Below are 72,089 nucleotides of genomic sequence, written 5' to 3' on the forward strand. Positions count from 1 at the left end.
GCATCATTCTAGTTGGAGTTGAAAATTCAATGATTTTGTAGAGTACTATTAGAAAATTATATATGACAGAGAAATGCAAGACATATAATATGCGGAAAAACACAAACACATAAAACCAGGGAGACACAGATATATGTGGTTCACCCAGTTTGGGCTACGTCCACCCCAAATAGTCAATCCTTCCTTTCTATTATCTAGCAAAATGAAGAGCCACAACCTACAACAGATCCACTGTAATATCCTTTGTTTTCTCTCAAAGTCTGACCTCTCTGTTTCTCTCTTGGAGAATACACATCTATTCCACAACCTCAATACAATGCCCTCATACAAAGAGATGGGTTGCCTTCTAGGGAAAAAACCCTAAACTAAACATAAATTCTAGCGTTAGATCATCTGCTTAATGAACGGCCCAGATTGACTAGAAATTACTATACTTTTACAAGGAAATTTTACATATATTTTTAGCTTTGGGGGCGCTACCCCCGAAACCCCTGCCGAGGAACCGCTGGCCCCCAGACCCCCCCCATCTAGGGGGAATTAGCCCCCCTAGACCCCCGTGGGGCGGGGGGACAAGTCCCCCTCGCACCCCCCCGCATGGAGGGGTGTACAATCTTCTTGGGATATACATCTGGCTGAAACAAAGACCTCTAAATAATCATGCTCCACACCCAACAAGTACTAGGGAGTTTGGAATTCCCTTTTTAGCTAGAGATGAAGCATTAAATGTACTCATAAATAATTAAAATATTTGTTGTTTTTTTTCTGAGAAGAATTTCCATCTAAAAATATGGTGTCTACTATATTTTTTGTTGATTTATGTTTTGATTTTATGTTGAAGATTAATTAATGCCTTGTGAAAGACAAACTAACTAATTGTAAGTGGAATATTGGTTCACATCCCTCTCAGTGTTTTCAACATGGTATATTTGGTGTAGTTTATGTAATCATGGGGGGAGACATGAATTTCAATATCTCATCTATGGAAGTCTGGGGAGTTAGTGCTCGATCAGATCCTTTGGGTGACTTCTTCACAAATTTGTTTCATTCCATGAACTTATTTGATACTAAGCCTATCAAATTAACCTTGACTTGGAGAAATATGATGCTTGATTATAATGTGATCTATAAGTTCCTGGATAGGTTTTTGATTTCAATATATTTATCCTATGATTTTTTAAGGTTGAAATCCTGGGTAGAATCTATCGGGATATTGGACCATTGTCCTTTTTTTTGGGTTTAGAAAAAATGACCCATAACCTCCGACCCCCTTCAATTTAATCACGTATATATTTTGGAAGTGGATTATAGAAAGTTAGTCAAAGAAGAATGGAATACTCTTAGCTAGAATAGAGATGGATCATTCATGTTTCAATTTGTGGAAAAACTAAAGTTTGTAAAAAAATAAGACTAAAATTTGGGTTAAGACATACAATGAAAAAGTTAATGCCAAGGGAAATGGAAGAAAAAATGAATGAATTGTATGCATTTAACTCTTCAGGTATTTTTTCAGTGGAATCCATTGAAGCTCTAAACACTCTTGAATCTAAGATAAGAGAACTTCTTGTCAGAGAGGAGGAAACCTTGAGATTAAAGAGTCACACTATATGGATTTACGAGGGGGAGAATAACATTGGGTTCTTCTATAGATATGCCAATCATTATAGGAATGTAAAAACTATTTGGTCCATGGAGGATAATGATGAGGATTCTTTCTTCTCATTTTAAGACATTAAAAGTCTAGTAGGTTCAGTCTTGGGGAAGCAAAGGTTGGAAGTCAACTGATTTTTTAGGTCTCCCTAATCCTGTAGTTGTAGAATGGTCTTATTCCATTAATTCGCTTCTCATGTCCTTCATAATATTATCAAATGATAACGAGGATAGGATTATTTTGTCTAAGAACCCTAACTCGAGTGAATGTAAAACAAAGCTAGGTTACAAGGAAAACTTCATACAAAAATTTAATGGGCATGTTAGTTTGTGGTGGGGGTTCCTTTGGAAAAACAAAAGCCCCTTGAAATGTAAAATAACTCTCTCATAAATAAATTGTTGTCATGGGATAGTATCTGGAGTCATGGCTAGTCTGGGCCCAACATGTGTGTGATCTATTTTAATTATTGTGGAAATATTTTTCATCCTTTTTGTTCTTTTCCATATGTAGTTCACAGTAAAAAAATCCTTTTTTTCTATTTTGATGGAGTGGAAGAATGATAAGCTAGATGATTTCATTCAGCACTAGATTCAAGGTAAATATTTGTAGGAATTTTTAATGTTCCCCTCTTTACTGAATTATAATTTGTGGTGGGCAAGGAACATTAGAATTTTTCAAGATATGATTGTCTTACCTAGCTTTATAGCTGGTATCATTGAAAAATAGTGTAAATAATTTACAGTGGAGCCTAAAATAAAGAAACCTTGAATTATGCAGATGCCTCCTTTGGACAAAAAATTCCCATGGGGATTTTTTGATGGCACAAGTCAAGGTGACCCTCCAAGGTGTAGAGTAGGAACTATTATTTTTCTCAACTAGAATCACCACTATTTTTTATGCTATGCTTTAGGCAAGGGATTGAATTCTAAGGTTCAGTTAGTAGCCCTATGGACTATGTTTTATACTAATCGCCACTTGAGAGTCTAGAAGATCTAGGTTCTTGGAGATTCAAAGTTAGTAATCAATTGGGCTAATAAGAAGGAGGTAGATATCCCTTATATAAATCATATTTCATGTGAAATCAACATAGAGCTGGATTATTTTGAGAGGACCTCATTTTCTCATATCTATAAGGAATGAACCAAAAAGTGGATCAACTATACAAATACGGTTTGCAGCTTCCTGTAGGGTCCTTTGATCAAAATGAAATGTGGGATGATCACAAAATAAATGGCATGAAGTTTCACTTCTAGAGTTTCTTTAGATTGCACGAAGGCATTTTCAAAATGTTTTTTGTATTATGATATCGATCTGTACATTTTTGAAGTTTTTCTAGATAAAATTTTGAGCTAAGCTTGAATCTGTCCACATGTCAGAGAACATTATGTACCTTTTTATCTCGGAAAAATATAAAGTTTTTTTATTTTGGAAACATATTATTGATGATGATTAACGTCCATTAAAAACAAAACTAATTTATTAAATTAGAAAAAATTATATTTTAATTATTTTGTAATTTAATTTTTACATTGGAAGAAATAATAATAGGAGAACTTTCGAAAATTATCATAATTTAAATGATTTTAAAAATTAAAAAATAAAAATTTATAGAAAATATATAAGAATAAAAAGAGAATGTTAAAACAAGGTTTAGTTTAGTTTTTTTTTTTTTTTTTAAAAAGCCTGCTCACATCAGAGAATCACATAGTCCCCGTGTTGAAAATGTAACTACTTTCAGTGTTCATAAGGTTGTACTCATTTCAATATGTATCCTATGTAACAAACAAAAGAAGAAAATAAAAAGTTATTATTATTGAAGCATGGGTTTCATGCTTCTTATTAATGGTATTCTAGGAAAAAACATGTTCTTCATGCTACTAGGGTTTGTTAGGACTTAGGATTTATTGCCATGAGTCAAAGGAGTCAACATCATGTTAATACCCTTTTGGGAAAACTATAATTGGAAAAATAATTATTTTTGAGTCTAGAGAGTCTTGGAAACTCCAAAAGTACATGTTAGCCCTAGTAACTTCAAGTTGGCCTAAAGGAGGGAATTTGATGCCTTGGTAAGGCTATATAAAGGAACAATTCAACCTCATTGGTCACTCGCTCACACAAAAGTTCGATCTCAAGAAATAATTTTGATCTATAACTGGGAAGTAGAAGAAGAAGAGAGGGAAGGTATAGAAGAAGAAATGAAGAATGAAAATCTTGTTTTGGGGCTCATTCTCTCTCACATGTGTTAAGGATTAGGGTTTTTACAACTTCTAAGAAGTGCCGAAATTGTAGATCCAAGTTGGAGTAAGATGAAGTGTAGTATCTTGTTTCTAGAATGAAGAATACTCTATCTTGACCTCATTGAACTTAGGAGGAGTTGCCTTGCTCAAGGAAGGTTTCAAGAGGAAGCTAGATTAGAGTTTCTATAGCTGCTACATGGCTGAAGTTGCAAGTTGAAGGAGCAGTATTGAAGCTGGGAGGTCAAAGATGTAGTTAGAAATTGGTTAGTGCTAGATCAAGGAAGGACTTGTTGGAAGGGCTGAGTTCATACTTGGAGAAGGACTTGGTCTAGCATTTGGGTCTTTATTGTCTCATTGGAAGAAAATTCTATAAGAAGAGAATATTTTTTTTAGGTTTTTCCCTTGGAGGGGGTTTTCTCTAGGTGAGAGCCTAATTTATGTGTCCTTTGTTGTTGTTATTTATGTTCTTGATATTTTTTTGATGAAAAAATCTAAATAAATAACACAATAAGACTAAGTTCAGAAGAAAATATTAGGGTAAAGGAAAATTGATTTAATAAGTTGTCGGTTTGAATTTTCTAGCAACCTGTAGGGCGAAATTTCAGTTTTGGACACTATCATTGTTGTTGAATATGAGTACATTCATGAGTGAACAAATGGGCAGGGGCACAAGCCCCTCCTATAAAAGAAACTATGACTGGCAAAAACCATTCGCATGCCACTAGAGAGGGTGTAAGTAGAATCCTAAATGAAGGAGGAGAATTATTGGACACTACGATTCTAGGAGCACAATGGCAATCCTTATCCAAGAGTTTGTGCTTGCTTCAATAAAAAGCCAACCCAAACTATGAGGTAAGGCCCAATAAACTAGAAGGATATAGACAATATATAAAATACCACATACCTATGTGTAAGTTTATCAACATATGGCCTTTGGAGAAGGACCTGGTAAGATGGATCTATAATAACTGGTAGCCAAAAGGTCAAATTTATTTGGAAGTAGGGGCCAAAGGATTCTTTACGGACATCTTTACAATCTTGGAATATGGGGCAGAGTGTGTGAAAATGAGCCTTTTACAATAATGTAGGTATATTTATGCGGTTCTAGGAGGGATGATATAACCCCAAAAAGGATTAATTCCTACCAGTCCTAATATGGGTGAGATTATTTCCTCTACCCAAATAACTTTTGGATCCAAATATTCTTGAAGGAATCAGTGACTTGATAGGCTCTTTTTTCAAGATCTTAGATGTCACTAGATGAGGGAGGTACACAACATATGCTAGAATATGTGTTTACATGAATATCTCTCAACCACTACCAAAGTCCACTGAAATTTCATACGAAGATGAAATATAGAGTCAACCTCTATATTATGAACATGTTTCATTTGATAGGAGGATGTATGAAAGGAATCTCAAGCAATATCTCCACAGGGTTTTCAAATGGCAATAACCAGAAGGAGAAATAATATAAATCAATTTGATCCACTTGATGGAACCTCCATTCTGATAGGAAATAAGGATTTGGTTCTTACCAACTAGGATGATGACATAGGGTTTCTCAAGATCTCATGAATCTATACTAACATATAGAGGATACCCATGCCAAAAATTCACCTAAAAGGAAAGCTCCATAAAATCCACTAGAAATCCTGGCTCAAGATAAGGTACTCATGCCATATGCTGTAAGGGTATTTATATCCATTTTGTCATCATATATTATGTATTGGATAAATGTGTAAGATAAAGTAAATGAAGGTTGGTTTAGATCGAGTACAACCCCTCCAAATATATCATCTATGCATAAATAAAATCAATGTCTAATAGAACATAGGTTGGAATTTATTCCCAATAATCTGTTGTTTTTTTGCATATGTTCCGGCTGATGTCGAGATGTAGAATGTTCATGATTATCATATGCTTATAACATTTGGCCTCGTTACCTCACCACTTGGATAGGTGATAGCAATAGTGACTGTAGGTGGTTCAAATCTATAGAGGAAAACTGAAGATGATGAGATAAAATGAAAACAATGCATGTTCAAATTCTCGAGAGATCCAAGAAAATTTGTGTTAATGTTGGCTTGTTGGGGCCTGACCTAGGTTCAATGTTAATTATCCAAAAAAATCCCTACACTACTGGCCCATTTGGCATCAGCTCGCGGAGCACGGACCGAAGTCTCACCCGAAGAAGTATGGGGGGATACTGGAACCAAGTTTCCGTAGCTTGAGATGGTCTTAATGTCATTTTATTCCTTCTATTATTGCCTTCACGTAGGTCACTTAGTTCTTGGGCTTGCTAGGCTAGCCCTCTACTCTGGCCGTCAGTACCTCTGCGAAAAGGTATGATCAACCTTCACGCAACCCTAACTTACGACTCAGGTACTTTCACCTTGCTAAGGCAATGTACCGTATAGATTCCCAAACTAGTCCAAATGTCTCACCTATCTTATTAGTTACTCACAGTTAAAATTTCCTAAACAAATAGTGTTATTTGCATTCAGTTAACCAACATAATTACACACATTCATGCATTACATAAGCATTATAAAGGAAATTCATACATAATATGACAAGATGCATTAATCGGAACAAAGATACAGAATGTGCAAAATACTTCTCTTTATTGATATCTTCAAGCGATTAGAGATTCTATCTGCCCTGCGCACACATCTGCAGGGGTCTGTGCACTCAGCTGTGGACTTCCACCATAGGCCTCTGTGCACTCAACTGCAGAGCCTCTACCTACGCTATGACTTGAAACTTAGACTTCTTACTTCAAAGCTATGACTAGCTGAGACTTCAACCATGACTCCTAAAACTACTTAGAGCTTAGCTCTTTTTATAGAATCCATGGTCTACAGACCATGGGTAGGACCATGGGTAGGTCTTTTAAAATCGAGTTTACTTTACAAAACTAAGGGTAGACAACCCTTTATGACTTATTACACCTTCGTGCTCTATGACCAAAAGATGTAAAGATTTTACTATTTTATTACAAAATTCGACCCAAAACATGGGCTTTTAGCCCCAAAACTATCCTTTGGGGGATCCTGTTCCCAACAGGCCCCCAACACAAACATCATGACTTGCCCTCGAGTCACTCGGCAGGTGCGAAGATCTTTACGTGAAGCCCTTCTTGCTCGACCGTATGACTACAACCTTGACAGTGCACTGAGTTGCCGCCTGCTTCACGTCTTCCACCGTCTGTTCGGTCACTGCTCCTGCACTATTGGCCTGAAGCTTTTGTTGAGTGGCTTGGAGAGTCGCAAGCTTTCCTTCAATAGGTCTTGTCACCATGTAAGCTTCATCTCTCTAGGGCTTTAGTCTTGCCTTCAGCACTGCTTCCTTGTGCAGCGTTGCATCCACATGTTCCTTCAGCTGCTTGGCCTCCTATAGATTTGTTAGTCTTTGTGTCAGTGTGACAGTTTGCATTATGCCCTTAACCTCATCATAGCATTGTTGTAGCTCGAGTGCTTCTATTTCTAGTCGCTGTACATTGGGGCCCTCCTGCAAGCTTGTCAGGACCTCAAACAGTTGCTTAAAAAGTTATGTGCAGTTTGCCACTGCACTATCCACTGCCGCTACTACTTCTGTGATAGCGGTCACCCACTACTCCTTTACCTTTGGCGGGGTTGAAGGCTAGGCCTTCAATTGAAACTCTATGATATGCAGGTTCAACTCGAAATCAACCTTCACCATTTCAATGTGACTGTCGTGCACCCTTGTGGCTAGCTTGCGGATGCGCACCTCAACTAGCTCCTCCTTAGGAATGGCCAAGTCTAGGACCATTCGACAAGCCTCCTTGACGACCTACGTAATGCGCTTGCTTTGATTGGTTGCCTCGGCTTCAGGGGTGATGGCAGAATCTTGTTGTAGTGCCATTTTCTCATTGTTGATCCGTTGTTCACTGATCACCTAGAGGGCACAATGCTCATGGGCCCTCAACTCTGCAATCACTACATCCTACAAGGGGTGGAATGCTTCATGCGGGAGCACTTCTAGATTCAACCTTACTCCCTTTAGGGCATTGACAGTGGACCTGTCAGCTTCATTCTCTGTGGTTAGTGCTCCATCAGGGAACACTATCGCACTAGAGGCCTTTGCGTGCACCATCTCAGCAGCTTCTGAAGTGCCGATAGCCAAGCTGGTAGACACCGTGCTAGCCCAAAATGCGCAAGTCTGTAGCGCCTGTAAACCTGTCTAGATGGTCCCCAATATTATTTGTTACTTCTGCTCAAACTGTTGTAGGGCGCATAGAATCTTCTACACGGTTGCTCTCCCTGCATAATGTCCTCCCACGGTGGCCCCATGCACATCCATGAGGATGCTACTTCTTTCAAACTCCGATACATAATGTCGCAATATCTCATTAGATCCCATTTTATACAGATACTCAGCAATGACAGAAAAATCTGCCATGCGCACCACTAACTCCTTCTATTGGATGGTGTATCCCTCTGGGGCAGTTCCTATCATTAGGAAGTGTATGATAGCCTAAAAATGACCACCTGCAATGCGTACTGTAGAAAGCTATGCATCGGGAAAACCCTCCTCCAAATTAGTGGGCTCTTCCCCTATTTCGATACGCAACAAATTGTCTGGTCCCGAATTTAGTCGTCCAGGCTTCACAATAACTTCAAAATCATACTCCTGGAAAAATAAAAGCCATCTACAGATTCTCCCCCTCAACACAGGCTTATTGACCAGGTACTTCAGGGCGAAATGATTTGTGTACATCTTAAAATTGCATCCCAGCAAGTAGTGTCTAAACTTCTCGAGCACGTAAACCATGGCTAACCCTTTTCACTCAGTGGTGGAATAGTTCTTTTCTACCTTAGATAACCCTTTGCTTGCAAATGCTATAGGATGGTCCATGTCTTCTCCACTAGCCTGTGTGAGTGCTGCTCCCAACACTATACATGATGCATTGACATGTACATGAAACTCCTTCTTCCAATCTGGGAGGACTAAAATCAATGCAGTGACTATCTTTTCTTTCAATACATCCAAGCTCTTCTTATAGTCCTCGTTCTAGTAGAATGTGACATCCTTCTTCAGTAACTTCTCCATAGGCGTAGTGATCTGGGCATAGCCTTTGATAAACTTTCTATAATATCCTGTATGTCCTAGTGTAGCGCGCAACTATTTCACACTCCTTTGCACCTCCAATTTCAGTATCACCACAATATTTGCGGGGTCTACCATCATTCCCTATCTGCAAACCACATGACCCAACAGGGTCCCAAAAGGAACACAAAATAGACACTTTTTCAAATTCAACGCGATTTGGTATCTTCGACAGGTATCCAGCATCTACTGCGGCTTGCTACATGGCGTTTCACTAGCCCAAACACAGTCCAATCATAAAAGTATACTTCCAGGAACTTATGAATAAACTCCTTGAATGCAGCAACAACTACGCACGAGAAAATCGCAGGCACATTCCTCAACCTGAACGACATTACAATGTACTGGAAACAACCCCACTCAGTTGCAAAGGTTGTCTTATTCCTATATTCTAGCATTATTTTGATCTAGTGGTACCCTGAGAACCCATCAGTGAAGGAATATGCTTCTTGGCCACCTACATTGTCCAACACTTCATTAATGAATAGAGTCGGGAAAGGATCATGTACACAAGCGTCATTTAGCTTTCTAAGATCCACGCATATCCTTATTTCATCCTTCTGCTTCTTCTCCTGTACCACCATTGGGCTTACCCAATCAGATTCTTCCACAAGCTCAATGATGCCTACCTTGAGCATATTTTCTAGCTCTAAGTAGACCTTCTCCTTATACTTTGGATTAAGATGAAAAGGTCTTTTCTTAACCAGCTTCGCATCGCGCTTCAATATGATTTTCATAACACCTAGGTCTCTAATGATCCATTTTAGATCTATAAACTTGGTAGGGAATAAATCTTGGTATTCATGGAGCAATTTAGCAACCTTATCCATCGTCGTATCATCCCAATAATCTCCAATCTTCGTGAATTTGGGCTCTTCCTCTGTAGCAATGTTTACTTGCTTTGTTTTCAACGGCATGGTTATATCAGGATTCTCAATCTATGGTCCTTCAACCTCGCGATGACCTTCTGTCTCAGGGATGTTAATCTTTCACAGATCATCGTCCTATTCTTTAGTAGTTACATTATAACATTCTAGCACGTGACTCAGCTGAGTATCCCACTCAGGCTGAATCAAGTCTAAAGGATCTTGTAGTATCCTAAATATTGTTGTTTTCACCTCTTGTAGCGCCTCATCAATACAGTCAAACCAGTCTTCAAAACCGAATGTCATTATGAATCCTTCACGCAAAATATCCCATTCAACTGTACCATGGTGGAGCTTTATTTCTACATACCAGTTCATCAGGATGACATCTAGGATGTGATAGAACAAGTGGACCCATTCAAGTTGGGGCTTCTCTTCATAAGCCTGAGCCCATTTGTCCAAGTGTGCACGTGGGTCATCCTTCCCATCATACTTATCTGTCATTCACACCTTCGGCTTCCCAAAGTGTTTTCTCAACATCCTCCTGCATTCGCACCAATCATCAAAGCTTCCCTTGTGTGTACCCCACCATATTACGGGCATAGTGTGCAATGCCCAGCCCAATGCCTAGAAGTGCTCCTTTTCTGGTACCTCCCTCTCAAATGCATCCAGAAAGATATCTACATCATTTAGGCCATCATAAGAAGGAATATTCCTTATCTCTGACGACACACAATGTAGCAACCAGGTCATCATGTTATAGCTCAGCGTTGTTACTTCGTGTATCCAATTTTTCCAGTGCTCTAATTCTTCATCAGAGTCTGAGGTGGAAGAACTCTCGCGATCCCATGTAATTCGTCTATCCGTTGTTGGATTCGCCCAGTCTTGGTCTCACACTGTTACCTTATAGATATAGTGTAGATCATCATCGCTCTCATAATCACGGACTCGTTCAGTATAGCACAATCCCTCATCAGGATCAAGGGGTACTATTACGCGAAGCGATTTCTTTTCAAATATCATCTTTTACTTCTTTAGGTTGATTAATCCATTCATATTAGTAGCCCAATCAATTCCAAGGAGCACAGGATAGGGGTTGCTATCATCCACTATTTCTATCACCTCAAAATCAACCAGTGCACTCGCTCCTTGAATGTTTACAGTCACCCCCTGTAGCTGCCCCATGGGGATGATCTTCTGTTGATTTGCCATCTTTTGCTGCATTGGAGACCACTACAGCGTGGGTCTCCCTATCCATTCCCAATTCTATTTGGGTATGACATTCACATCTAACCCTAGGTCCAAGATAACCTAATCCATTTCATACTCTCTTATCTGCACAGTTAGTCTCATTTCTCATCCTGTCCTTGTTTTATGCTTACCAAACTTTTGTACTACGCACAGCTCCGCCAGAGTGTTTTTGGCACATCTATTTATGAGCTTGTGCAATCCCTTCACAGCCTTTCTATTGCATTATAGCTTCATATAGGTCTCCAAGAAGGTTGTAAGAATAGAAGGGTCCATCTACTAATCAGGCTTATCCTTGCTCCCTGAAGTGGAGGCCTTAGCGAAGCTCTTCTTTGCCTCCATGAATGTTTCATGTGCATGCTCTAGATTGAACTCAATCTCCTTTGTTGGAGCTTTGTGAACCTAGATGTTGTTCTCAGGTTGTTTCCCCTTATCATCTCCTATCGTGATTCCACTTTGAAGCACTATATTTACATTCCAGTCTTCTTCGCGCAACTCAAACCTCATCATTTGTAGGTTTTGAGTCGGTTGAGGTGGTAGCACCCCTTTGCCACGTATCCTTGCTATCAGCGTAGGACAGTCTTTCATTTCATGATCAAACAGAATGCAATACTTGGACAACGGACGTGTTGGGTTAATGCAATCATGGGCATAATGTCTTGGTCCTCCACAATTGTAGCAGATCAAATGTCCCTGACCTCTACCAGGTTAGCCTCCGCCTTGTCCTTGTACGTGCCCCTAGGTCCTGTCCATGCCATTGCCGCACTCTGGTCAGGGGGCCACATTTTTGTCTCTACCCTACAGGAGGGCATTTTATCCATAATCAATTCATAGCCTCTGTAGTTATGCTCATCATGTCCTACTAACCTACAGAATTTGCATAACAGTTGCTGCAATGTCTGTACAAACTTCTGCAACAAATGACAGTTATCTATGGCATGTTTTCCTGCTACTTGACATATAGAACACCATAATGTAGGCCCCACGCCATCGGTCCTCATCCTACAATATAGTTCGCAAAGACCGAACAATGGTCTTTGTCATGCCCTTGATTCTTTCATTTCAGGCACCATACCTCTTCATGCACCTACGGTCAAACCTTTTTTGTGCTACTTCAAACTTTGCATCTCTAGGCAAAGATTTTTCAGCTGCGCATGGATCCACTGAACCCCCAGATTTGGATCTTGCATCGGTGTTTCATGTAGTCTCATTGCAATCTCCAAGGCCTCTACCTGAGTCGTTATCTTCTGTTGTGACAGCGCAACCCTTAGGTGTGGCAAGAGTGAAGCCACAAACCACTCACGATGTTGTCCATCTGTTAAATTCATATTAGCTTCACGGATCTTACACTTCAACCTTTGATCTAATTCCCAAGGTGTCTCCCCTTGTTGCATCACAATTTCCTTGAACCCCACAATTGACTATGCCTCAAATTTAGGCCTACTAAATTATTTATTTAGTGCTGTGTAGATGTTTGCCACTCTAGCATTCGGGTTATCATTAGAGTATTTGATATACTAGGTTAGCGCGTGATCTTGCAGAGCACTAACCAGGGTTTCCTTCTTCATGTTATCATCTCTAACGCCCTAAGATTCCCATATAGCTTTCAAAACGAGCCAGAATTGGTCCAGGTCCTCATTTCCCAAGCCTTTGAACAAGGGCAGCTTCACTGAGTTTACTATACTGAACTGCGAGGTGTTATAGGTTAAGTCGCAGGTGATGGTGGTGAACTTGGAGGTGGAGTGGGTGGAGATGGTAGTTGAGGGAATCCTTGTCTTATTAACTGAAAAACACTTCGTAGATATGCCTGCGCTACTCCCTCTTCATCACTTCGTAGAGGTGAAATCAATGAAATATATTCAAGACCCTTTTTTCCTTCATTCCTATAAGTCTTTCCACTTCACGTAGCCCTAAACATCAAGGTAACTTCATAACCTGTTCTTTGCACAATAACGTTTTAATCCAGGTATTCAAAGATTTCACGTACTTACCTCGCAGTCCTTTGAAAAAGCGTCGCTTTGCCTCGTCGTAGCTAACTGTGATATTGACCATGAATTCAATTACAAATCCTCCTATGACGTGATCAAGCCAATGATCGACAGCACAGGCGATCTTATCCTCAGATGCTTCCAGCCTCCACACTAGCTCCGAGGTCCAAACAATAGGATCGTCAAGTTTCCACCTTCCTTAGCTATCTGCTAGCTTCATGATCGACTCGTATAGCTCAACCGAAAAGGAACATAAAAAGATATCGTGTATTTCTATATATAGGTACCTGTGTAGCCATTATTCCTTTGTGAGTCGTGGACTTCTGTTTTCCTGTGCCGTGAATTCGTGGATCTTTCTATCCAACCAATATCCGATCTCTTTCTTAGTTTGATTCCAGTGATACGACATCACACATCCCTTATGCAGATTCTGGTCTTGGAAACAGAACCATTTGTTGGCGTGTTGGGGTCTAACCTAGGTTTAGTGTTCATTAGCTAAACAAATGCCTACACTACTAGCCCTTTCGACATCAGCCTGTGGAGCGTGGACAAAAGCCTCACCCAAAGCAGTATGGGGGGATGTTGGAGCCACGTTTCCGCACACTGAGATGGTTGTGATGTTGTTTTATTCCTTCTATTCATGGTTTCATGCAGGTCACTTAGTTCTAGGGCTTGCTAGACTATCCCTCTACTCCGGCCGTCAGTACCTCCAAGAAAGGGTATGATCAACCTTTGCGCAGCCCTAACCTGTGGCTCAGGTATCTTCGTGCTTCTACGGTAGCTTACCATGCAGATTCCCAAACTAGTCCAAGTGTCTTACTTATCTTATTAGATACTCATAGTTAGCACCACGTAAACAGATATTCTAATTTGATTTCAGTTAAACCATGTAGATTCCCAAACTAGTCCAAGTGTCTTACTTATCTTATTAGATACTCACTGTTAGCACCACGTAAACAGATATTCTAATTTGATTTCAGTTAAACAACATAATTATTTACATTCATGCATTACATAAGCATTATAAAGGAAATTCATACATAATATGACAAGATGCATTAATCGGAACAAAGACACAGAATATGCAAAATACTTCTCTTTATTGATATCTTCAAGCGATTACAGACTCTATCCACCCTGCGCACACAGCAGCAGGGGTTTGCGCACTCAATTGCAGACTTCCACCCTAGGCCTCTGTGCACTCAGCTCCAGAGCCTCTACCTACACTACGACCTGAAACATAGACTTATTACTTCAGAGCTATGACTAGCTAATATTTCAACCATGACTCCTAAAACTACATAGAGCTTAGCTCTCTTTATACAATCCATGGTCCGAGGACCATGGGTAGGTATTTTATAGTCGACTTTACTTTACAAAACTAAGGGCGGACAACCCTTTGTGACTTATGACACCTTCGCGCTCCGCAACCAAAAAATGCGAAGACTTTACTATTTTATTACAAAATTCAACCCAAAACATGGGATCTTAGCCCCAAAACTATCCTTTGGGGGATCCCGTTCCCAACATAGTGAGTACAACCCATCCAAATATATCATCTATGCATAAATATACTCAAAGTCTAATAGAACATAGGTTGGAATTTATTTCAAATAATCTGTTGTTTTTTGCGTATGTTCTTGCTAATGTCAAGATGTAGAATGTTCATGCTTATCATATGGTTATAACATCTGGCCTCGTTGCCTCACCACTTGGATAGGTGATAAGAATAGTGAATGGAGGTGGTTCAAATTTGCAAAGGAAAACTGAAGGCAATGAGAAAAAATGAAAACATTGCATGTTCAAATTCTCGAAAGATCTAAGAAAATTTGTGTTAATTTTTTTGGATGTTGCTTCGATTGGAAATGATGACCTGTAGAAGAATATTTATACGAATACTTTGTAAATATTAAATATTTTTTATGTGGATGATGCGGATGATGAAAACAGAATGATTAAACTACGAATGAATTTGTTCTACAAGTTGTTGACTAAGAAAATTGTCTTTTGCATAAGGCTAAGAATTCTATAGTGATGGAGATATCAAAAGGTTGAAGAGTTGGCATTATGGTTATTTGCGATGGAGATTTTTTTCTATTTTACTCAAGGTTGAATATCTCTATTACTATACTAAAATATATAATGATACCTCTCTCATTGTTTCTTTAGGCTTAAAGGATAAAATGCATTATGTGACAGGATATAAAGAAGACATAGATTTTACCATTAACGAGAACAAAAAACACTTAAGAGGTCGTAAAAAAATACTGGAGATTGTTCTTCTTCCACATTTTATATTGTTGACTTCATATCAAGTTTGTCACTGCAGTATTAAAGGAGATATGTCGAATTACTTGTTGGATCTTTTCATTAGCCTAGTCAATTTTCCTGTTGGTTGATAGCCATCCTTTTCTATATCCATGCATTGATTATTGAACTAACTGACTTCATGCACCTGACATAAGGTTGTTTTTTTGGGAGACAATGTAATTTAATATGGCACATTAAACTACCAAGTCAAATGCTAAAATATATGTAAAATTTTGAGGAAAGAGCATTATTTCTAAATTGATTTTTTGGCTACATTATAGTTATAGTAGATGTGTTTTTCTTTCCCATGGGAAAATTCATAATTTCATTAAGAACATAAATTACATTTTGTAGGTGCATATGCATATTCCTATATTTTATCAATAGTAATCATCTTCCGAAGAAGCATCAAAGCTAGATACCTGTATCCACGCAGGGAGGTAATAGCCCAACAAAGACTGTGAAAAGTATCCATGAAAAATACAACAGTTCAAAATAGAAATATATTATCTTAATCCACGCAGGGAGATAATATTCAAAACTAAGTACTGTGCCATTCATATAAATGGCCGCAAGTGAGATCAATATTAGCAAAAATAAATATGTACAAAAATATGCAATCTGAATCCAGAATCTAGTCCATAATGTCCATAAATGGCCTGTGATAGTATTGGTAATGAACTCCTTCATTCTGTTCACGGATCAACCAGATGCTCAGCTCCCAGATCACACCTTCTTTGGAAAGATGGTCAACATTTGTGTTCTGCTCCCTGTAGATGTGATTACATGTAAAATAGTCAAAATTGGATATCAATCTTAATGCTTCATCTAGAATGTGTCTCAATGAGAATGACCAGCAATAAGAACTTTTATTCAACAAGTCGCAAAGAATTTTAGAGTCCCCAAACAATTGTAAAGCATGGCAATTCTTCTCCAAAGAAAAACGAATAATGTGTAAGGGTGCTGAAAGTTCCGCAAAGTTATTAGTTCCCCTCCTCAATCCCATGAACAGGCTGAAAGAGTGTCTATCTGTTAAGTGAAGAATAGCACCCCCTCCATAACCATCTTCTTGTGCAGCCCCATCAAAATATTCCGAGGGCATGTGGGGGTCAAACAGTTCCTATGTGATGTTCCTTGTGCGAGGGGGAGGCCGGTCATCAGGGATGAGATCATAATCTACTTTGATCTTAGCGGCTATTATAGACCACCTGGGGGGGTATTTTGAAAGATATAAAGATTGCGGGCTATCCAGACAGCCCAGCAGAATAACAAGGGGAGGTTCCTCAATTTGTGGGGTATGACTGAGGAGTACCATAGGTTCTAGGCTTCTATCAGAGAGTCTGCCTGCCAGTTACAAGATGTGGGGACAACTGCTATCACAAGGGTCCATAACTTACGGGCTTCATGGAAATTCAAGAATAGGTGAGAAGTAGATTCACCATTAATGTTGCAAAGATAACACAAGTGAGGACCATGGTAGGAATGCTTCATGAGGTTATCCCCTATGGGGATTTTATTTCTCAGAATGCACCACATTAATAATCTGGATCTGGGAGGTTCCTTTAGCTTGTAGAGGTGTTTCCACCAGGTATGAAGGATCTGGGGCTTCTGCGGCTCCGCGAGAACTAAGTATCCTTCCTTTGGAGTATATCTCCCTGATTTTTCCAAAGCCCAGATGATCTCATCATCTCCATCTATGATGCGAATATGAGCCTCTGAGAGAGCGTGTATATAGTCCTTCCATAGCTACTGCCAAAGTGGAGGAATGTTGAGCTATAGGCCTAATTTCCAAGCTTGACGGAGGAGAGAGGAGTTTGTCTTATCTGCTATATGAGCAAGGTATGTAACATTTTGCTCTCCTAGGTGCAATAGAAGATCTGGAGCTAATCTATGCATGTTCCCGCATCTAATCCATGGGTCAATTCCAATATGCACCTTTCTCCCCGAATGGATTCTCCAAGTAATGCCTGTTTGGATGGGATCCAACGCTTTCAGGACAACCTTCCAAATGATCGATATACCAGCATTGAGTCTAACCAGTCTCCTGATCCAATCCAAAATTTGTAAAGGGGCAATGTATTTCAAGTAAGCCACTCTCGTCCACAAACTCTCTGAAGTGACCAACTTCCATCCTAGCTTCGCTGCCAGGGCTGAGGAAAAATCATCAAGCTTTTTGAGTCCCCAGCCTCCCCATTTTTATGGAAGGGTGAGGGCATCCCATTTGGCCCATGCAAAGATTCTTCCCGATTGACTACTCCTCCATAAGAATCTGCAGCAGAGTGTTTGAATCCTTGTCAAAATGCCTCTAGGAATCCAGGCTAGGGACATCCAATAGAATGGGGTTGCTTCCAGGACACTCTTGATGAGTGTGAGTCGGCCAACCTGAGATAAAAATCTGAGGTACCATATGCTGAGTCTCCTTTCCAACTTGGCAATGAGCCAAGTCCAATCCACTATCTAGTATCCAATGGGCTTTAACTTATAACCTAGATATTTTAGTCCCTCCTCCAGACCAATTTGTGCAAAGTGGAATCAGTGGAGAGCATAATGAATTTCATGCTGTGAGCAGGCAGTGGCCGTCAAAGTAGATTTTCCATCATTAATTATCATCCCCGTGGCTATCTGAAATAAAGAAAATATATCTCTGATGATAGTCAGATCTCCAACGCTTCCATTGAGAAATATCAGCACGTCATCCACAAACAGTAGGTGGGTGAGCGTGCAATCTTCAGTTATCTTTATACCCTTTAATCTTCCTCTCCTGTGTTCTTCTTTTATTATCTGGCTGAGCCCTTCCATGATTAGAAGAAACAAGAGTGGTGAGAGGGGACACCCCTGCCGCAGTCCTCGAGCCGAAATAAAGAATGGAGATGCACTCCCATTGACCAGGACACTAAATGGGATGTTGGTGATGCATCCCATAATCCATTTTATAAAATTGAAAGGGAATCCAATATGAGTTAAAAGCATTCGTAAGTATAACCAATTCACTCTATCAAATGCTTTAGATAAATCTACCTTCATGATCATACCTTTGCTTTTTGCTATGGAGCAAGTGTAATACTTCCTGTGCTGTCCCAATCGCCTCATGGATTTGCCTGTCCTGAAGGAAAGCAAATTGTTCTGGCAAGATGTGCTTGGATAATATTGGCTTCAATTTGTTCGCTATAACTTTGGCGATAATCTTATACAAGCAGTTACAAAGTGAAATGGGATGGAATTCATCAAAAGTGGTCGGATTATCTGACTTTGGAATGAAAGCAATAAATGTGGAGGTTATGGCGGCTTCCAAATGACCCGAAGCTCTAGACTCCTCAACTACTCGAAGTAGATTCGATCCAATCAAATCAAAAAAATCCAAATAGAATTCGATGGACCAACCATCAGGTCCTGGGCTTTTGTCCTTGTTAAACCATTTCAAAGTGGCCTCCAGCTCCTCTAATGTTACTTCTTACATCAATTCGTCTTCATCTTCTTGCTCCACAAATCTGGGGAAAAGTTGAGCCACTCTGATAATTTTTGCCAAGTTAGCTTCCCTGGGGTCACTGTAGGCTTTTTTAAAGTGAAAGTTGGCCAGAGAAGCGAGCTGAGGGAAAGTGTTTGTTGTCCTTCCCTGTTCATCCTGCATATGCTAGATGGTGTTTATTTCTTTCCTCCCATTGGCAAACTTTTGATAAAACTTTGTATTATCATCCCCCTCCTGAATCCAGATAGCCCTACTTCTCAATCTCCATTTGTCTTCCCTTTCTTTGAGAATTTTACCACGGGTTGAGTAGAGGGATGTGATTTTACTCTTATGCTCCTCTGAGCTATATAGACCACCTAGCTCATTTTCAAAATCAGCCAACTTGAGTTCAATCTGTCTTAGGGTTTGATCATCTTGTAATTTTTTTTGGTGAGCCCAGATTTTGGACATCTTCTTCAGCTCTGTGAGGTTATGGATAAATCCTATTGTTACATTTCCCCTCTCCCCTAGAGGGTTTTCTTTCCAGAAATCAGTCACCATGCTGATAAACAAAGCTTCCTTGAGCCAGGTTGAGATGAACTTAAACGGACCCTTTGGCCTAGCTCTACCACTTTCCATTTCCATATATATAGGCAGATGGTCTGAGAGCCCACCCATGCCAACCCATTACTTGATGTTGAATCCCAGATCCATAACCTATTCTCTGACTAAAAATCTATCTAGTCTCCTGGCTAGGCCATTTTCACCAACTCGATTATTCCTCCATGTGGCTTGTATCTTTGTAGTGGGAATATCAATCAGGTGATGATAATCCAGAATGGATGAGAAGTATTCTGAGAGGGAGTCCCTCTAAGCACGCTATCCCTAGGATTCTGAATGACCTATGGAAAAATTAAGGTCCCCTCCAACAATCAAATTATTGACCAAAAATAAATCCAATCTCAGAAGATGGTCCCAGAACTCAGGCCGATTCTGGCAAGGCCCATATATATTGATTATCCTGAAAAGCATACCCAGCTTGGCTATGTGTACATTGGCCCCTAAATATCCAACCCCTCCCCAGTTGTTTATAGACTTGATAGATCGAGAATTGATGCCCAAAGCGAGCCCTCCAGATCGGCCTTGGGCATCCAATCCCAAAAATTTCCATCCCGGAAGAGAATGCTCAAGAGTGCGAGTAATATCATCAGCGGAGCCTAAAGTCTCTTGTAGGAAAATAATATCCAGCGAGTCGACAGAGATTAATCGACGAAGAGCTAGTTTTTTATCGGGCCTAACTAGCCCTCTGTAGTTGAAGGATAAAATCTTCATGGAGGGGGTTCAGATGGGGCTATTCTAGCTCTAAGAACCCCAGGAATAGTGGATTGTTTTCCCAAAGCAATATCATCATCCACTTGTGCTTTTGCACATTTAACACCAGAGGGACGGCTGCGAGAAGCCTTAAGAGGGGGAGGGGGATGGAATATGTCAAGTTTGACATGATCCTGTACCAAATTCTTCGTTCGAGAACACATATCGTATTGAGGTTTAGAGGGAGTAATCAGGGAGGTTGAGAGCGTCGGAGGAGGGGTACAAAAAAGGGAGGGGGGTGTGGGGGGGGGGGGGGGAAGAAGTGTGAGGGGGAGCAATGACACATGAAATCTGAATAGGGGCCGCCATCGAATTTACAGTTCCCGGTCCTAATGACATCCCAGATATTGTATTAATAATAATATCATAAATGCATTGAGAGGGGGTCAAGTGAATGGAGTTCATACCCGAAGTATTGGAGTCACCCGAGGCTGCCGTGGCTGGAGCTGGAACTGGTGGTGAAGGACAATGAGGTGGCCTACCACGCTTCCTCGGTTGCTCTGAGCCAGTTCTGAAGACCTCAATCTAGGACTCGATAAATCAGTTGTTCCTCCAGAACGTGGAGTGGCGTTCCTAAGCATGTCTTCAGAAGCCTGAGGCTGTTCCTCTCTTGTAGGATCTCCATGCGACTGAGCCTCCTACTCCTGTGATTCCTGAGTAGACTGTCTCGCATCCTTCCTGATGTTCCACCTATTCAGTGGACAGTCTTTGAATAAGTGCCCCACCTTGTGGCAGTGCCTACATCTGAAGGGTATCCCTTCATAGTCCAGCATCTACCTCCTAGTAGCATTCCTCCATTGAATGTTAATGTACTTAGGTAGCCCTTCCGAGAGGTCAAGGTGCACTAAAATCCTGGCATAAGCCATTCTTTCAGTCGATAGAAAAGTGTCATCATAGGTAAGGTAAGAACCCATAGCATCCCCAATCTGCCTGAAAATCTACTCTCTCCAGAAGTGACAGGGAAGGCTCGGAAGATGCACCTAGATAGGTCCAGCCTCCACTCTCTCCTGTTCAGGATCAAACATCGGCATCCACCTTCGAAGGAGGACTGGTGCCTGGTCAATGTGCCAAATAGTGGAGAGGACCCAGTTTGTGTGAGCGAGACATTTAAATCTCAGGGCAAACCAACCCTTGACAAAGGTTTGAACCCTAGGGGGTTCTGTCAAATGATGACCCCAGACTTCCATTGCCCATTTTTGCAGCCTCTCCACACTGTAGTGCCTTCCCCTCACACGTCCCACTAGTACTTTTTCTGCCGAATCCATTGCTTCATGAAACGGTGTGTCCTCGGTTAGTTTAAGGAAGATTTCACTGCTTCTCTGTAGGAGATGCCTTTTCCTCTTGGAAGCCCCTTTTTGTTTGCTGCTTGTGCCTTTAGTCGTTTTGCTAGTTTGTACCGTCACATGTGTGATTGAACCTCTTGTTTTCGTAGGGCCTTTTGCCCTAATATTGTCAAAATGTCCTAAAATGATACCAATGCCCATGAAATTGCTTGGAAGAGGAGTCCCCACGTGCAAGGGAGCTGATAATGTTGGTGCCTGGACTTCTTGCTCTAGAAGATATCCCTCCAAGGGTTTGTCCGGCCCCACTGCAGAGTGTATTGAACCCAAACCCTGCCCTAGGGTTTGTAAAAGGGAACCTGGTAAGAGAGGAGGGCCTGTGTAATCCTGAATAGCCGAGGCTTCTTTAGGCAGAGAGATGGAAGGTATGCGCGGCCTTGAGAAAGTAGGGAGGGCTTCTACTTCCGCTGTAAGTTCATGGTCAAACGAGAAAAAATATTCCTCAGTGGTCCTAGGCTGAGTCCAAATGGGCTAGTTCTCCATAGGATCCGCAGAATAATCAACTATGTCCTCCATAACTATCAAAATCCCTAGCTGACAGCTGCTTGTAGGAATGTCGATGGAGGACTCATAACCGTCTAGGGTAAAAAAATCTAATCGGAATGCTGAGCCGTAAATAGCTAATGGGCGAGTTAAGGTAGCCGCAGAGGTATCTGTAATGGTCCCTTCAAACCTGGTAGTTCCGTTGTCCCTGTAAACTATGTCGCGCACCTGCTTTGAAGCCCTAACCCCAGTCGCCCGTCATCCCGTTTGTTGGATCAGGTGCACAACAAACATAAATACACACAACAAAATATCAAGCACATAAACACAAGAATTAACGTGGTTCACCCAACCAATCTGGGCTACGTCCACCAAACATAGGCATCAGGAATATATTAATCAAATTAGGAGATTACATCATGAAATCCTCACACTCACATAGCAAATCATCCGAATGACTGCCTGTTATATAGCATAGAGAATCTAAGAGCCTCATAACTCCCTCACATCAAATATAGGAGGCATTAACTCCCTCCCAACAACCTGGAGCTAATCTAGGAACTGAATCCCTATTGTTGTCATCCTTCAGAGATTTTTGCCTGTTTGACTAAAACAGAAAATCTCAACAATCTCCACCTTGACAACAATTCGCCTGATGCCCTGTTATTATTATTTTATCTTTTCTGCAAGCCAAGAGAAGCCAAACACCAGCGTAGCTTCTCCAACAAAACTGGTTTCGTGAACATGTCTGCACAGTTCTCCTTTGTATGCACCTTTTCAAGAGAGAATCCCCTTTCAGTGATAACCTGTCTTACAAAATGATATTTGATTGGAATATGCTTTGACTTACTATGATAGGCCGGATTCTTAGGCAAATGTATTGCACTTTGACTGTCACAAAGTAACCTGATGTTATCCTGTAACCTACCAAATTCACCAAGCAAACCTTTCAACCAAACCGCCTCTTTGCAAGCATGAGAAGCAGCAATGTATTCTGCTTCAGTAGTAGACAAAGCAACAATGTTCTGTAGCTTTGACATCCAGCTTATAGCTCCACCTGCAAGAGTAAAGATGTACCCTGAAGTTGATCTTCTCTTATCCAAGTCACCTGCAAAATCGGAATCAACATATCCGCAAACAAATTCACTACTTTTATTGTAAGAAATACAATAACTACTTGTGCCTCTCAAGTACCGAAGCACCCATTCCACTGCTGACCAGTGTTCTTTACCCGGATTTGCCATGTACCTGCTGACAACCCCAACAGCATGAGAAATATCTGGTCGCGTACACACCATCGCATACATCAAACATCCTACTACATTGGCATAAGGAATTCGAGACATATAATCCTTTTCTTCATCTGTATTAGGACATAAACTTGAAGAAAGCTTAAAATGGGAAGCTAAAGGGACTGACACAGGCTTCACATTATTCATACCAAACCTCAAAAGTATTTTCTCAACATACTTCTGTTGTGATAGCCACAGCTTACCATTACCCCTGTCTCTGAAAATCTCCATGCCCAAAATCTGTCTTGCGGCTCCTAGATCTTTCATATCAAATGTCCTTGCCATCTGAGTCTTCAACCTGTTGATTTCTTCAATGCTTTTGCTTGCTAAAAGCATATCATCAACATACAACACTAAGATAATGAACATGCCATTATTTCACTGCTTAAAATAAACACAATGATCATATTCACTTCTTACATATTTCTGACTCAACATGAAATAATCAAACTTTTTATACCACTGTCGAGGCGACTGCTTCAGGCCATATAATGACTTCTTGAGCCTGCAGACAAATTTCGCATTGCGATGCTGAACAAACCCTTCCGGTTGTTCCATATATATTTCCTCATCTAAATCACCATGTAGAAATGCAGTCTTAACATCTAACTGCTGCAACTCCAAATCAAACAAAGCCACTAATGCTAACACAATTCTAATTGAAGCAATTTTAACCACTGGTGAAAATATCTCATGAAAGTCTATGCCAGCTTTCTGAGAAAACCCTTTTGCAACCAGCCGAGCTTTGTACCTGTCTTCCGTATCATTCACACCCCGTTTCAGCTTGAACACCCACTTGCATCCCACAGTTTTCCTACCTTTGGGAAGTTCAACTAGATCCCACGTGCCATTCTTACCTAAGGCCATCATTTCTTCCTTCATGGCTGCTTTCCATTTGTCACTATTTGAACCTTCTACAGCTTCCTGTTAACATAAAGGTTCATCATCATTAGCGATCAAAGCAACTGAAGTAACATGATCATCATACCTTCTCGGATGACGTTTGATCCTTGTAGATCTCCTTAAGAATGTTTCTGGTGCTTCCACAACTGGCTGTCTATCAACTATAGGAACTTCTTCATGATCGCCATCTGAGACCTGTTCATGTCCTCCATCTGAACCCTGTTCATAATCTGATTCTGAAACCTGTTCATGACTAGAATCTGAACTATGGTCGTTATGACTATCATTAGAAATGTTGTCAAACTGAATATGCTGGAAATCAGATACATCATCCTGTTTCAATCTTTTATCTACATCTAACTGTACAAGAGAGGATTCATCAAACTTTACATCTCTGTTGAAACAACGCATTTTTCAAAAAACCATACCCATGCTACTGTGCATTCTCATATGCGAAACATGAATAATGTCGCTCTGGTTGAAACAACGCATATATACCATATATACTGTTATATCAAACCCAAAAACAAATGGACCACGCTGAGTTTTTAAATCAGACCCACGTTTTTTTAAAAAAAATAAATCCACGCAGTGTTTTTTTTAAATATAACAGCGCATCTATAGAACCACGCCTTTTTGGAATGGAAAAAACGCACGCTGGTTTATATCACTGTTTATTCCCATCGGATGCAGACTTTGAAACGCACCGCACAGCAAAACATACCTCCAATCAAACGCACAGCAAGATACGCTGCTGCCAATTGCCGTGGCTCAGGTAATCTCTGCGCATTCCAGCGTGCAGGGTTGTCAACGCAGCCAATACGCACCCATAACAGCGCTCCACGCTCACGCAAGGCTCCAGTACAGCTTCACCCACGCAAACGATCCGCACAGAACTTTCTCAGCACCCTTAGCGCTCCACCTTCAGCAGAGCCGCTCCTCCAACGCGCTCTGATACCAATTGTTGGATCAGGTGCACAGCAAACATAAATACACACAACAAAATATCAAGCACATAAACACAAGAATTAACGTGGTTCACCCAACCAATCTGGGCTACGTCCACCAAACATAGGCATCAGGAATATATTAATCAAATTAGGAGATTACATCATGAAATCCTCACACTCACATAGCAAATCATCAGAATGACTGCCTGTTATATAGCATAGAGAATTTAACAGCCTCATAACTCCCTCACATCAAATATAGGAGGCATTAACTCCCTCCCAACAACCTGGAGCTAATCTAGGAACTGAATCCCTATTGTTGTCATCCTTCAGAGATTTTTGCCTATTTGACTAAAACAGAAAATCTCATCACCGTTCCCCCGCAGTTGCAATAGCAAAGGCTTACTCTACTTCGCATGAAACATTTTTTATTGTGGTTGCTTCTAAATATTTGGTCAATGACAAAAGTCGTCTTGTGTGGTAGAACTGACGTATGAAGAAGTCAATTTATATTAAAATAAAAAATAAAAAGGATCCAATCGAGTTGTTACTACCCTTTATGAACATTTGCAAATTCGGCTTTATCCATTTACTTATTAAGTCCATTTAGTAATCATTTTTCTCTATTTTGCTGTTGGAATTTGACATCTGATTCCATCATTTAGTATCCAATGTTTTTTTTTTCCAAGATATTGGGTGCAAATGTTCTAATGGTGATTGACCACTACATGAATTATATTTGACCGTATGAATTTTAACGTTACAATTCGAAAAGCGTTCGATGCATTACAGGTTGTTAGAGCTCAATGTTGATAGAAAATGGACTGCAGATCCATGTAAGTGAACAACTAATTTATTTTGCTTCGACTTTTACATACTCAATTTTGATTAATCAACCAGTATTTATCTAAGTATCAATAATGGATAATCCATTCATGATAGCCACTTAATGCGAGTCACACTGGCGTATCCTTACCAGGTTCACCATTTATATTCACAAAGTATTAACAGAGTATCTATTGTCAGTATTTTCCAAGAGAATTTTCTAGTGCGATGACATTTATGAAGAACGAAAGAATTTAATGAATATTTCTTGTGGTCGCACATATTTATTGGTTGTTAGAACGAACATGAATCCTATTTTCTACTTAGTGTAGGATGAGTCGATTGTTCAACTTAGGGTAGGGAATTGACTAAAATGTATTATTAGTCAGCCTTTGTTGCTTATCAATAGAAAATTATCAAATGGAATCAATATTTGATCAATGTCAAAGACTCTACCAATGTATCAGGCAAATTTGGAACTATTTTCCTCGATCAACTAAGAGTTGGATTTTTTTCGATAAAAAAATATTTATAATGATAATTGACATCGATTGGGATGATGAACTACCTATGTAATTATTTGTTTGAATGTTTAATTAAATTTGATCATAGGAAATTTCGACAACAAATTCATTTACAAAGTATGAGTAGTTGAAGTCCTCTCATAGTTATGAAGTATATAACTTATCAACAATATTCATCTGATGGAACTTAAATCGATATGTTGGAATGAATTATATTTTCTTTATTTTTCTATTTGATATGCTGGCTAGAATTTAATGTAATGAGTTTGTTTTTATGAAGGATTTTTGAATTGATTTGATTGAACCTTTTAGCCAGTCACTAGAGTCATAAGTCAAAGAAGATTAAATGTGAGTCTCTCTGAGGCAGATGATTTTCTCCACTTTGTAACTGAAATCAATGTTTCATTGATGAGATCATCTTCTATTGACACCAATTGTAAAAATCTTGGCTGACAACAAAAAGTTTAATGGGTATAGTTGTTAGATTTGTCCTTCATAAATGAAACTGCAAAATCATAAAGTAATATATACAAATAATCTTCTACACAACCATTTGCATCAACATATCAAGGAGATCAAAATAGAGTAGTAGAGCATTCATTACAAACATGATATATAATTTTGCATTAGAAATCGCATAGAAAACAAGAAAAAAAGTATTGCAGAAATAGGAAATATAATGAAGAATAGGAAATAAGACAAGCGAAACATACACATAATGAGCTAAAGCACTAAATATCATAACATTCATTATAATTTTGCAGTAGAACTGACGTAGAAAAAAAAAAATTGTTCTCGCAGCAACAGGAAATATATTCAAGAATAGGAAATCAGAGAAGCGAAACATACACATAAAGAGCTAAAGCACTAAATATGGTGACACCATTATGCCATATTGTCTAATCCCCCTAGTATAAATGTTGTAGAATTGTTCTTGGATTGTGGCAAAGGAAAAGTGGGATGGTTCTTATGCAGATGATTCACTTATTTTATGTTTGATGGAAGACTCTTAGGAATGATAGTCACGCACTGGACTCATCCATAGAGAGAGCGAAAAGGGTGCCCCCAGACTACAGAGGAGTTGCTTAAGGGTTCCTAGTTGGAGTAGTAATCTATATGGTTGAGAATATTGAAGAGAATGTGAATAGTGGAAATTTGCAACAAGCAAGCATCAGACATGAAGAAGTCACAGTAAACCTTATACATGTGCATCTTCCTATCCAACTAGCAGTTGTTGTGACTAAGCTAGCTATGAAGACCAGTACACATGGTTGATGTACAATAAGGATACTTCTACATCAAGTAGAGATCAAAGACTTTGTTACATCCTTACTCGAGATGAGCAAGGAATTTAGGGTGTGAGAGATGTTGTAAGGGTCTTTAGACCTATGTTGTCATCATATATTATGTATTGTGTAAATGTTAGTAATCCTCGATAATTATGTAATATAAAGTAAATAAAGGTTGGTTGAGAGTGGGTACAACTGCTCCAACTATATAATATATGTATAAATATACTCAAAGTCTAATAAAACATTGGTAGGAATTCCTTCCAAATAATTTGTTTCTCTTTGTGTATTTTTGTGTATGTTCTTACTCATATCAAAATGTAGAATATTCATGCTTATTGTATGCTTATAAGACTAGATGCGACAAGAATGGATGTAGAGGAAGACCATGAAATATTGAAAAGAGATGAGAAAATACTATTAAATCTACTTGAAGAATGGAAAAATAAATATCTGAGTTATCATCAAATATACTTAAGAGTGAAAGACCAACTATAGGAGTCCACCAGAGAGGTGGGATTGTCGGACAAGGTTTTGAGGGTATTTACATAAACCAGGAATGGACAAACAAAATATCATAAGGAATTCAAAAAAAGGGGAAGGAGGATGAATAAAGCCTCAATTAAGATAATTCAGGATCATGTAGTTAATCCGAGACATATGCCATTTCTACCAGAGGTGTTTGTCACACCAAAACATGCCACATAATGAATATTATCTCCTGGAACATATTTGGTCTCAACATAAGAGGTAAGTAGAGATATATTAGGGATTGTATTAAAAAGGAAAACCCAACCATATTTATGATATAGGTAATGAAATTTCCAAGTAATAGAGTCAAGGAAATCACCTCTCAATGTTGGAGGGGTTGTGAGGCCATAACATTGGATGCGAGAGGAAGCAAAAGGGGTTTAATATTCTTTGGAACCCTTACAAGGTTTCATTCCAAGATTGGATAACACTCCCCCATATTCTCTTGGGCCAATTTCATTATGTAGGATCCAAGGAACTAGGTTGCTTAACAGTGGTATATGGTCCACACCTTTGTGTGGAAAAATTGGCCTTCCTAGAAAACATGAAAATAATATGATCCCTCCATAATGATGAATTGTGGCTTGTATGCAGAGACTTAAATATTATAAATCTATGGAAGATAAGAAGACTAGGATCTGAAGATTATAACCATAGGCATATAAATTCATTGATCTCCTACATCAACTTCATGTGGAAGATATGACCACTATAAATGATATTTGTACTTAGGATAAATGCAAAGGAGAGAAACATCAAATGGTTGGTAGAATGGAATGGGTTATAGTGTTAGAAGACTTATTAGAAATGGATATCTTCATTGAAGCTAGCATTCTTCCAAGTAATAGATCGTACCATTGGCCAATTTTCTTGGAGCTATACCTTAAAGAAACTCCCTATAATCGACCCTTTAGATTTGAAAGCTTCTAACTTCAAGATCTATGTTTTCATCAAAAAATCAAAAGGTTGGTGGGAGGAAATAAAAGTTCAAGGAAGAAATAGCATGCACATGTTCCAACTTAAGCTCAAAGAATTTAAAGTTAAAGTCAAAGAATGGAACAAAAAATAATTCAATGATATTCTCCAAGAGAAACAAGTCTTGGAATCATGTATGCAATAGGTTCAACAACATATTATTCTTGGAGGATGCAAAGATGCCTTGATAATGGAAGAGGGTCAACTAGTCAATCAAATAGAGAAATGAAGGAAGTAGGAGGAGATCCTCCTGAAACATAAATATGTGTGTGGTGCCTAAAACAAGGAGAATGAATTAGAAAATATTCCATAAAGCAATGATGAAGAACCGACATAAAAAAAAATGATATTTTCCCTCTTCTCTAAGGATGGGAAACATTTGGTGCAACATGTAGAGTTGGAGAAATATCTTGTCTCCTACTATCACCTCCTACTAATGGATCCCATTCCAAATATATTGGTATCCATAAAAATACTTACTTGTCATATTCCAAACTTAATTCATTTAGCCTATAATGAAGCCTTAATGCAAGAAGTCCCATTTGTAGAGGTAAAAGATGTGGTGATGGTGATGCCAAAGAACAAGGCCCTAAGACTAGATGGTTTCACAATGGACTTTAATCAAGTTTGTTGCAATTTCCCATGCTTGGAGGTTCATGCTCTAGTCAAATAATCTTGTCACTCACACATGGTATGGCCTATCCTTAATGTCACTCTTATTACATTAATTCCAAATCTGATAGCATATATTATGCCAGTGGTTTTAGACTAATATCCATTTGCAATATTATTTAAAATATTATATCAACACTCATTTTCAATTTTCCAAAACCTCTAGCTAGTAATATCATTTCACCAAATCAGACTAATTTTATCAAAGAATGTAAAATTTTGAATGGGATAGTGGTAGCTCATGAGGTTATCCATTCCATAAAGAAATCCAAGCAGGAAAGAATGTTGATAAAATTAGACCTCTCAAAAGCCTATGATTGTTTAAATTTTGAATATCATATCCAAACGCTCCAAGCCTTTGGGTTTTTAGAGTAATGGATTTATGAGATAAAGTCATTAATATCTACCCCCTTCTTCCCCATTATCTTGAATGACTCCCTGAAAACCAATTTTAATCCTTCTAGAGGACTTTGATAAGGGGATCCCCTTTCCCATTTCATATTTATACTTTTGATGGAGGGATTAGGAATATAACTCAAAGAAGTAGAGCATCACAATAAAATCAAAGGGATTTTCCTATATGGAAGCCATCTTCCCATCAATCATAATAAAATCATTGATGATATTATTCTCTTTGGAATTCCATTGGCGTAGGATATTATGACTTTGGAAACCATTCTCAATGAATTCATGGAGGCTTCAAATATGGTGATAAATATCGACAAAATAAATTTATGTTATTTAAATACTATTATTGTTGTACAGAGACATTTGGCTTGTCTTTTGGATTTCCAAATAGGTAAATTCCCTGTTAAGTACCTGTGACAACCCCTGTACTAATCCCTCTTATAAATATAGTTATAAATTGTAATTCAGGTAAATAATGTGGAAATATAACACCTTGAATGGCTAGGGGGAGTGGAAATGGATTCCGAGGACTGAGGAGGAGGAATTGCTTATAAAATTAAGCCTTGCATTTATTTCATCACCTATATCCTTGTTGGTTTAATGAAACTACTTTGTAGACATTGAATGGAGGTAATGGGGAGAAAGTCAAGGACGAGTTTGTAGTATTATTCTCATAGCTCATGTTGATAGGGTCAACACGCAAAAGGAATTTGGGGAGATAAGTAATAATGAGAGGATTTTCATGGAAAGTCTTCACTTTAGAACAAAAAATATACACGGGGAAGGGAGACATAGCTAAAGAGAGCACAAAGTCGAATTTGGCAGGGAAGGGGGTTTTTCCTCGAAGACTTGACCTTCTCGAATCCTATGTTTTTCTTGTGTGGGAAGGATTCCCTATGTTCTTGTTGAGTCTTGTGCTTGTGAGCATGTGTTTTTTTTGCTAGAGAGAGAGTTCTACGGAGTTGTGACACTCAAGTTCTTATTGGGTTTATAAACCCATAAGGGATTACATGTTGATAAATCACCTGAGAAGTAGCTTTGCTTGGGGATGATAAACCACTATGAACTTGTTGGGTTGAAAAGCTAATGGTCAGGCTAATACACTCACATACTTGCGGGGACTGATAAACCACCAAGTGTAGCCTTCCAATTGATAAATCTATTGTTAACACCCATTGAAAAACTACTTGGAGAAGTGTACTCCTTCTTCATACAATAGATATTCCATTTGATAAAAATCCCATTATGCACATATGATTCTTCTCCTTGAACTATTCTAAAACTCTTTGTGCTTTGGATGAACCCATGTGGCCGTTGTTTTACTAATTAAGGGTCCCTGTGGTGTTACAATGGGGTGATTTTGAGAAATCACTTGAGAAATCGACTCTGCTTCTTACCTTTTGTTGACTAGTTTTAAGTGAATGAAATCCTTGGAAATTAACGCCTCAAAATCTAAATACGGCTTAGGGATGGTTAGCTACAATAAATATTGCAGTGAATTTTTCCTAGCGTTGGGCGGAGAGCTAAAGTCCATCCCTTAGTTACTAGCCATTCCAAGACAATAAGTTAAGTGTTTACTTGTATATTTGATGCACCTGAATGTTGAATTTTATTAGTGTACAACATTGGATGTGCATAAACAATGTTAATGAAGGAATGTGTATTTTTGTATGTGTTTCTAAGGAGATATATACATTGCTTTATTGTTCTCAGGGATGTGAGGGGGTTGAAGTTCCCTGCGAATGTTAATATACTTCCTAGTATGTAGGTTCATTTACAATATTTCTATTGTCTGCTAAAAATCTAGTTAAATTGTTGTGGTGCTTTGATTTCCATCGTTCAACTATTATTTTGGAGTAGAGCTTGGTTTAATTCTTTATGCATGAATTCGCTGTGAGGCATGAGGCAATTGTTTGTTGGATAAGTTTGGTGATGTTGTAGTTGAATGTACAAGGTATAATAGCCAAGGACTTGGCTTATTTGCAATGTTTGAGTAGTAGACATGTTTATATTTTCATGAATTTATTTATTTCATGGTTAGTGCTTGTAATTCATTATATTGATGATGGATAAAAAATCATGTAATTATGCAAGTTTGGGCATGCCTAGGTCTTTCTGAACACTTGGTCAGTTCCCTAAAACAAATTTAGAAACACAGGAAGTAATTCTAGTTGTGTAAGGAAACAATGGCCTGTAAATCACGAATGGACTTGGCTTAGTCTTCGAAGTTTTAGAGGTCCAAGATGTTTAGATGAATGGTGAAGGATTCATTTCCATTGGGTCAGACTCAGATGCGCTAGACTTGACTATTTGTAAGAGATAAGTAGACTAGATGTGTTCTAGAATGGGGGTGATCTATAGTAAGAGCTAATACAGAGGTTTGTAGCTCTGGAACTCTGATGAATCACAAGTAAGTAAGTTCATGCAAACATGGATGTGGGCCAAGCTAGATGTCCACATGAATGGTGCTAAGGAGGAGGTCTAGGGTTAAGACCTTGGTTGAGATATTAAATCATTTCAAGAGTTGGATTCCCAAAAATTAGTTATAATTAGAACATATTACATTCCAAGCTATAAGCCAAGGTTGTGGGTCTGTGTGGATTTGTGACATGGCATGTTCCACGTGGGTGTATCAAAATATGCACGAGCTCCTCAGGATGGCCTGAACCACTTGGATGTGGTGGTGTTTCCACGTGGGCCCCATGTGGTTGCCATATGGGTGCCAGGTTGCAGGTCTTGCTAATGTCGTTAGGTTTAAAGTGGTAAAACTTTAAATAGCCATATATATTTTGTCTCAAGTGTTGGATTTTGATAAAGTTCATATTTTCAGAAATCTCTTGATGAGCTTGATGTGATGGTTCTAACCAAAGTTAATTTCACTAAATATTGTAAAGGACGAATTTTGTAACCCCATTTCCATTATGAGTATATAGTTTGGTCAAAGTAACACCTCTCATTTAGCTTGGGGAAGCCTAGGGGGTGGGGGGGAGTATTACAAGGTGATATCAGAGCATCTAGGCTCAACATTTAGACTGGATGGGCTCAAGGAAGATGAAATGAAGAGAAGAAGGTTCAATACTACAGCTATGGGGATAAATATTTGGGACTCTAATGCGATGGGGTAATGTTTTAGAGCCTGTGATAGAGTAAGTCCAAAGCACGTTTCAACACTTAGGCTGAATAGGCCTATAAGGATGTTCCTAGAACGTTACCACAAGGTGTAGAAGTTGTGTTGATAAAAAAATGTGTGTTGTTTCTAGCATTTGATTATGGAATATAAGCTATATGTAAGTATAGGTTTTGATGTGATTATTATCTTCTAACAAGAATGCTAACTTTAGGTGTGGTGTTTCATATAGCTATACACCAACAAAATCATCGTGACTAAGCCAAGGTGATGGGTATGAATATGTATTTAAGTTTTGGATTGTGTAACAATTATGTGTGTATGAAAACACATAAGAACACACCAAGGAAGACAACAAGAAGAAAAGGAACATGTAGTATAATGGTATAGTATAGCACTAATAGATCTCAACATGGACATGAAGAGGATTTAGTGGAGAAAGGGAGAGAGGAAGGCTCCATTGACTAGATGGATACTATAATAAGTTTAAAGCCTAAGCTAAGTAGTTACAAGGATGACAATGATAATATTGTCATAGATCAAGATAAGCAAGTAAAAATAAATGTAGTGATACTACAAATCTAGTCAGATCTATAAAGACAAAAAAAATGAGCTAGGAACTAATTACAATTTTAAGCAGAGTTCATCAGGACTTGGAAGACATGAATTGGAGACTTATGGTGCAAAGGGCATCAAATACAAGAAAATATAGATGAAAAGAAGTGAAGACGCACTGATAGGTGGAACTCCTCGGAGTAATCAGAGAGGAGGATTGGAAGTCATGAGTAGTTTCCTAATGCTCCAAATAAGAGGCATCACCAACAAAAGAGAGAAAAAGGGAAGGATTTCATGTTGGAAGAATTCAGTAAGGAAAATCCACGTACATGTGATGGAGAAGTGAAGAAGGTTGAGGAAGCATATGCTTGACTACTTGGAATGATTTTTTTTTAGGGTCCATAATTACTATGAAAACATGAAGGCAAGAGTAGATACCTTCACCCATATGGTGGGAAAACCTGAATAATTTCAAAAACATTGAATAGGAAGAGTTCTCCTGGAGGATATTTGAAAGATATTCTTGGGAGAAATACGTGTATGAGAGGTAATATGATAGCAAGACCAAGGGATTTTATGAACAAAATCTAGAAAAACTAACAGATGATGAGTATACACAAGATTCATGGAATTGTTGAGATGTGTGCCCTATCTCAAGGATGAGAAACCAAAGATTCTGAGGTATCTGAGTGGGTTTTCCACAAGAATTCAGGGATATAATAGAGTTTGATGAGCCCCAAACTCTATAGGATTCTCTCATGAAGCTAAAGTACTACTATGAGCAATCCAAGTACAAGTATGAATACAAGGATGATTAGAAAACAAAGGGCAAGTCCAGCTTTAAGGGAAAAGGGTATAAATATGTCAGGTACTAACAAGGTGGAAATGGGAGGTTCATTACTTCTACAAGAAGTGAGTTTTATAATAAATCCAGTACTACTAGTTGAGACCACCTCTCTTAGTCTACAAGAGAAGAAACATATGGGTTAGGAAGAAAACACCTAGAATTATGGGGAATATCACTTGCAATGGGATTGTCCTCAACTGTAGAAGAATTTTCTAATACTGTAAAATGTACAGGAAGTCAAGATAGTAAGTGATGTGGATTGGCAAATGACACAAATATATGCAACAATTAACAATATAAACGCCCATCACTACGACTTAGTGATCAAAATAGTAGATATTGTCAATAACTAGTTTGCTTTAGTTTTAATTGACCCCGACTAAAATTTCGATTATGAGAGTCCATTATTGTAAAGAAGTGCGCATTGAAGAACGTAGAACGTGAGGGTTCTTGGTGGATCTAGGTGGCCACTAATAAGAAGGTAAATCATGTGCTAAAGTCATGTCCAATCATAGTGTACCATATGCTCAGGATTGACCTGAACATATTACCTTTGGGATCATATTTTGTATTAAACAACATGGACTAGCTAGAAATGCATAAGACAAAAGTTGATTACTTGAACAAGTCCACATAGATAATGCTTCCATCAAATACCCAATGAATAGGCTTGATATCGATGGCATACCTATCATATGGATGTTGTTATTGCAGTCATTTGATCTAAAAATAATTGAAGGGAAACAAAATGTTGTTGTTGATTATTTTCGAATAATAACAATTTATGCATATGAAGGGATGATAGATGAAAAATTTCAACATGAAGATCTCTTTGGAATATTTGTACATACCCCTTGTTTTTCATACATAGACAATTATTTAACAATAGGGATATTTCCCTAACATTTTCTCCATAAGCAAAGATGTAGAATTGTAGGATTTCTATTCAAACTAGGACTAAATTATATTATGAAAGGATGTGTGAGGTAGGATGAGGTACATGACATACTATAATATACCATTATGTCCATGTGGAGGACACTGTGAAAAAAATGAACAACATACAAAATCTTGCAGGTTGGTTACTTCTAGCATATCCTCCATAGGGATGCTTAGAGATATACCTTTCGTTGCAATGAATTTCAAAGGACCGGAAATCCTACCAAAAGGAATGGGATGCCACCACAAACACAAATATCATTGGAACCCTTTGATAAATGAGGTACGTATTTTGTAGGATACATTGATCCTCCTTTAAGATAGACTAAATATATAATCATGTATACTCATTAGTTAACTAAGTGGATTGAAGTAAATGTGGTTAAAGTAACTATATAACAAAAGGTCATTGAATTCTTGAGAGAAAATATTTTATACAAATTTAAATTTCTGAGAGAGATAGTTACATACCATGGTTCTCAATTTAGTTCCAACCTCATTTAGATAATCATGGAGTATCATTGCATTCACCATAGGAATTACACTCCTTACCACCCATAGGCAAATGGAAAAGTTGAAGTATAAAACATAGAAATTTAGAACATCCTCACAAAGACAATGAACAAGAGCAAGAAATATTAGTGTGGTAAGCTTACAACATGGGCATTTAATAAAAAATGGAATTAAACCACAATATTTACTCGTGAGTTGGTGTATGGACAGAAGGCCATGCTACCCATTGAATTTTAGTTTTCCACTTTGAGGATAGCCTCAAAATTAGACATGGATGTATCAGATACACAAGAATAAAGAAGAAAGCAACAATGCATTGAATGAACATCGAATGCAACCTAGCTTCCACACTAAAATATTCTAGTTGTAAAGGAAAATTTGGCATGAAAAGTGCATTAAAACTAAAAATTTCAAAGAAGGAGACTAGGTATGAATATATGCTTCAAAGTATAAGAATTTCAAGAGAAATATTATGAATAGATGTCTTGGCCATACCTAATTAAGGAAATTTATGGAAATGGATCTCTTAAAATTAGAACCATATATGAATAACAAATTTCACTTTTGGTGTATGGTTTTAGGCTTAAGATATACAAAAATACCTTGATAAAGGAAGATTTTACAAAGACTATTAAGAAAAATTATTTTGATAATATTGAAAGTAGAAATAGACTTTTAATCCACCAAAACTTTGAAATAAAGAAATAAATAAAATAAATAAATACCCAGGTGAAATCCTCATTGAGGTGCACCAGAAAATTTTCTAGTTGAAAACCTCCCTGGATTTAGCTTTAAGTTTGCACTAAATTTCTCTCCCAATATTTTATTTTATGTCTCGTAGAGTAGGGGAATGATGAAAACCAAAGATCGAACCATTACCCTAAAGAAAAAGGAAAAAAATGTGTTTTTGTTCACTCCATCATTTTTGCCACAAGATCACTCATCCATACATAATTATAAAAATAATTATAACATAATACCACTATATCATACCCCATAACTCGATAGCATACCATATTCACTCATCTTCATCATCATTTTCATCCATCCAACCTATTGTAGCTACTATAACACCCCCCAAAATGTTTTGGGCCTGAATGCCTGAATTTTTGGATCCCCTCTACTTTTCAAGGTTTAATAGGTGTGCTTACTTTTTCATTTGTTTAAATTCCTTAAATTACCTACATGCCATCAAACCCTATGGTTTCTCATGATTTCATGATGCATATTAGATTATGTCTTCCTTCATTCATCTTGGATCTTGTTCCTTTGAATGCATTAGGGTTTGGGGAAATTTCTACTATAATGATGCAATTTTAAGCCTTATATATCATGGTGTGTTTTTCTATCTTCGAGCATGGATTTAGTATCCCTTTTCCCTGGTTCTCATCACCTAATGTGCATCTTCAAGCATAAACCCTCATGATAATTTCACGCTAATTTTCAATTGTAGTAAAGACCTTTCCCTGGTATAAATTACATTGCATCATTAAATTAGTTTATATGATTGAATGCTATATTACATTAAGAAAAAATTTCCTTTATGTGCATGTTGCATTGAAATCAATTTTCATCCATTTACTACCCATTAGTAGACATATTTAGCTCTCACATCACAACTGACCAATGTCACCTGAAGCCTGCATGAGATACCATTTGTTGAAAGTGTTAATTCTACATTTGGAAATACAATTGTTCAAGTTGACCTTTGTTATAAGAAAGGTTGATATGCTTCTGGGCTTATAGTTTTCTTGGTTATCGTTTATAGGTTTGGCTGGATGAGCTTAATGTGGAGAGAGATCTCAAAGATGTTTGAAGTCATCTACCTTCTGGACTTTGTGTATTCTTTAAATATATTGATACGTGGCTCGAGTAGACTTGTAGATCTTCCCATAAAAGATGTTTGAAGTCATATACCTTCTGGACTTTGTGTATTCTTTAAAGATATTGATACCATTGAGGCTTTTTATAATGCAATTGGGGCACTACAAAAAAGGGCCAACTTTAAGTTTTAACTTTTATGATAAATGTTATCCAATCTCTATCCAATTTGAAAAGAAGTAGTAAAACTTGAAAGAAATCATAATGATTTCCATTTCGTTTAAAGGTTTTAACAAGATATATGAACTATGTTGAGAAATGGCAATAAGAAATTCCAGTTTAATTTGTTCTTGAATTAAACTGTGAATTAAAATTGAATTCTATTCTCATAGAAATGTGTAAATAGTTAATTATGTTTAATGAATTTAATTAGCTTAGGAATTTCGAGTTGGAAGTATTTTGGAAGTCATGTATATGTTCTCTCTAAATTTTAGGGGTCCAATATGAGTTTAGATTGATTTGTAATTAGATAACCTGGTTTACCGAGTTATAGTCAGTTAAACTAGTTCTAAATGTTTCTTGAACTAGTAGAGAATTAGCAATCAGTTAGCACACTGTGCATCCATAAGTGCTACTCCAGATAACTGAATATTCAGTCATCGAAAACTCATGCATGTCAGTTCTAAGAAAGATCCAATTGAGACTAGAGTGCAGGGAAAATGTACTATCACTTGTATGATTTATTGAGTTGTAAATATCATTCATGCAATCAAGAAGAGGACCTAATTAGGATTGCACAGTTTTGGAAGAATGAATTGCATTTAAATATAGGTTATTCATCCCAGGAATTGTGCAATGAAATAGGGGCTTGGCAGGGAGTGGAAATTGGCTAATTGTTGGCTAAGAGTGGGCTTGTGAGGCAAAGAGTTAAGCATACTTGTGTGGAATTGTTCTTGTGAGAAAATTTTTTGTATCTTCAGACATATTTCTAACCAATGCCATATAGATAGGCATGGTTTTGATTAGTGTCTTTCCATAGAAAAAATAATTGTGTTATGTGCCATTTATTTGTATTCTTCTTGTTCATATTGTTTTCATCGATCTATTGGCTTCCACTGGTTGAAAGTAGAAGTAGACTCTTGTCTCGTGCTTTATTAAATTTCACGAGCTCGTGAATATACAGGAAAATCCACATGGTATCATAGTTGAAGACGGTATATGAGAGGAGATTTCAAAATTTTGAGTTTTGGGTTATAGGTGAAATTAAAATTTGCAATACATACTTCAAGGTTAGCAAATGCTATTCTACGGTTTGTGGCTCAAGTATGCCTTGGAAGGCAACTCAAATTATATAGCCTAGAGGGACAAAATGGAGGTTGTGCTAGAGGATAATGGCTTGAAGGAATTCGTTGATCAAGATATTCCTAAGCCAACAACATCAGATGCACAAAATATGGCTGAATGGAAGAAGTGTGTGGCAAAGGCAAGGTGGATAATCCTTGAGGGAGTTTGAGACCACATTGTCTCGAGTCTCCATGGAAAGGAAACTCTGTATGCTATTTGGAAAGCATTGATGAACTTGTATCAGAACAACAGTGACCAAAGGAGATTGGCATTGAAGGAAAAACTTTGAAAAATCAAAATGGAGAAAGGAGAGCCTATTCCAAGATACTTGACCAAGTTCACTCAATATCATAATGAACTTGTAAGTGTTGGAATCATGGTTGTCGAGAATGATATGGCGAGTCTTTCTCTTCTCGGACTCCCAAAGAGTTAGCATAGTTATCAGGACTCTATCAATGGTAAGGAGAAGCTGCCAGATTGGGAATGACTAAGGTCATATTTGATATATGAGGAGGTAAGGAGGAACACTAGGGATGGATATTCATCAAATACTGATGATGAATAGCACTGTGCCTTAGAAATTAAGGTGAAGAAGGGGAAAGTGAAAGATTCCCATTCCAAATCAGATTCTTTCCATGGAGGTAAGAAGAAAAGTATGACGAAAGTTAAGTGCTTTCATTGTCACGAGCTGGGCCATTTTTCTACAAATTGTCTACTCAAGAAGTCCAAGAAGAAGACCTCAGGAGGAGCAGTGGGTGAGGCTTTGGCCTCTCAATTTGAATTGGACTTTTCCCTCATTGCTTGCATGGTGTCATCAATGATGGGAAATGTATGGCACTTAGACAATGGAGCTTCATTCCACATGGCTGACGACAAGGAGTTATTCAATGACATGGACAAGAAAGATCTCCAGATGCATATCGAGATGGGTGATGATAGGAGGTATAAGTGCTATTGGATTGGGCACAATTAATTTTTAGAGGGAGCATGGGGCTCCACTCACCTTGAAGAATGTTATGTATGTTCTTGGGCTGAATAAGAACTTGGTATCCTTTGCCATGCTTGAGGATAGAGGCTATGGTTTGATCTTCTCGAAAGGAAAGGCATTCCTTTGGCACATAGTCGCAAGTCAAGTAAAGAAGATAATGATTCACGTGAAGAATCTCTATAAGCTAGATATAGAGTATTGTGCTTCTTTGAGCATGAACGCAAAGATGGTGTAGATCAAAGACATTGACGAGTTGTGGCATAGGAAATTGGGTCACTTTCATCATGGGGCTTTGAAGATCATGCAACAAATCTCCACCGGTTTGCCCAAAGGTACACTAGAGCAAGTTGATACATGCAAGTGGTGTACTTTGGGTAAATACACCAAGTATTTGTTAAACAAAAGAGACAGTCAAGCAGAGGCTATTCTAGAGCGAGTCCATTTAGATGTGTGTGGACCATTCTTGACAACATCCACAACCAAACAGAGGTATTATGTTATATTTGTTCATGACTTTTTTCAAAAAATGTTGGATATTTTTCATGAAGAAAAAGGATCAAACCTTCACAATTTTTTGTGAATTTAAAGCATTGGTGGAGCAAGAGTTGGGCAAGAAGGTTAAAGCTCTATGGAGTGATAACAGTGGTGAGTATGTCTCAAACTAGTTTAAGAACTTCTATGCAACGGAAGGGATTAAACAAGACTTAACGACACCCCATAACCCTCAACAAAATGATGTGGTCGAGAGGAAGAAAAAATCATTGTAGGGGTAGCGAGGGAAGACCGGGGTATCCCACTACACTTGTGGGTTGAGGCATGCAACACATCGGTTTATGTTCAAAACCATAGCCCACATTAGATACTTGGGATGATGACACCAGAGGAGGATTATGCCGGTAAGAGGCTAGAAATTTGTCACTTCAAGATTTTTGGGTCATCGGTATATTTCCATGTGACAAAGATGCACGAAAGAAGCTTGAGACGATAACAAAGTTGGGGATATTTGTGGGGTACACTGATACACCTCACAACTATTGAGTGTACTTTCCAACTAGCAAGATGATAGTGGTTTGCAGGGATGTTAGATTTGATGAGGAGAAGGCCATGCAAGTTTCCCTTGAGAGCGAGCTTGAGCTACATGTGGTTGAGGAGCTTTTATCTCCTAAGGAAGAGGAGCCTCAGATTGATGTGGAGTAGCCACATGCAGAGGATCTGGGAGTGGAGACATTCATTGAGGAAGAGTCTTCTAGAGATGGGAGAAAACACACGAGAGAGGTGGATATATTGTTGTCGAATGCTATAGAGAATGTGGGTGCACCCACATCACAACACAAATAGAGGAGGTCACCTCACAAGTAGACTGGATACATGGCTCTTATGAGTGGATGTGTTGTGACAGAGCCATCTTCCTTTAAGGAAGCAATGTAACAACCAATTTGGTTTGATGCCATGGTTCAGGAGTATGAATCCATAGTTCATAACAATGTTTGGGATGTGGTCCTGAGACTAGAGGATGAGTCTGTGGTGAGCTCCCATTGGGTTTACAAGGTAAAGAAAGTTGCAGATGGTAGTGTGGAGAAGCATAAGGCTAGATTTGTGTCCAATGGCTTTTCACAAGTAGAGAGGATTGACTATGATGAGACATTTTCTCATGTTCCCAAGTACTCATCGATCAGATCTATATTGGCATTATCAGTGCAGATGGGTTGGAAGATATATGACATGGATGTGAAGACATCCTTCCTTAATGGTATAGTTGATGAAGAGGTGTACATAGAGTAGCCTGAAGGTTTTGAAACCTTCGACCATGAGTCGCATGTGTGTCAGCTCAAGCTGAGAGCATTGTATAGGCTGAAATAAGCACCTCATGCATGGTACACTAGGATATATAACTACTTCACTTCGTTGGGCTTCACGAAGAGTGAAGCGGATGTGAAACTGTACCACATAGTGATGGAAGGTAAATTGTTGATCATTGTACTTTATATTGATGATCTCATATTAACAGGTGATGACCAGTGGATCAAATCTTGCAAGGAGGACCTTGCAAGAGAGTTTGAGATGAAGGAATTAGGGCTCATGCATGCCATGGAAGTATGGTAGGGTTATGGGGAGTTTTTTGTGTCTCAAGGAAAGTATGCCAACAAGATACTCAACAGGATCTGCATGGAGAGATGCAAGCCGATGGAAACTCCTCTAGCTGGTAACTAGAGAAGGAGGATGCTACTTTGGGAGAGGTAGCGGAAGCTACTGTTTATAGGTAGCTTGTGGGTTAACTCATGTACGTGGTGAACACACGACCAGATTTATATTATGTAGTTAACTGGTTTAGTTAAGCGATGGTTAAGCCTACCAAGATGTATTGGAAGACGACAAACCATTTATTGAGATACCTCATGAGCACTACTCAGTACGAGTTATGGTACAAACAGACAGAGGGAGTGAAGCTTCAAGGCTTCATGGATGAATATTGGGTGGGAAGTCCATCTGATCAAAAATCACATCAGGAGGGATTTTTAGTATTGGGTCAGCAACAATTTCTTGGTAGAGAAGGAAACAAAGATCAGTTGCACTCAGTTTGGCAAAAGAAGAGTACATGACTACAAGTCACGAAATATGTGAGGCCATCTCGATGAGGAAGATCGTGGTTGGTCTTTGTGGTTAGCAGATGGATCCAAGAGTGATTTATTGTGATAATTATAGTTGTATCAAACTCTCTGAAAATCTAGTTTTTCATGAAAGGTCCAAGCACACTGGTATCCAATATCATCATCTACAAGATTGCATATTGAGGTGTTATGTTGTTAGAGTACATTCCCACGGAGGAGAAAAATGTTGAAATTTTGAAAAAGGCATTTTCAAGATGTAAATTTTAGTTTCAAAGAGACAGGATTGGGATAGCATATAATCCCTTTCTTTTTGAGAGGGATTTTTGCGAAATGGCAACAAGAAATTCCAGTTTAATTTGTCCTTCAACTAAACAGTGAATTAAAATCGAATTCTATTCTCATAGCAAACTGTAAATAGTTAATTTAGTTTAATTAACTTAATTATCTTAGGAATTTACAGTTGGAAGTCTTTTATAAGTCATGTATATGTTCTCCCTAAATTTTACGGGTCCAATATGATTTTAGATTGAGATTTAATTAGATAACTTAGTTTACTGCGTTATAGTGAGTTAATCTAGTTCTAACTCTTTGTTGAACTAGTAGAGAATTAGTAGTTAGTTAGTGCATTGGTGCATCCACAAGTGTTACTCCAGATAAATGAAGATTAACTCATCAGAAACTCATGCATGTCACTTCTGAGAAAGACCCAATTGAGACAAGAGTGCATCGACAATGTGCTATCAATATATGATTTACTAAGTTGTAAATATCATGCATGCAATTAGGAAGCAGACCTAATTAGGATTGTATAGTTTTGGAAGCATGCATTCCCTTTAAATACAGGTTATTCATCCAAGGAATTGCGCAAGGAAATAGGGGCTTGGCAGGCAGTGGAAATTGGCTAATAGTGGTCTTGTGAAGCAGAGAGTTGAGCATACTTGTGTGGAAATTTTCTTGTGAGAAAAATATTTGTATCTTCACTCATATTTTTTATTAATGCAATACAGATAGGAGGCATTTTGATTAGTGGATTTCCAAGGAAAACTTATTATGTTATGTGTCATTGATTTGTCTTTTTCTTGTTCATATTGTTTTCATCGATCTATTGGCTTCCATTGGTTGAAAGTGGAAGTAGATTCTTGTCACGTGCTTTAGTAAATTTCATGAGCTTGTGAATCTACAGGAAAATCTACAACTAATTTATAAAATCGTACAATATCCAACTTTCGTACACAAATAATCCCTTTCAATAAAATTTTATAATATGTGTGAATGCAATCTAACCTCACTTTTCACGTGGTGTCATCTGATTCATTATTTCTTATTCCTTTGTTACCTAACATCAAACATGTTCATGCCATTTATTTTCAAAAATAACTGAGTACATTACTTTAATTACTGAACATAGTGAACAATTTAGACCTTAATTCTGAGTTTTATTGATTAATTGAATTTTGATAGTTTAGCCCTCAAGAAAATTCTTCAAGGAATAACACATTCAAATCTTGTATAGGGATCTACCCTTTAGAGAATGAGAATGGATCAACCATTTTAGATGGAGATGAACAATTCCAAATGAGAATTGGAACAAATTGTGGCTATCGTACATTTTAGGTGATGCCTCCCTTACACGTCCTTAGATTTATATTTGAGTCTTTTGCATGTAAGTGTATTTAAAGGATGGTCCAAGTGACTTGGTTGACTAATGTAGGCTACATCTAAAATCGAGTTACTATGTATGTACAACTTTCACCATCCTATGAAAGATAGTTGGGGATTAACATACAATAGAAGGTCATAATCAAATAATGTGATAGATGGATTTGGGCAAACGCACTACAATAATGATTATAAAAAATTACATGCAAAGGACTACCATATACAAGCAACGCGTTGGAGGATAATATGTATTCAATGCGTTGCAAGGATATAACAAACAATGTATTGAACAAACAAAACATCACATTGCATTAAACACATTGGGTTGGAGTGATATCACATTACATTAAGGGATGATAACACAAACAATGCGTTGGAGAGTATGAAAAGTTGTGTGGGAAACTATGATAGTAGTGTGTGTTGAAGGGATGCAACAAATCATGTTGAAACACCATAATGCAACACTGACACAAGGGATAATATACTAATGCATGCAATATAACACTATATGTCAAATGCTGCAAAAACATTGTATTGCAAAGGATAATACATGTGTTGCACAGGGAGGATATAATACATAAGTTGTAGCAAGAGACAATACAAAATGATGAAGGAAATATAAGCAATACGATAAGAATGTAGGACACATGAACTAGAAACCAAATCAAACGTATATTAAATGATTTCGAAAAATGATGTACAATGTGTACATATTAATACATAAAGCAAAAGGTTGAATTCATTTGCGGGTGTTCTTGGACTCCAATAAATATCCAAACTAACCATATCATTAACCTTGAGGATTAGTTGTCTAGCATTCCCCCTTTAATCCAAATGTATGTACCAAAATCCAAGAATGAGAGCTCAAAATGAAAAAAATGTATCTCAGCCAAGAGCTGAATGTCTCTCAAGAAATGGTTTTTAAGGATGACCACAAACCAATATGGGAGAAATGAAGGTCTCAACCATAACCAACTATGGCACCTTCATAGTAGTTCTTAGAACAACCAAAAATGTGGTTTTAAGATGACCACAAACTTTGGAACTATCACAACAGTTCCTCGAACAATTCCAAATATGGAAGTGCTCAATCAACTCAATTAACTCAACTCTCACTTAGGCTCGCTTAATATCTCGAACTCGAACTTATAGCACACCATCAATAATTCCCCCTTTGTCAGATACATGGTGAGAAGTATGCTTCATCACTACAAGGCTAGTCATCACTCTCGAACATATTCTTCGGTATGACCCATAAATCTTCCTGGTTGTTTTTGTCCAATCCCAAGAAGCAATTCATCCAAAATTTAGCTTCTATGTTGTAGTAATATTTTTTCCAGAACATCTATTTGTATGATGATTTCATTTTCCAAAATGCTCACATGGGTGAAGATCAAAACACCAATCTTTCACATGTCCATCTCTCTTATACTGTTGGCATCTATCAACTTGTTCTTGAACAACGCCATCCATAAATCTAGCACTTCGAAATTGTATAGGTTTAGAAAAATCTAGAATGTGAAAATATACATTTAGAATATTCTTGTTGTAACCCAAACTAATTCTATGTTTATTGCGTGTAATCTCTTCCCATGGCCTTGTAATAGGTTTCACATCAGAACCTCTAACCTCATCCAAATATTCTCCTAAAATCACTTCATTATTTTTATCATCCTCTAATTGTTGATGAGGCTGAAAACTGTAGTTCTGAACAAAACCATGTTCAAAATTCTTCTTTTGTAATTCATGTAGTTCATCTCGCTGAAACTCAAACTCTAGCTCCAAGAATTCTATTTTGCTTTTAGCATTTTGGAAGCATCTTTGGATGTTAAAGAGCATGTCCTTGTTGACTTGGACACCGTTATGAACAATATATGACATTAAAATTGGTAATAACTATAACAAATCATCTAGTTTGGCCATTTTCTCCAACAATAAGCTTTGAAAAAAAGGGTGTCCGCTACCACTGAAAATGCACCCAATTACAATGGAAGAGGACTCTCAATCTTGTTTTAGGTTGACAAATAAAACTTTCATGTATGGCAATTTCTTCCAACCAATTTTCACAAAATTACAAAATTCAAGAAAAACTATGTGTGTTTCACCTTAATGGATAAATAGGAACCCTCAAAAACTTTCTTCTAAAAATAGAAAACTGATTGATTCTTCCGAGGTGACCCATCAAAAACAAATTACAAGTTTAACTTCAAAGTTATATATTCCACCATCACTTATGCAAACCAATGATTTATATGAAGACTACTTGTATGTCATTTATCAATGCATATATCAATGCCCAAAACAACCCATATATGAAACCATAGCTCCAAATCCACAATTAGAAATATTGCAATCACTACAAAACATATGTGTATATATGTAAACTCAAAATAGTTCGCTGAGCTTCCCTTTATGATTAAACAATTCATTGGTCACTGCACCACATCTTCGTCAATTATAAATATTTTTTCACAAAGGTAGAGACGGGCGTACAACTTACTGCTCAATTCAAAAAATTCACTCACAGTCACACAAAACGTTAGTCTGCCCTTTTCGACTTTTACGCCTACCGTTCATGCATGTATGCCTCTCATAATATGCTTGTGGCTTCTCTACTCACGTATCTTACACAAAAGTCATCCTTGGTGCCATCATTGTTGCATGTCTAGGTCCAACAGGTTTTACTTTTTCTGTTTTCTTGGCAGCCAAGAAAGATTGGAGACCAAGGCTTCCGTCCTCACACTATCAAAGTCGTAAGAAATAACACACCCGAACGTTGCTACAACAAATATGTATTCAACCAATCTTTGGCCTTATCACAAAATCACCATCACTTTTCTCGCTCAGCGCTACCAACACAATTTTGCAACCAACTCAAACCTTTGAATGGCTCAACACCTACCAATTTGCTATCACGACCAGCCTTTTGAGTATTTTGCAGGCACGGTTCCACAACTTCTTTTTGAAAAAAATATGTTTGGGTAACTATCTAGTCAAGGACAATCTTTTGACTATCACTGTTCTGGTCATGGAGTTTGACGTTTGAAGAGGTGGAGAATAAAATCCACCATGTAAACAAGGAAATTCTAGAGAAAACACAAGATGCAAGGTTCAATTCTGTAAATGTGTTAGAAAACCTGCACAGATGAATCTAGCTAGTAAAGGTTGAACACACAGCTTTGCAGAGAAAAAACATTAAAAGAAAATGAAAAGAACAAAAGAATGATTCATTAGAAAATAGGTTACAATGCTCACGATATAGATTACTCGGTGAAGATACCAAGTTAATGCACCATAGTGGTGATCAATGAGAAGACTCAACACCTACAACAAGTCCCGGAGAGAACTAGCCAATTGCAGAGTGAAAGAAGGAGAAAATCGGGGAGTAAATCATGCAGAAGAACTAACCGATTGTGGAGTTAAAGAAGGAGAAAATCAGGGAGTAAATCATGCAGAAGAACTAACTAACTAGTTGTGGAGCTAAAGAAGGAGCAAATCACGGAGTAAATCGAGAAGAACTAACGAGTTGCGGAGTTAAAGAATGAGCAAATCAAGGAGTAAATCATGTAGAAGGAATCTTGCATATAGTCCCATGCTCTAACTAAGATTCCGCATGTAGGTGTGTAGTACTTCCAACAAATTCTTCCAGTTTTTTACTTTGTTATCCACAACCAGTGGTCGGGGCTTTGCAAAGAGAATACCATTGATTTTATCTTACAAAATCTAATTGTGCCCAAATAAAATAATCCCTCTAAATGAGTAGATTCAATTACTACACACCACTGATAAGTCAGAAATTGAAATTCAAGATATCTGCTCCATAAATCAGCCATAAATCTAAGTTTGTGTTGTAGTTAATTGACACTCTCCAAGGATTAAAACTGGGAAGATGCAAGAAAATGTCAAAATTGCTAGACGATTATTCCAAACATTAAATATTTTGTTACATACCAGTCAGTATCCGAGGAAATACCAACATGGATGTAAAGATTACGAGCAGGCCGATTCAAGCACTTCAATCCTAATTTTCTATGCGAAATTCACGTAGACCTCTCCACTTCCTGCTGCATTCCACATACACAATTTCTCTCCACCATTTACCCATCATAATGGAATTCAACCTGGTTTCAATGGCCTTGAAAATGGAAACACAACCACCTTAGATCCTCCCAGCGAAGTTGCAATTACTCTTCTGTGCAATGAATACACAAACTAATTTGGGGCTATTCCATTTTCCAGACTTCGACATTCAAACATTTGAGCATAAGAAAATGAACAATGGATGGTCTCCATATAATTCTTTTTGTTGTTTATGGACTGAATACTTCTGGTTTTGCAAGCCCAGGCTCTCCATAAAAATCATCAAACTAAGAAGCCACAAAAACTAGTGGCTCAATTGACAGAGCAGATCAGTGTGATTTTTATCAGCTCTGATATCAGTGTGAGACACTAACTGGAAACTAAATCAAATGTATATTAAATGATTTTAAAAAATGATGTACAATGTATATATATTAATATTTATTCAGATAGACATTTGAATTGGCTACTTCAATTATTTTTCTAATTAATTTTTTTTTTTCTACCTATGGTATAAATTGAAAGATGTCTTTATTTTCTGGTGGTCACCACTACATCAATAAATTAAATTCACAACACTAACTTCCATGCATATCTAAAAAATGTGATTAAAATATGTTTAAATTTAAAATTTACCAACCCTTGTTAGAAATTTACCTTACCATGTCATTTTTTAATTGCTACTATTAAGTGGGAGGATTACCATGTCATTTTTTAATTGCTACTATTAAGTGGGAGGATTAAAAAAATGTTGTGACATGTACCATAGTGTCCATCACCAAACTTTTCAATTTAGCATGGAAATTACCAACAGTTTCAATTTCGCCTGGCCATCACTTACCGTTTCAATTGGACTCTGCCATGCACATAACACACGTTATATGAAATGTTGCCTATGTACAATAGTGTATGCTCATAATGATGGTTGTAATGTAAATTGATAGAGTAGCACGAATGCTAGGGATGAATGCATTATTAGGTTAGATACATGGGAAGAATTGTTACCAATGATTCTAGATTTCTAGGTCATTTTTGCCCTGGGAGAGAGATCATTGATAATTTATTGCAGCGATCATATGTATGATCATATGTATGTAAGGGATTCTTCCATATATTACAGCTATCATATTTATCTAACAGATTCTTCAATTTTTTTTAAGTGTAAAAATTATTAAAAAGCAATATGGGTATAGCTTTTCAAATTTCGGTATAGCTTTTAAAATTTTGATTGTTTTTTAGATTTAGATGCCTTAACCAAATTTCAGGGAATTAGGACACTAAGAAGCCTTGGATGATGAATATGCATCATTTTCTTGCTGCAAAATCAGTGTTGCAACTTTTTGAAGGTGATCTCTCATGCACTTACTAAATCTCATATGGCTTAAGTGGGTGACATTTCCATGCTCCTCCCTACCGTCAAGGATTCCCATGAAAAATTGAAGGGTTTTAGAGATGCTTGAGCAAACCTAGAAACCACGCAACCGAAAGAATGGAAGTGAATATAATTTTGTTAGGTTAATATTTTTATGTAGATCTTCTATTAGTAATATGGGGCAAAATAGGTCTAATTTATTTGCAGTATCGTTGGAGTGAGAAAGATGCCTGAGTAAAATTGCGAAATTAAATTATAAAATGTAATAATATAGATAATCAAAACACCAATGTAAAACACATAGTAGTTGTTTGATGCTGGAATTTTCATTCAATTTACTCTTTGAAGTAATCTTTAATGTTGGAATTTTCCTTTTTTATGCTAACAATTTCGTTTTTTTACATATGTTTTACTTTTCCATATATTTACGCCGATAGCATTGGTAGTAGGGTTCAAGAAAATCCCGGTTCTTACGTTTCGAAAACTAGAATGAAGCCAGTAGATTTGTAGTGAATTTGACAAATGCAAATGAAGTCTCCTCCGACCCTGATGTCTTTCTCACGACTACTCGCCAGCTCTTGTGAAATTTCTCATATGATATTCTATATGGATCCGCAGCTAATCGATTTGCTTCATGTTCAATTGTAGTGTAAGATTTTTGAGATACACAGATAGATCTGATCTGCAAAACAATAAACAAGCTTGCAAGAGAAGGAAGGAAGCCAGCAAGAATTGAGAAAAGAATGAAATTGATTCTACAATATTAGTTTTACAATAAATACATAAAAGCAACTAAGTTAAGTTTAGTTGTACATGCAATAACTAAAGCTAACTAAAGCTAAGTGTGCTTTATCTTATGTGAATGTGTACATGTGCCACATGCAAGCAATAAGTTAACTGGAGCTAATCTAGGTGCATGTACACCAACACAGCGAGTCTAAGTGCATGTACACCAACACCCCCCTTAAGCATAACTTAGGTGAGTGTGATGTAAAATGAATGAGTCCCGGCAACACGGCCATTTTAGGTACCCATATACAATGCATAAAAAGGAGGAAAGAGGGAAAACCCAGTGGGAAGAAAACCCCCTCAAAATATAATGCAAAAGTAGAGAAAAGAAACCACTTCCCGTTCGACGGAGCACTGCAACATTGTATCGTCTGCGCGGCTTCAAGAAGCATCCCATGATTTCGCTGGCGATGGACTAACATCTGTTCGAATATCCTTGACTTTACTCTCTAGATTTTCAGACCCCAAACTATGAGACTGTGACTTAGACCACCTTATCAGAGGTACCAAGATAGGTTTGAGAAGGTAAATCTCTGAAAGCTCTGGCTCTCGAACAATCATGGTGCCAGCCAGCAATAAAGAAGTATGATGAATGTTTCTGAGAATCTGCTGAGCAGTTTCACCATCTCCCGGCTGTCCTTTTCCAAAATTTTGGTAAGGTAGAAATGAAAGAAGCTGTGGACAGACTGCCCGATAATATTCTTCTGCAGTAGCAACATACTTCGGTACCTTGGCCAAGTGTGCCGCCACATTATCATATACTTGTACGTCACCCTTAACCCCTCCACCTACTAATCTCTGTATCACGGCCGGCACTCCACCATCTGTCATGACAAGCCTGGAAAGAAGCTTCCCCGCTTCCAAATTCAGCCATGGCGGAGGTGAAGAAGGGGAAGGACACTCCTTCTGCCCTAGCAAAGTCAACAAAGCTTCAACCATATTTCCAACCACAAAAATTCCCATCGCCTGCTCAAGTTTACCCGCGGCAATATTCCTCCTCTGCTTCTCCAGAGCAACCGCTTCGGCTTCACACACTGCCCCTACTTCCAAAGACGGGCCATATGCCACTTGAAGAAGCCCTGCTATTATATCAACTAAATAATAATTCCGCACCACCAAGGCTACGCAGAAGCCTTTCCCCTTCTCCATATCCATATCCATCGCGAAAGAAAAGAGGAGGTTGCAGGAAGTTAGCAGGATGCCTTCAGAGGAACACTGAGGAGGCGGACTGAGATTGGAAACAGACAACCTGTGAGAAATAATTGCTACTTCTTCTTCTTCCTTCTTCTGGTGGGGAAGGCCTACACCCGGGCTGAGATAGGGCGATATACCCCACTGGACGATAAGCTCCACTATGGCTCTCACCACTGCCCAGTCTCTTAAATTTAATGCTTCCATGGCACTAGAATTGGCGTGGAAGGCTGAAGCCAATGTGTAGGAGAGACCCAGATCTCGGGCCACATCAGTCTGCCCAGAAGAAGATAGCCTAGATAACAGACTTCGGGCTTGTTTCAGTGCATCCTTACTATTCAATTTGCTCTTACTCTGCTCCATGGGATCTTTCTCCTCTGCTTCCACATCCGAGTGTTCCTCAGATTCCATAATGGACGGTCGAGCAGTTACTGCATTAAGCGAAGGGCCGGCAACACCAAGTGGCGAAATTCTGCTAGGTTTTATCAGATCACGCGTATTATAAATCTCCCCAGCCTCACCATTACTGATATGGCTCCAGTTCGGTGATTGCAACCCATTCTGATTGACAGTTGAATAAGGTATCCTCTGTTCGTTTGTTACATAGGAAGCAGCATGGGCGTAAGGTGGATGGAAAACGGGCTGATAATGATGATCTCTGTCTTCCACTTTGGTGACAACAGCTTCGGTAGATTTGCTGAGTTCTTGGCCAAATATTTTCCAATCATGGGAAGGCTTTAGAGGTGGAGCAGCCTTGGCATTCACCCTCATTGGATTTGGGGGAAGGGTACAACTAGAGAACCCTTCACTGCTTGTTGACCTCGATTTCCATCACAGGAATCTGATTGAGGAACAAAATCAGAAGATGTATACAGACGAGATTGATCATTTACCTTGCCAGATGCAATCTTCAAATTGGTTTGCATGTCATAAATGCTCACAGAATCTGGGGTAAATTCCACTTTCCTTCCGCTGTCTGTGTGTGTCATCTGATACACTGAGAGAAGATTCACATAGAGCCTTGGAATATGCAAGACATTTTCAAAATTTCCATCTTCGAATTGCACTCTTCCTTGTCCAGTTGTTGCAACTGCAGAATTATCCCCCATGAGAATGGGAGGACCTGAGCATGCATGTAGAGAAGAAAAGGATTCCTTTGAAGAAGCCATATGATGTGAAGCTCCTGAATCGATGATCCATTCTTGTGGTGCAGAATGAAGAGCAATCAAAGCATGCCCTTTACCTCTTGGATCTGGTGCTTTTTCTCCAGACTTCTTCTTAGCATTCTCAGGAATGTGGTCTCCAAGATTGTGTTGCTGGAGTGTCTGCGCCATAAGATCTATAGTCTCCTTCATGCATGTAGATTCAGGATGAAAACCACGGTGGCAATAATTGCACATTGATTGCCCTTTCGTGCCTTTCCTTTCCTTTGAGCCAGATGATCCATCAGGGGGTTTGGGATTTGCCTTTCCTTTTGCATGCACAGTAAGTGCACGTGCTTTGGAATTTTTAAGTGTCTCCATTTTGATGAGCTTATCTTGCTCATGCATCAAAGACTGAATAAAAGAATCCAGTGAGGGCATCTTCCAATCTGCACCAGTTGCAGATCTGACTGTGTGGAATGTAGAGACGAATACTGCATACTCTGGACCAAGTTTTGATAAAATGGAAAGAATCAACTGCTTTTCTTGCTTGGATTTGTCGATCCCGCATCCTTTCAGCTGCACCAACAAGGCTTTATACCTTGCGAAAAAATCTTGAATGTTCTCAAAGTTTCTCGGATCTAATGAGTTTAACTCATTTTCGAGAATGTGACCTTGCATTTCATCCTGTTTTCCAAACAATTCTTCCAAAATTTTCCATACTCCATAGTACTACAACAAAAGGAATTGAAAATACAAATCTTCAATATCATTTTTGAAATAGTTGAAGTTATAAAAATAACATAAATTCAAGCACAATGCTAGTTATACAATTTAGATAAAACTTAAAAGAGAGTAGTTTATGTTTTATACAGTAAGTAGTGAGGTTTGTAATTTGAAGGGCATATTTTTTTCAAAGTCCAAGAAATCTAGAACAATGTAAACATTGATGTTAAGTTTGAGATGTAAATTTTGTTGCTTTTTTCTTCTTTATGTTTCCTATGTTTTGTATGGTGTTTATAGATGAATCATCTTATTGGAGTCATAAGTAATGCTCTATGAAGGTGTCCAGATTGAGATTTTGAAAATAGATTTATTCATATAATTTGAACCATTTTATTTTATTAATGGTAGTGAATATTTTATTTACTTTCCAAATGGTATCTAATATTTTATTTACTTTTTAAATATGATTCTTTTAATAATTAGTAAGATTATAATGTTTGATATTTTTTCGTAAATTGAATATTCTGTATCATATATTTTTATTATATTTGTTTATAAGTGTAAAATAAATTTGTGAATTGAAATCTATAAATTTGAAAAAATATATGTATATATGTTTTATACTCTTATTACTTGGTATTTATGAAAAAAATTGTTTATATAATTAGTGTTGGATTGTAAATTAATAAATAAATTATGTTTATTTGAAAAGAGCTCAATTTTAATTCATGTAAAAAAAATTATGGCTCTAAATTCTGAACAAGTTTTCTATCCATCCATATAAATGCTTTAAAAATATCTTTAAACTAATTTTATAAATTATATTGTAATTTTCCTTATTTTAACTAATTATTACTTGTAATTATAATTATTTTACATAATCCATATTTTCCTTGTGTAATAGCTCCAAACAGTAAAATAATTTTGAATAATATGGTAATGAAGCAGTAAAATAATTTTGGATGATATGGCAATGTAGTAGTTTCTGTAGGAATGGGAGAGAATAATAGAGTATTCTTTTAAGAAATGGTATAAATATAAACACTCCAATAATAAAACTATCTTTTTATTTCCATGTGGCCTTAAAATTTTTGTTTTGAACATTAAGTAATTTTAGTATTGGATTTTACATTGAGGTTTTAATATTAAGGTTTAGATTTTTAATAGCATCTTTTAAGTTTTACCCATTACATTTTAGGTTCATGTTAAAGTTTATAATAAATTTAATAATAATATTAAAATATATATTAAATTTAATAAGTTTAATGTTTGTATTAAAGGAATGATTAATAACATCATTATTTTTTTTTGTAAATTTGGGAGTGTTTCATCTATTTATATTACTTTTCCAAAATCATAGACTTCTATTTGTTCCAGGTGGCTTATGTGCCTGAAGGAAACCAGGTAGCCTCCTGTCTACATTAAAACCTATTCAAAATTTAAAAAGGATTTTTGCTATCCATCTAGTGAGATTGTTTTGACTGTTTACTACTGCTCACATAAAACAAATTAAACAAGTGAATGCATTTTATCAAAATTTTATCAGAATCGAACTCGACCACTGCATCAATCCTCATCCGAGGATATTACTCGGGCTAGTGCTTTGGCACTGGAGCTAGGCATGTAGCTCCTCTACTTAATTATCCACTTCATATCTTTTAGTGTCTGTTCAATTCTTCCCAAGGCGAAGTTATTTCTATAGGTCTATATATGAATTGTTGCTATTTCCCTGAGTAGCTCAGCCCTGACTCGATTTTCTTCCTTGTTTTTCTCGTGTACCTCTGTTTCGTCACCCGCTGCTTGTTCTTGATTCAAGGTCATGGCCCGTGCCATCACATTCTTCATTACCCAATACTACTATATGGTTTTCCTTAATAGGGAGTGATGACCACAAGAATTTTATGGATGGGGAACCATGCTCTCCCACTCCTCCATGGGGATGTCCTGGTTTTTGATGTTTTCATTTAGTGCTCTCTCCCATCCAGCAATTTGGGCTCTCATGTCCGGCGGGTTCCCTACCATATATGTGTCAATGAGAGTTTTCATGTGTTCACTGCCCAGCTTCCTCCCTCTTTTCTTGTTCGACCCGCTTGTTCCTTCTTCCTTCTTCTTTTCTCTCTTGCCTCTCCTAGGGGCCATGTTACTCCCTGTCTATCTGTAACTGTATTCTTCTCGTTGTTCTCTATTCTCCTCGTTATGCTATCCTTGGTATGAGGTTAGACCTATCACAAAGCCATTGCATTTATCAAAATTATAATAGTAAACTAAAACTATTTCCCATTTACCCATTTCCTTTCCAATTCCATGGTTTGTTTCCTTCAGGAATTTTGTCGAAATGTTGCCATTCCTCTCCTTGTTACAGGTTCGATCCTTTCTTGGATATCTTACTATTTTCTTTCCATGGCATCAGTCGGCTCACGACTTGTCTATTTTGGCCATCCTCATGGATTCCTCCCTGAATAAGGTCGGTTTTTTGTTCCTCCCTTCTCGGGGTCTCCCTAGTTTGTCTACATCTTCCCTTAGGGTGCTGGTGCTAAATACCTCCCCTAAAGGTTTCTTGTTTCCTTGGTTCTCTATTTTCCTTGGTTTTTTTTCCTCGAGGTGCTTCCTTCTTACCTTTAGTATCCCTCCCATCGTTTCATATAGGGATGACTATAGTCACACAATGTCTGGGCTTACTTCGAGCTTTCACCATGGTATAGTCCTCTCCCTTCTTGGGTTCGAGACCCTCCCACCTTATCTCCCTACCCCGAGTTTTCACAAGCACTTCTATTTTGTCTACATCAGTGTCGTAGGAGGGTTTTGTTTCCTTCTTAACAAACTTATTCTTGTTCCATCTCAGATTTCCTATATTCCTACTAAAATTAATCCTGAGCCTAACAAGGTTGGGGAACAAAGGAATTGCATACTAACTTGCAGGTCTGATGCCACTTTTGTTCTCAAGCTGGATCTTCACTCTTCGACCACCTTTCCTCTCTCCAGCTCTTGTCTCTGTCGTCTGCATGTGTTTAGATATGCCCTGATTTCCTTTAAGTTTTATGCCCCTCTCCCTCTTTTCCCTTACCTTTACTGCCACTTGTCTGGAATTATTACCTGCACTGATCCCTACACCATCCTCTCTAGATGTTGCCCCTCTCACTACCATCTCCTCTCATTAATCCTCACTTTCTCCTAGCTACTCTTGCCATGTATGTGCTATCCTTGTCCTACCACTTGCTCACATCCTTATACCTGTCCCCCTGCTCTCTGCCCTCCCCTCTTCGATGTCATTCTCATCTGTCACCACCCTCATTCTCTTGCGAGTTGTACCTTCTATGCCCTGCTCCATCACTTGCCATCTCACCTGTCTACTCACTTCATTTCCCTCATTTATCTATTCCCCACTTGTCCTCTTCCTCTCCCTTCCTAGTCACATCTCCCTGGTCCCTCTAGATTTCTTGTGTTGTCCCCCAATTGGGGGTTCCCCTCTCCTCCTTTGTCTTGTTCTAGGATTTTAATTAAGTTTTCCTCCATATGGGATAGCTCTTCCTCGTTTGTGTGCAGGGTTCTTCCTCCATGACTGCTCCCCTAGTTTGCCAGGTTGTCTGTTGGTGCGTTTCCTTTCCTTGTCATATGGGTGGGAATGATATAGTATATCTGTCTTGTGAGTTTTCCAATCTCCTACACCAGCCAAGTGGTTCTCCAGCTATTGCTGATCTTCTCTGATTGCATTCCTTGTTGTAGCCGTTTGACTATATCAATTACCATTTTCGAGTCTTCTTCAACCTGTAGTTTTTGGTATTTCTCTCTTATTGCATTTTCCAGCCCTTTTTTCAGTGCATGAAGCTTTGCTTGATTGTTTGTAGCATTGCCATAGTCCATCGCATAGATTCTGAGGGTCCTTCCCTTATCATATCTAAAAACTTTGCTAGTCCCTGCCTTGTCGGGGTTCCCTTTCATAGCCCCGTCGAAGTTTAACTTGATGAACCCCTTCTGGGGTCTTCTGAAGTGGTTGACCTCCTCTGCCTCATTACTTTGGTGTTTCTTGGTTGGCTTGTGTGTCATGCTTGGATTTAGGTTCAGGCATGTCATTATTTTTGTTTTTTTGGGGTTATTTTTTCAATCCTCCTCAAACCAAATCTTGGTTAGAATGGTCTCTTTGATATTTTGTATAATTTGGTTCCATATCTCTATTCTTGCTCTACATTCCTCCTTGAATATTAGTCTGTTTCGCTCTTTCCATATATTCCACAGAAAAAAGCCTAGCGAGAGTCTCCATGCCCTCTTCAGAATCGTGTTCTGGTAAGGTTTCTTCCTCCAGTTCTCTATCCTTGTTTGCATGCTATTTGTATTTGTGTTGCTAATTTCAATATTTGCTGATGTTGTTTCCACAGGTTTACACTAACTTTATAGACGTTGGTTAGGTGCTTTATAGTCTCTTCCTGTTCTCTACAGATGACAAATCTCGATAGGCCTTGCATTCCTTTTTTCTTAGTTAGTCCCATGTTAGTGCTCTCCCATGGATGAGCATCCAGGTAAAGAAAGCTACTTTCGGCCATGTTTTTGTTTTCCATATGCTTTCCAATTTTTTTATTTCTGAATGTTTGTTGTGTCCTACTTTTATTTGGTAGCCTTCTCCTATTGTAAAAATGCATTTAATTCTATGGCCCCATCTTAGAGTGTCTGACCCTTCTTTCATCGCTATTTTCCTTATCGCCATTTCCTTTCCATATATTTCCCATTGGAATGTTTCTAGAACTTCTGGCTAGTTTTCCTGTTGTTTCCACTTTCTCTAGTATCCTTTTGGTTCCGGGCACCAGTAATTTTGTACTGTTGCCCTCATATAAGATGGTGAATTGGTGGATCTCTTTGAGCTGCGGTTGGTTATTGAGTCTTTCTCTCTGTTGCCATGCTTCCTCTCAGAAGTTGGCTTTATGCCGTCCTCTGTCTTCCCAGAAGCTGTGCTATCAGATCAAATCCCTATTGGCATTGGCCAGATTCCATATTGCAAAGCCTTTCTTCTCATTTTGACTTCTCAAATTTCCTTGTAGGGACCTAGGCATATCATATTTTCTCTCCCATAGTTTTTTCCACAGGTCTTCCCCTCCCTATGTCCATCTCCACCATAAATTTGCCGCATTACCTAATTCAGGATGCAAGGATCTCGAAGACCAAGTCCTCATTCTTTCAAGGATTTTCTCAGTGAACTCTAGGATAGGAGCGCCCATTTCTTTCTCGTGCTAGGCCCTTGCCATAAGAATTTCTTAAACATGTCTACCATTTTCTAGAAGATTGTTTTAGGGGTGGCTTGACTAGTAAGTTGGTATATCAGGATGGATTGAAGCACTTATTTTAGTAGAATGATGTAGCTCAGGGTATTCAACACCCTGAATGTACAGTTTTGAATTCTCCGTTGAATCTTTCCCATTAGGGTACTCCAGTTGGCCACTCTATTTTGCTAGTCCTTTAACTGGGTACCTAAATACTTTGTAGGGAAATTCCCAATTCTAAATCCCATGGTTCTAGCCAGGAGGGATTGGGAGGATGCAGGGGTATTGAAGAAATAAATATCCAATTTCTCTTCACTTATCTCTATCCCAGAGGCACTTGTGTAATCTGTGAGAATTCCCATTACTTTTTTTTCTTCTTTGAGCATTGCATGTCCATATAGAAAGACGTCATTAAAAAATTGTTGGTGGGTTAGAGGGAGATAATTTCCCGAGAGTTTTAGGCCCTTAAATTGTTCAGTAAATACTTTAGCTTTTATTAGTCCTCCTAGTCCTTCGCCTACAAGGATAAACAAGAACGGAGATAGTGGGTCACCTTGCTTGAGCCCTCTGGAAACATTGAAAGCTTCTGTAGGTGATCCGTTTAATAGTATTGACATGACTAGTGTGGTCATCAATGACATTACCCAACTTATCCATCTGTCATCGAATCCGAATGCCTTTAGGATTTTTTGGAGGTATCCCCAATTTAGTTTGTCATAAGCTTTGGCTAAGTCTAATTTATTAGCATCCCTTTGGTTTTTGAATTTTTCAATGAATGTATTGCTTCTTGTGCTACCACTATGTCGTCTGTTATTTGTCTGCCTTTGACAAACCCTGTCTCCTCTTAGGATATCAACCCAGGTAGTATTGGTTTCAGTATGTTCACCATTATTATAGCTAACATTTTATATATAACATTCTAAAGCACTATAGGTCGGAATCCTTGTGGTTCTTCTAAGTGCTCTGTCTTTGGTATTAGGGCTAGGAATGTGGTGTTCAGGGCCGGATGCATTCTTTTGGTGCATTTGGATTCCTTTACTACTTTCACTATGTCTTGTATAATGAAGCTCCACGTAGCTTGAAATAATTCTGAAGTGAATCCATTAGGCCCAAGTGATTTATTCTTTGCCATCTTTTTAATTACCTCCTCCACCTTTTCTTTCGTTATGACTCTTAGGAGAGCCAAATTCTGATCTCTAGTTACAAGCTTGGGGATATGCTAACTAATTTTTTAGATGTTGTCCTCCCTTTTGATATTTGGTTGTGTCAGGAGCCCTTTAGAATGTTGTACCAGTAGATTATCCATTTCAACTTTCTGAGTCAGCCTATTGCCTTGTTGGTCCTTTAGGGAGAAGATTCTGTTTTGCTGTCTATGATGTACCATTGCTTTATGGAAGAATTTAATGTTTCTTTCTCCTTCTTTTAGCCATTGGATTCTTGATTTTTGTTTCCAAAGGATTTCCTCTTGTTTTCTCCTTTATTCCAGATTATTTAGCACCAGTCCTTCCTCTTCTTCCATCTCTTCACTTCTTCCTTCCTCTAAATTTTCTGTTGTATTTGTTTCATCTTTATTTGGAGTGTTTGTTGTTCCTTCTGGATGTTTCCAAATTATTCTCTGTTCCATTTCTTTATACGTCCTTTTAAGTCTTTTAATATGAGTTGGAGGGTGTGCATTTAGTTTCTTCCTTCCATCACAGTCTCAGTCTCCTTGCACCAATTCTTCATTTTATTGATAAAGGTGGGTTATCTTAGCTAGAATGCCTCAAATCTAAAGGGTCTATTCTTTTTCTGATGATTCATAGCTATTTCTAGTTTAATGGGCCAATGGTCTGACCAAACACGAGAGAATTGTTGCTTCACAGAAAATATCTTTTCCAATGAAGTGTTCTGTTTCTAAGAATCTTTCTAACCTCGATGCTATTTGTTTGCTCCCTCCTCTTCGATCGCTCCACATATATTTTCCATTTATGGTTGTAATATCTACCAATTTCAGTTTTTTTGAAGGTCCCTAAACCTCTCCATCTCTGGCTCCTCTCTTTACAGAATTCCTTTCTTCTCCTCTATTGATGTTGTCAAGTTAAAGTCCCCCGCTATCATCCACAGTTTCTCCTTATGGAGTTTTCCAAGCTGTTGTAGCTGGAGGAGGAAGCCTCCTCTTTCCACTGGAGTATGACGGTCGTATACTGCAGAGACTAGAAACCATTCTCTGTTTCCGATTAGCTGGAATCGTCCCGTGAGTATGATTTTCATGCATATCCAGTGATCTACAGTCATATCTGCATGATTCCATAATATTGTTATACCTCCGGCAATGCCTTTCGCATCTATGGACATGCATTCATATTTCGGTTTTATTTTATTTAGGATTTCCTCCATTTTCCTTCCTAAAATTTTTGTTTCCTGTATCAACATTAGTTGAGGTTTTTCTTTTCTTCGCCTTTCCACTAAGTGTCTTTGTTTACCTTTACTATTAAGGCCTCTTATATTCCAAGATGTAATTATCATTGGGGTGCTTGGCTTGTTTGGTGGAATACACCAATAGCAGTACTACCCTCCCTATATTTACTAACATTTTTCCCATGATCTATATCAATTACTATAGGTTTCTTCAACCTCTTTTATTTCTACCTTTTTCTTTGCTCTGTTAGTCTTGAGTGTTGTCCTATTGAAGGCCTAGGTTTTCTACCATTTCTATTTTCCCTTGTCCCTATTTTGCTTGGTACTGTTGAAATGTTTCTCTGTATAGTCTTTTTTTCTCTTCTGGAATGAATCTTTCGTCTATGTGTCTCCACTCATTTAGTAGTTTCCTCAACACCTCTTCTTATGAACTTAGTTCTTCTCCTCTGCTTGTGTCAATTTCCATTATAGCGTTATCCATCTTCTCCCTCTCTTCCTTTTCCTCCTTCTCTGTTAGTTTGCTTTGTGCTTTCCTCTTGGGTTTTGATTTGCCTTGGCTTGTGCTGCTTTCCTTTCCTTTTTCCTACTGATAGTCCATTGTTTGGGTCTCATTTTTATATTCTTATTATTCTTGTAGGACTTCAAAGTTGTTTGCATTGCTTGGCTGGGCTTGTTGTTCTTTCCTTCCTTTGTTGGTATTCTCTCTTGTTTGTCTTCTTTTGCTTTTTGCTTCTTGAAACCCTTCCTTGTCTTCTTGGTTTTTCCTCTGCTATTTGTTCCTGCACGCCTCTTCTTCTATATTGAGTGGGCATTCCTTAAACAAATGTCCATACTCATGAAATCTTTTGCATCTGAATGGAATATGTTCATAGTTGAGGGTTTGCTTCTAGACCTCTTCATGATACTCTAGCTCACCTATATTTGGAATAGGGTCAGCTATATTCATGTTAACACAAATTCTAGTGTACGAGGTGTATCTTCCTTTTTTTGTCCTTTTTCTATTTTGACAAAACTCCTTATTGTGTTTCCTATGCCCTCTAGGATCTCTAGGTCCCAGAAGTCCATTGGAAGGCCAAATAACCTAACCCATACTAGGGCTACCAAGAATTTTTCCTTTTCTAGGTTATAACATTCTTCCCAGTATCTCATGAACAATCCAGCATTATAATGAAAGTAAAGGCCATTCTTAAAAACTTTTTATTTATCTTGTAGGTTCGATAATATTATCGTGAAGAAGCCTCTCTCTCCCATATTTAGCTCGATGTGGCCTCGAGGTTGCCATTTTTGTTGGATCCATTTGGTGAGATCCTTTTCCATCGGCCATTCTCCAATGAACTTGCATATGAGTACGTGGTCTTTCATATAGCTTCTGTATCACTCTACTTTGTTCATTGGGATTATGAATCTTGGTTTCTTTGTCACACATGGTAAACATTTGCCTATGTTGCCTTCTTGCCATCGTGCTCCAAGGAAAGGTCCTATTTTTCTTATTTCTCCCACCTCGTTACTGGTGTTCTGGCCTTCCTTTGCCATTGCGTCTCGATAGGAGGGGATCTCTCCCCTCCTCTCCTCTGTCATTTTCTTCTCGTTCTTGGTTTCTCGGTCTGTCTCTTGCTGTAGACTGTGGTTCTTCCTAGCGTTTCCTAACTCATGGCTGACTGATCATTAGGGTTGTAGAGGTGTGCATTATGGAAGATAAATGTATTAATAACATCATTCTTATATTATTGATAATATTTTAATATTAAATAATATTATCATTAATATTAATAATAATATGAATTATTATATAACATTAATATTAATTATTCAAAATATTAATATCAATAAATAATGATGATAATAATAATCTAATAGATCATTATGGTGTGTACTTGCAATTCACACCTTGATGTGAAGGTTACTGGTTCAAAATTCTATGGGAAAAAAATCGATTAATGTGAAGGGGTAGCGTGGCCATGCCTCTTGTGGTCCCCTAGTGTTTTTGACAACGTTAATGCCCCGTGATTGTTGTTTCTCAAGTGACAAGACAAGACTGAAGTCACTTCACACAACTTGACAAAAAGTTAATAATAATAACAATAACATTGTAATTAATATTAAAACCAATAATATCAATAACATCATTAATGCAATATGTAATATTTTAATATTAAATTTTTTTATTAATAATATTAATATCAATATTAATTTTAACATTAATATTAATTATTCTAAATGTTAATCATTAATATAATACTAGAAACAATATTCAAATTAATTTTAAAAGCAAAAGTATTAATAACATCATTGATACAATATGAATTCTATTTAGAAAAATAATATTAGTAATATTATTAATCATAATACATTTTTGAAATTGTTAACCTAATAACATTAATATTATTAATAACATTTAAATTACAATATCAAATTTAACAACATTTAGTTAATAATATTAATATTATTAATGACATTAAAATTATTATAATAAATCATATTAACATTAATATTATCAAATAATGATCGGAAGAAGGAATTATGATTTTTTGGAGCTTTGCAACCCTAATGGCCAGGCTGCCATGAGCTAAATGGTACTTTGCCCCTAAAAAACCTGCAAATTGTTGAGAAGTAGCAGACCCAAGATACTAGGAAACAAAGTGGAATGAAAAAGGAGGAGATGGGGGGAGAGATCCCCTCCTATCGAGACGCGATGGCACGGGAATCATGCCAGAATATTAGTAGCCAAAAACAAATGAGAGAAAAAAACAGAATGTCAGGACCGGTCCTTGGAGAGAGATGGCAAGCAAATAGGAGAGGTAAATGTTTACCATGTGTGATGGAGAAACCAAGATTCTTCATACCGATAAACAAATTGGAGCAATAGAGAAGTTATATGAAAGACCATGTGCTAATATGTAAGTTCATTGGAGTATGGCTGACAGAAAAGGACCTCACCAAATGGATTCAGCAAAAATGGCAGCCCCAAGGCCATATTGAGCTCAAGCTGGGAGCAGGAGGCTTTTTCACGGTAATATTCTCGAACCTACAAGACAAAGAAAAAGTATATGAAAATGGTCCTTACTTTCATTATAATGCTAGATTGTTTATGAGATACTGGGAAGAATGCTATGACCCAAACAAGGAAAAATTTCTGGTAGCCTCGGTGTGGGTTAGGTTATTTGGCCTCCCAATGGACTTTTGGGACCTAGAGATTCTTGAGGGCATACGAAACACGATAGGAAAATTGGTCAAAATAGCAAAAATGACAAAAAAAGGAAGATATACCTCATATGCTAGAATATGTGTTTACATTAATATAGCTAAACGCATCCGAGACATAGTAGAACTAGAGTACCATGAAGAGGTCTGGCAGCAAACCCTAGACTACAAACACATCCCATTGAGATGTAGAAGATGTCATGAGTATGGCCACCTATTTAAGGAGTGCCCACTGAATATAGAAGAGGGAGAGAACATGCATAAACAGTAGAGGAAAAATCAAGAAGACAAGGATGGGTCTCAAGAAGTGAAAAGTAAAAGAAGACAAGTAAGAGAGAATACCAACGGGAGGGAAAAATATCAACAAGCCCAGCCAAGTAGAATAAACAACTTCAAAGTACTACAAGAAGAAGAAGAAGAAGAAGAATGAGGTCCAACCAATGGGCTATCATGGGGAAAAGGAAAGGAAAGTAGCTCGAGTCAAGGCAAACTAAAACCTAAGATGAAAGCCCAAAGCATTCTGATAGAGAAGGAGGAGAAGGGAGACAGAGAGAAGACGGATAACACTACAATGAAAATAGATACAAGTAGTGGAGAAGAACTAAGCATGGAAGAAGAGGTGCTGAGGAAAATATTGAATCAATGGAGACATCTATATGAGTTATTCATTCCAAAAGACCAAAAATGACTATACAAAGAAAGATTCCAATAGTATCAAGTTAAACAGGGGGGAGGGGAAGGTGGAGATGGTAGAACAACTCGAGTTGCAATAGGACAACACCCAAGACTACCCAAATAAAATGAAAGGAGGAAAGAAAAGAGGCCGAAGAAACCTACGGGAATCTATATAGATTATGGGAGAAATTCTAGTGAATACAGGGAGGGTAGTACTGCTATTGGCGGTATTTCACCAAATAAACCAAGTAACCCAATGATAATCACATCCTGGAATATAAAAGGCCTTATTAGTAAAGGCAAACAGAGACACTTATTGGAAAGGCTAAGAAAAGAAAACCCTCAACTCATGCTGCTACAGGAAACAAAAATCATAGGACGGAGAATGGAGGAAATTCTATATAAAATAAAACCAAGGTACGCATGCATTACCATAGATGCGAAAGGTAGTGTGGGAGATATAGCAATACTATGGAACCAAATAGAGATCATAGTGAATTATTGGGTGGGGATGAAAATAATCCTCACATGGTGATTTCGACTAATTGGAAATAGAGAACGGTTTCTAGTCTCTGCAGTATATGGCCCTCATATTCCAGCGGACAAAGGAAGCTTCCTCCATCAAATACAACAGCTAGGAAAACTTCATGAGGAGAAACTATGGCTGATAGCATGGAACTTCAATTTGATAACATCAATAGAGGAGAAAAAATGAGGATTGCAAAGAGAAGAGCCGGAAATGGAGAGGTTCAGGGATCTTTAAGAAAAACTAAAATTGGTAGACATCCCAACCATAAGTGGACAATATATGTGGAACAACAAAAGGGGAGGGAGTAGATAGATATCCTTTAGGCTAGACAGATTCTTGGCAATAGAACAATCCATTCACAAAGAGATATTCTATGAAGCATAAATTCTTCCATGTTTAGGGTTAGATCACTAGCCTATTAAACTAGAAATTACAATGCATCAAAAAAATCATAACAAACCCTTTATGTTTGAGGCATTCTGGCTAAGATAACCCACTTTTATAGATAAAATGAAATAATGGTGGAAAGGGAATGAGAAAGAGATACGAGGAAGAAACCAAATGCACATATTTCTGTAGGTTTTAACCCCATACAAAAATTACTTGCATACAAATTCTAGAACACAGAAAATAAAAAATGTGAGAGCATAACTCATAAAACACATATACACAGATATTTTCCCCTCGATCCCAAAACTGGGACTACCAGCTTGATTTTTCATTATGTTCCTTTCAATGTTACAACACATATTTATACATGCCAAAGCATCCAATACCATGGAACGAAAACCATCGAGTCCAAAACCATGGACCAAAAACCATCGCGTCTAAAACCATGTGCAAAAAACATGCACAAAACCATAGGTAGGTCCGCCCAACCTAATATAGGGTCCAAAACCAAAAATTTCCAGGGGGCTACCTTGGACCCCATAGAGTGGGGTTAACTGCACCCCTCCAAACCCCCGTGACTCCCCCCCACTACGTAATTGGTGCAACGAAGGGGGTCTTCGCCCCCCTTTCTAACCCCCCGATTAACTACATGGGCTAGTTGCAGAAAGAATATAACACAACCAACATTCTCCCACTTGTTGTTTTCTTTCCACACAAGGCCACAAGAGACCTTAGTCATTTATCTAACCCTGCAATGCCCATTGTTTCTCTACACCAAGATAACTTCTCAGAGCTCACAGATTTTTTCAATGCATCTGCAGTATTCTTCAAAGTGTCGATCTTCACCAGCAACACATTTTTGTCTTCTATCATGTCCCTCACAAAGTGATACTGAACATCAATGTGATTTGTCTTTGAATGATATGCAGGGTTCTTTTCCAAGAATATTACACTTTGGCTGTCACAATCTATCGTTATAGCTCCCTGTAATAACCCCATACTTGAACACATTCTTTGCAACCAAACTGCTTCCTTGCTTGCATGAGTGGTTGCCATGTATTCTGCCTCTGTAGTTGATAGTGCCACTATAGATTGTTTCTTACTCATCCAACTGACTACACCTCAAAATAGGTTAAATGCATATCCACTTGTAGATATTCTTTGATCCAAATATCTAGCCTAGTTTGCATCAACAAAGCTACGAATATCCAAGACTCTGTCCAATCTTGGTATTCCTTGGCAGCACAAACCATAATCACTAGTGACATAAACCTGCTAAATACTCCCACTGCATCTGCAATGTCTCATCTAGTACAGACCATTGCATACATCAGGCTATCGACTACACTTGCATATGGAAATGAGACATGTCCTCTTCCTCTTCTTGTGTCTTGGGAGACTGTTCAACAGATAACTTTACACCTACAGGAATAGGAACCTTCACCAGTTTACTATCCTGCATATTAAACCTCTGCAATAGTGTCTCGACATACTTCCTCTGGTTTAATCAAAGCTTCCTCTTTGTCTAATCTCTTTTAATTTCCACACCCAAAATATAGTTTGTAGCACCAAGATCATTCATGTCTAATTTCAAGGACAAATGGGTCTTCAAATCTTGGATAATTTCTTTGTCATTTCCAACCAGCAACATATCATCCACATACAAGACTAGATAAATAACATGGTCACCTATTAATATAAAATACACACAGTGATCTACTTTTCTTCTGGTGAAGCCAAGTCCCCGTATAAATGTATCAAATTTCTGATACCACATCCTTCATGACTATTTTAACCCATACAGGGACTTATTTAACTTGTAGACCAGTTCTTTCTTACCCTTCACTGTAAAGCCTTCATGTTGCTTCAAGTAGATCTCCTATTCTAGATCCTCATGAAGAAATGTCATGTTCACATCCATCTGTTCTACCTAAAAATCAAAAGCAGCATCAACAAATAAAGTAATCTAATAGAAGTTACCTTGGCAACAAGAGAAAAAAAGTCACCAAAAGCAATTCCCAACACCTAGAAATAACCTTTTGCTACCATCCAAGCTTTGTATTTCTCCACCCTTCCTTATGCATTTGTCTTCTTCTTGAACACCCATTTTCTGGCAATGGGTTTCCTTCCAGCCAACAACTCCACCAAATCCCAAGCCTCATTTTTGTGCAAAGATGCCATTTCATCAACCTTGGCCTTTTTCTAGAGTTTTCCATCCTCTGAATCCACTGCTTCCTTCACAGTTCTGGGATCGTCACCAGTAATAGATAAAGAAAAATTTGAACAGAAAGAAGATGGACTATACCTTTCTGGCTACCTTCTTTCTCGAATTGATCTGCTCACACCCAGAGTTTGTGGCTCTTCATCTTCTGATTCCTCCTCTGCTGTAGAGTCTGATTCTTCCTCCTTTAGCTCAAACTCTATCTTCTCAGGTCCTTTGGTTGGACTTCATGTTTAATAACATCTTTTACCTCTCTGAACACCACATCTTAGTTGTACACAACCTTCCTTGTTACTGGGTTCCAAAGCTTATAACCCTTTAAACCATCCTTATACCCAATAAAGATGCACTTTTCAGATTTACTATCCAAATTGGTTTGTTTCTCCTTTGGAACATGTACATATGCGTCACATCCAAAGACCCTTAGATGTGAAAGGGAGGGTTTCTTACCAGTCCATACCTCTTGTGGAGTCTTATCCTCCCACGCTAATGAAGGTGATATTTTGACCAGTTTACATGCTGTCTCCACCACCTCTGCCTAGAATTCCTGTCGTAACCTGGCACCATTGAGCATGCTTCTTTCCCTTTCCATCAACGTCTTGTTCATTCTTTCTGCAACTCCATTTTTCTTAGGTGTGTATGGAGTAGTCTTCTATCGTGCTATACCACACTTCTTACAAAATTCTTCAAATTCCTTATTGCAAAACTCTCTACCGTTATCTGTCCTCAGCACCTTTATCTTCCTTTCTATCTGGTTTTCCACGAGAGCCTTAAATTCTTTAAACCTATCAAAGACTTTAGATTTCTTCTTAAGGAAATATATCCATATATTCCTTGAGAAGTCATATATAAAGGATACATAGTACACAGACTTACCTGGTGATGGAACCTTGACAGGTCCAAACACATCACTGTGCACAAGCTCTAATATCTGTTTCACCCTCTTACCATCAGAGGGGAAACTCACCCAATTCTACTTCCCATATACACAATTTTCACAGAAATAAAAATCCAAAGAGCTATTACTCATACATTCTACTATACCTTTACCATGAAGTATTCAAAGGGCCTTCTCTCCAATATGTCCAAGCCTTTGATGCCACAACATGATCTTCTCCCCAGAGACCACAAGCGTTTCTGCTCCACTTTCAAAAACCACCGAATTGTTGCACCCATCAACAACAGTGCTACCTTGTAGCTTGTACAAAGTTCCAATTTGAACTCTCGCATTAATACTAGTGCCCCTCGAACCATCTTGTAGGTATCCTTCTCAAACACTATTTTTATAACTGCATCATCCAACTTGATTACAAAAATTAGATTTCTGGCTAATGCAGGAATATGCAGAACACCTGGAAGTGTTCTAACCCTTCAACCTTGTAACTTCAACTTTAAATTCCCACAACCAACGATTCTAGCCCTCCTGTCATCCCCCAAGAAGACATCACTACCATCATATTTCTCATACTTGCAGAAGCACCCTCTATGGGGAGTGAAGTGAAAGGATGAACCTGAGTCAATCAACCATGCCTCATGATCTACATTTGTACATGAAGAAGCCAAGTACACATCCCCACATTCATCTAAGGTGGTTTTCGCCTCTACAGAAGGAGCATCATCAGATCCCTTTCCTTTATCAGGAGCTTTAGATTTACAGTCCCTTTTGTAGTGCCCTTCCTTTCCGCATTTCCAACACACCACCTTTACAGGTTTTCTTGGAGATTTAGATCTCCCCTAGATTTAGACCTCCCACTCGATGACTTATTTTTGTTTCTATTCTGGGACCGTCCTCGTACAAAAAAAGAATCACCATTCTAGATCTCCATATGTTTTTGTCTCATTTCCTCCATCAGCAAGGATGAGACTATTTCATCAAACTGCAAGGTAGTTGCATTGCTACCTATTATAATAACCAGACTATGCCATGAATCTGGTAGAGAACACAACAAATTGATGCACTTATCTTCTTCTGAAATTTCAATATCAACAAATGATAACTGACTTACCACAGTATTAAATGTGTTTAGATGCTCTATCACCGAGTCTCCATCTTTCATCCTCAGGTTATACAGCTTTTTCCCTAGGAACCGTTTATTCACCAGAGATTTAGATTGGTATAAAGTCCCTAACTTGTCCCACAAAGCCTTCGCTGTAGCTTCCCCTGATACATTCAGCAATACTGAATCTGAGACACATAATTGTATTGTGCTCTTTGCCTTCTAATCTAACTTCTTCCATTCTTCATCGAACACTCTCATTGGTTTAGTACTAGGATCTACCACGATCTGCTGATATTTATCCACCAAAAGATCCTCCATCCTGAGTTTCGATAATTCAAAACTCTAACCATTAAATTTCTTGATCTCTATCTTTCCACTGCTCGCCATCCTTTTTCACCACCAGAATCGATCCTCCAGATATCCCACTGAACAGGGTCTACCATAGGCCCAAGCGAAACCCTCAGCATTAATGGCATCCCCTTAAAGAAAAACCAGCTCCGATACCAAATGTAGGTTTTAACCCCATACAGAAATTACCTGCATAGGAATTCTAGAACATAGAAAATAAACAATGCGAGAGCATAACACATAAAACACCTATACATATATATTTTCCCTTGGACCCCAAAACTGGGACTACCAGCTTGATTTTTCATTATGTTCCTTTCAATGTTATAATACATATTTATACATGGCGAAGCATCCAATACCATGGACCGAAAACCATCGTGTCCAAAACCATGAACCGAAAACCATGTGCGAAAAGCATGCACAAGACCATAGGTAGGTTCACCCAACCTAATATAGGGTCAAAAACCAAAATTTTATGAGGTGCTACCCTGGGCCCCATAGAGTGGGGTTACCTACACCCCTCAAACCCCCTATGACTCCCCCCCATACATAATCGATGCAATGAAGGGGGGGCTCCGGCCCCCTTTATAACCCCCCGCTTAACTACGTGGGCTAGTTGTGGAAAGAATATAACACAACCCAACACTTTCAACTCAAACTAAAAGACCTAAGAGGGAAGATAAACAAGGAAGAATTTGGTAACATACAGAAGGAACATGAGATAATTCAGACAAAGATGAAGCACATACAACAACAAATAATCGAGGAGGGTAGAAGTGAAGAGCTCGTAGAAGAGGAGGGGCTACTAATAAACAAATTGGAGGAAAGGAGACAATTGGAGGAAATCCTATGGAAACAAAAATCAATAATCCAATGGTTAAAAGAAGAAGAAAGAAATACAAAGTTATTCCATAAAGCAATGGTAAAACACACACA

The sequence above is a fragment of the Pinus tabuliformis genome, chromosome 9 (assembly GCF_031772625.1).
Source record: "Pinus tabuliformis cultivar Carrire ecotype Pingquan chromosome 9, CPIR1, whole genome shotgun sequence".
Lineage (NCBI taxonomy): Eukaryota > Viridiplantae > Streptophyta > Pinopsida > Pinales > Pinaceae > Pinus > Pinus tabuliformis.